At 49.3% G+C, this 54660-nt stretch overlaps 1 protein-coding gene across 2 annotated transcripts; it reads left to right on the top strand.

The window, feature by feature from the left end:
• Positions 1-4200: 4200 nt before the first annotated feature.
• LOC144487701 (uncharacterized) lies at positions 4201-40951 on the top strand. 2 transcript variants are annotated; one of them, XM_078205784.1, is made up of 3 exons: positions 4201-4550; positions 23776-23811; positions 27192-40951. In XM_078205784.1, the coding sequence occupies exon 3, from the start codon at positions 27196-27198 to the stop codon at positions 28237-28239; it is 1044 nt and encodes a 347-aa protein (XP_078061910.1). In that variant the 5' UTR covers positions 4201-4550; positions 23776-23811; positions 27192-27195; the 3' UTR covers positions 28240-40951. The 2 variants fall into 2 exon arrangements, with proteins under 2 accessions (XP_078061910.1, XP_078061909.1); XM_078205783.1 differs by lacking the exon at positions 23776-23811 and having other exon boundaries at positions 4202-4550.
• Positions 40952-54660: the final 13709 nt, after the last annotated feature.

Below are 54660 nucleotides of genomic sequence, written 5' to 3' on the forward strand. Positions count from 1 at the left end.
CATTGGGGGCGGGGTTTGGGGGTTGGGGGCGGGGTTTGGGGATTGGGGCGGGGATTGGGGGCGGGGTTTGGGGGCGGGGTTTGGGGATTGGGGGCGGGGTTTGGGGATTGGGGGCGGGGTTTGGGGATTGGGGGCGGGGTTTGGGGGCGGTGTTTGGTGACGGGACTAGACAGGGTAGATGCAGGGAGGATGTTCCCGATGGTGGGGGGGAGTCCAGAACCAGGGGATTGGGGGCGGGGTTTGGGGATTGGGGCGGGGTTTGGGGATTGGGGGCGGGGTTTGGGGGCGGGGTTTGGGGTTTGGGGGTGGGGTTTGGGGATTGGGGGCTGGGTTTGGGGATTGGGGGCGGGGTTTGGGGATTGGGGATTGGGGTTGGGGATTGGGGCGGGATTTGGGGATTGGGGGCGGGGTTTGGGGATTGGGGGCGGGGTTTGGGGATTGGGGGCGGGGTTTGGGGATTGTGGGCGGGGTTTGGGGATTGGGGGTGGGGTTTGGGATTGGGGGCGGGGTTTGGTAACGGGACTGGACAGGGTGGATGCAGGGAGGATGTTCCCGATGGTGGGGGAAGTCCAGAACCAGGGGATTGGGGGTGGGGTTTGGGGATTGGGGGCGGGGTTTGGTAACGGGACGAGACAGGGTAGATGCAGGGAGGATGTTCCCGATGGTGGGGGGAGTCCAGAACCAGGGGATTGGGGGTGGGGTTTGGGGATTGGGGGTGTGGTTTGGGGATTGGGGGTGGGGTTTGGGGATTGGGGGCGGGGTTTGGGGATTGGGGGCGGGGTTTGGGGATTGGGGGCGGGGTTTGGGGATTGGGGGCGGGGTTTGGGGATTGGGGGCGGGGTTTGGGGATTGGGGGCGGGGTTTGGTAACGGGACGAGACAGGGTAGATGCAGGGAGGATGTTCCCGATGGTGGGGGGGGAGTCCAGAACCAGGGGATTGGGGGCGGGGTTTGGGGGTGGGGTTTGGGGATTGGGGGCGGGGTTTGGGGATCGGGGGCGGGGTTTGGTAACGGGACTGGACAGGGTAGATGCAGGGAGGATGTTCCCGATGGTGGGGGGGAGTCCAGAACCAGGGGATTGGGGGTGGGGTTTGGGGATTGGGGGCGGGGTTTGGGGATTGGGGGCGGGGTTTGGGGATTGGGGGCGGGGTTTGGGGATTGGGGGCGGGGTTTGGGGATTGGGGGCGGGGTTTGGTAACGGGACTGGACAGGGTAGATGCAGGGAGGATGTTCCCGATGGTGGGGGGAGTCCAGAACCAGGGGTTTGGGGGCGGGGTTTGGGGATTGGGGGCGGGGTTTGGGGATTGGGGGCGGGGTTTGGTAACGGGACGAGACAGGGTAGATGCAGGGAGGATGTTCCCGATGGTGGGGGGATTCCAGAACCAGGGGATTGGGGGCGGGGTTTGGGTATTGGGGGCGGGGTTTGGGGATTGGGGGCGGGGTTTGGTAACGGGACGAGACAGGGTAGATGCAGGGAGGATGTTCCCGATGGTGGGGGGAGTCCAGAACCAGGGGTTTGGGGGCGGGGTTTGGGGATTGGGGGCGGGGTTTGGGGATTGGGGGCGGGGTTTGGGGATTGGGGGCGGGGTTTGGGGATTGGGGGCGGGGTTTGGGGATTGGGGGCGGGGTTTGGGGATTGGGGGCGGGGTTTGGGGATTGGGGGCGGGGTTTGGTAACGGGACTGGACAGGGTAGATGCAGGGAGGATGTTCCCGATGGTGGGGGGAGTCCAGAACCAGGGGATTGGGGGCGGGGTTTGGGGATTGGGGGCGGGGTTTGGGGATTGGGGGCGGGGTTTGGTAACGGGACGAGACAGGGTCGATGCAGGGAGGATGTTCCCGATGGTGGGGGGAGTCCAGAACCAGGGGGTCACAGTCTGAGGATTGGGGGTAGACCATTTAGGACGGAGATGAGGAGACATTTCTTCACCCAGAGAGCGGTGAGTCTGTGGAATTCATTCCCACAGGAAGTAGTTGATGCCAAAACATTGAATGTATTCGAGAGGCGGCTGGATAGGGCACTGGGGGGCGAACGGGGTCAAATGTTATGGGGGGAAAGCAGGATTAGGCTATTGAGTTGGATGATCAGCCGTGATGGTGATGAGTGGGGGAGCAGGCTCGAAGGGCCGATGGAATACAATGTGGGAAAGTGTGAGGTTTCGCACTTTGGGAGGAGGAATGGAGGCATGGACTATTTCCTAAATGGGGAAATGCTTCGGAAATCAGAAACACAAAGGGACTTGGGAGTCATTGTTGAAGATTCTCTTCAGGTTAACGTGCAGGTTCAGTCGGCAGTTAGGAAGGCAAATGCAATGTTAGCATTCATGTCGAGAGGGCTAGAATACAAGAGCAGGGATGGACTTCTGAGGCTGTATAAGGCTCTGGTCAGACCCCATTTGGAGTATTGTGAGCAGTTTTGGGCCCCGTATCTAAGGAAGGATGTGCTGGCCCTTGGAAAGGGTCCAGAGGAGGTTCACAAGAATGATCCCTGGAATGAAGAGCTTGTCGTATGAGGAACGGTTGAGGACTCTGGGTCTGTACTCGTTGGGAGTTTAGAAGGATGAAGTTATTGAAACTTACAGGATACTGCGAGTCCTGGATAGAGTGGACGTGGAGAGGATGTTTCCACTGGTTGGAAAAACTAGACATGATGTGGAGATGCCGGCGTTGGACTGGGGTAAGCACAGTAAGAAGTCTCACAACACCAGGTTAAAGTCCAACAAGTTTATTTGGTAGCAAATACCATAAGCTTTCGGAGCAGAGCTCCTTCGTCAGATGGAGTGGATATCTGTTCTCAAACAGGACACAGACACAGAAATCAAATTACAGAATACTGATAAGAATGCAAACTAGAACCAGAGGGCACAACCTCAGGCTAAAGGGACGATCCTTTAAAACAGAGATGAGGAGGAATTTCTTCAGCCAGAGAGTGGTGAATCTGTGGAACTGTTTGCCGCAGAAGGCTGTGGAGGCCGGGTCATTGAGTGTCTTTAAGACAGAGATAGATAGGTTCTTGATTAATATGGGGATCAGGGGTTATGGGGAAAAGGCAGGAGAACGGGGATGAGAAAAATATCAGCCATGATTGAATGGCGGAGCAGACTCGATGGGCCGAGTGGCCTTATTCTGCTCCTATCTTCTCTGAAAGCTCGTGATTCCAAATAAACCTGTTGGGCTGTAACCTGGTGTTGAGAGACTTCTTACTGTGTTGCTCTGTGTCTGAGTCTCCCCCCCTGTACCAAACTGCAGGAAAGGATGTCCCGAGGCATGGTACATTGGGGAAACTATGCAGACGCTACGACAACGGATGAATGAACACCGCTCGACAATCACCAGGCAAGACTGTTCTCTTCCTGTTTGGGGAGCACTTCCGCGGTCATGGGCATTCGGCCTCTGATCTCCGGGTAAGCGTTCTCCAAGGCGGCCTTCACGACAGCGCAGAGTCGCTGAGCAGAGACTGATAGCAAGTTCCGCACACATGAGGACGGCCTAAACCGGGATCTTGGGTTCATGTCACACTATCTGTAACCCCCACAGCTTGCCTGGACCTGCAGAGTCTCACTGGCTGTCCTGTCTGGAGACAATACACATCTTTTTAGCCTGTCTTGATGCTCCCTCCACTCACATTGTTTGTATCTTAAAGACTTGGTTAGAAATCATAGAAACCCTACAGTACAGAAAGAGGCCATTCGGCCCATCGAGTCTGCACCGACCACAATCCCACCCAGGCCCTACCCCCATGTCCCTACATATTTTACCCATTAATCCCTCTAACCTACACATTGCACGACACTAAGGGGCAATTTTTAGCATGGCCAATCAACCTAACCCGCACATCTTTGGACTGTGGGAGGAAACCGGAGCACCCGGAGGAAACCCACGCAGACACGGGGAGGATGTGCAAACTCCACACAGACAGTGACCCAAGCCAGGAATCGAACCCAGGTCCCTGGAGCTGTGAAGCAGCAGTGCTAACCACTGTGCTACCGTGCGGCTGTAAAGACTCACATTCCAACCATTATTCATGTAAATTGAGTCTGTGTCTTTATAAACTCTGTTTGTGAACAGAATTCCCACTCACCTGAAGAAGGGGCTTGGGGCTCTGAAAGCTTGTGTGGCTTTTGCTACCAAATAAACCTGTTGGACTTTAACCTGGTGTTGTTAAACTTCTTACCAAAGGCAGAGAGCATGAAGGCTGCAGAGCTGTCAATCAAAGGGAGCTGTCAATCAAAGGGAGCTGTCAATCAAAGGGAGCTGTCAATCAAAGGGAGCTGTCAATCACGCGCCGCCAGAGCCCGCCCCCGCCACGCTCTGATTGGTTGGAGGACCGTGCGGCCGCTGGGTCCTCCGGGCGCCGCCCCTCTTTGGCTGCCGATTGGTGGCCGGTGACGTCGATCAGCCCGTGAGGGGGGGGGGCGTGGTCAGCCCCGCCCCCTCCCCGGGCCGGTCACGTGTCCCGCTCAGGCCGGGCCTACCTGCCGAGGAGAAGCCGAGTCCGCTTCGCCGCCGCTCGACCGAAGGAGGAGGAGGGGGGAAGAGGACAGAACCGGCAGGTTGGTGATTGACATCTTCCGTTTCTCCCCCCCCGACCCTCCAAACCCAGCCGCTCTGTGAGGGAAATCCTCACCCCTTTTCCGCCGTCCGTTTATCCCCGCTCGCGACCGTTATTCGGTGGAGGGAGGGAGGGGGGGGGAGGGGGGAGGAAAGGAGCTCGTTGCGCAAGCGCATTGGGTAGGGATAGGCAGGGCGGCGATCGGGGCATGCGCAGTCATCCTCGGCGGCGTTGAGGCGGCCCCCCCCCCCCTTTCTCCCCGAGCATGCGCACTGGCAGCTGGCCTCGCAGCTGCTGCGCTCTGAGCATGCGTAAAGGGAGGGGGGCGCGGGGCGGCTTGTCCGCGAGCAGCGCGCTCTGAGCATGCGTAAGGGGAGGGGAGGCAAGGGCAGTTGGTCCACGAGCAGCGCGCTCTGAGCATGCGCGCCGCGGCTTGTGCTCATCCAAACGCTAGTTGATTGTGAGAGCTTACGTCATCCGCGTTGGGGGAGTGGCGCAGTGGGTTAACACTGCTGCCTCGCAGCGCCAGGGACCGGGGTTCGATTCCCGGCTCAGCGCAGTGGGTTAACACTGCTGCCTCGCAGCGCCAGGGACTGGGGTTCGATTCCCGGCTCAGCGCAGTGGGTTAACACTGCTGCCTCGCAGCGCCAGGGACCCGGGTTCGATTCCCGGCTCGGCGCAGTGGGTTAACACTGCTGCCTCGCAGCGCCAGGGACCCGGGTTCGATTCCCGGCTCAGCGCAGTGGGTTAACACTGCTGCCTCGCAGCGCCGGGGACTGGGGTTCGATTCCCGGCTCAGCGCAGTGGGTTAACACTGCTGCCTCGCAGCGCCGGGGACCCGGGTTCGATTCCCGGCTCAGCGCAGTGGGTTAACACTGCTGCCTCGCAGCGCCAGGGACCCGGGTTCGATTCCCGGCTCAGCGCAGTGGGTTAACACTGCTGCCTCGCAGCGCCAGGGACTGGGGTTCGATTCCCGGCTCAGCGCAGTGGGTTAACACTGCTGCCTCGCAGCGCCGGGGACCCGGGTTCGATTCCCGGCTCGGCGCAGTGGGTTAACACTGCTGCCTCGCAGCGCCAGGGACCCGGGTTCGATTCCCGGCTCAGCGCAGTGGGTTAACACTGCTGCCTCGCAGCGCCGGGGACCCGGGTTCGATTCCCGGCTCGGCGCAGTGGGTTAACACTGCTGCCTCGCAGCGCCAGGGACTGGGGTTCGATTCCCGGCTCAGCGCAGTGGGTTAACACTGCTGCCTCGCAGCGCCGGGGACCCGGGTTCGATTCCCGGCTCAGCGCAGTGGGTTAACACTGCTGCCTCGCAGCGCCGGGGACCCGGGTTCGATTCCCGGCTCAGCGCAGTGGGTTAACACTGCTGCCTCGGAGCGCCGGGGACTGGGGTTCGATTCCCGGCTCAGCGCAGTGGGTTAACACTGCTGCCTCGCAGCGCCGGGGACCCGGGTTCGATTCCCGGCTCAGCGCAGTGGGTTAACACTGCTGCCTCGCAGCGCCGGGGACCCGGGTTCGATTCCCGGCTCAGCGCAGTGGGTTAACACTGCTGCCTCGGAGCGCCGGGGACTGGGGTTCGATTCCCGGCTCAGCGCAGTGGGTTAACACTGCTGCCTCGCAGCGCCGGGGACCCAGGTTCGATTCCCGGCTCAGCGCAGTGGGTTAACACTGCTGCATCGCAGCGCCGGGGACCCGGGTTCGATTCCCGGCTCAGCGCAGTGGGTTAACACTGCTGCCTCGCAGCGCCAGGGACTGGGGTTCGATTCCCGGCTCAGCGCAGTGGGTTAACACTGCTGCCTCGCAGCGCCAGGGACTGGGGTTCGATTCCCGGCTCAGCGCAGTGGGTTAACACTGCTGCCTCGCAGCGCCAGGGACCCGGGTTCGATTCCCGGCTCAGCGCAGTGGGTTAACACTGCTGCCTCGCAGCGCCGGGGACCCGGGTTCGATTCCCGGCTCAGCGCAGTGGGTTAACACTGCTGCCTCGCAGCGCCAGGGACCCGGGTTCGATTCCCGGCTCAGCGCAGTGGGTTAACACTGCTGCCTCGCAGCGCCAGGGACTGGGGTTCGATTCCCGGCTCAGCGCAGTGGGTTAACACTGCTGCCTCGGAGCGCCGGGGACCCGGGTTCGATTCCCGGCTCAGCGCAGTGGGTTAACACTGCTGCCTCGGAGCGCCGGGGACCCGGGTTCGATTCCCGGCTCAGCGCAGTGGGTTAACACTGCTGCCTCGCAGCGCCAGGGACTGGGGTTCGATTCCCGGCTCGGCGCAGTGGGTTAACACTGCTGCCTCGCAGCGCCAGGGACTGGGGTTCGATTCCCGGCTCAGCGCAGTGGGTTAACACTGCTGCCTCGCAGCGCCGGGGACCCGGGTTCGATTCCCGGCTCGGCGCAGTGGGTTAACACTGCTGCCTCGGAGCGCCGGGGACTGGGGTTCGATTCCCGGCTCAGCGCAGTGGGTTAACACTGCTGCCTTGCAGCGCCGGGGACCCGGGTTCGATTCCCGGCTCAGCGCAGTGGGTTAACACTGCTGCCTCGCAGCGCCAGGGACTGGGGTTCGATTCCCGGCTCAGCGCAGTGGGTTAACACTGCTGCCTCGCAGCGCCGGGGACCCGGGTTCGATTCCCGGCTCGGCACAGTGGGTTAACACTGCTGCCTCGCAGCGCCGGGGACTGGGGTTCGATTCCCGGCTCAGCGCAGTGGGTTAACACTGCTGCCTCGCAGCGCCAGGGACTGGGGTTCGATTCCCGGCTCAGCGCAGTGGGTTAACACTGCTGCCTCGCAGCGCCGGGGACCCGGGTTCGATTCCCGGCTCAGCGCAGTGGGTTAACACTGCTGCCTCGCAGCGCCAGGGACTGGGGTTCGATTCCCGGCTCAGCGCAGTGGGTTAACACTGCTGCCTCGCAGCGCCAGGGACTGGGGTTCGATTCCCAGCTCGGCACAGTGGGTTAACACTGCTGCCTCGCAGCGCCAGGGACTGGGGTTCGATTCCCGGCTCAGCGCAGTGGGTTAACACTGCTGCCTCGCAGCGCCGGGGACCCGGGTTCGATTCCCGGCTCAGCGCAGTGGGTTAACACTGCTGCATCGCAGCGCCGGGGACCCGGGTTCGATTCCCGGCTCAGCGCAGTGGGTTAACACTGCTGCCTCGCAGCGCCGGGGACCCGGGTTCGATTCCCGGCTCGGCACAGTGGGTTATTAGCACTGCTGCCTCGCAGCGCCAGGGACTGGGGTTCGATTCCCGGCTCAGCGCAGTGGGTTAACACTGCTGCCTCGCAGCGCCAGGGACTGGGGTTCGATTCCCGGCTCAGTGGGTTATTAACACTGTTGCCTCTCAGCGCCGGGGACCCGGGTTCGATTCCCAGCTCGGCACAGTGGGTTATTAGCACTGCTGCCCTCACAGTGCCAGGGTCCCGGGTTCGATTCCCAGCTCGGGTCACTGTCTGTGTGGAGTTTGCACATTCTCCCCGTGTCTGCGTGGGTTTCCTCCGGGTGCTCCGGTTTCCTCCCACAGTCCAAAGATGTGCGGGTTAGGTTGATTGGCCAGGTTAAAAATTGCCCCTTAGAGTCCTGGGATGTGTAGGTTAGAGGGATTAGCGGGTAAAATATGTGGGGGTAGGGCCTGGGTGGGATTGTGGTCGGTGCGGACTCGATGGGCCGAATGGCCTCCTGTAGGGTTTCTATGAATTCTATGACCGGGGTTCGATTCCTGGCTCAGCGCACGGTGGAGCAGTGGGTTAACACTGCTGTTATCACAGCGATTCCTGGCTTGGGTCACTGTCTGTGCGGAGTCTGCACCTCACATTCCAACTGTGCTAACACTCTCTCCTTTCCTTCTCTATGAACGGTATGCTTTGTATAGCGCGCAAGAGACAATGCTTTTCATCGCATGTGACAATAATGAATCAAATCACGATAGGATGTCTTTTCCCCAGTGTCGGGGGATTGAAAACTGGAGGGCGGAGGTTTAAGGTGAGAGGGGAAAGGGAACCAGAGGGACAACGTCTTCGCCCAGAGGGTGGTGCGTGCACGGAATGAGCTGCCAGAGAAAGTGGTTGAGGCGGGTACAACAGCAACATTTAAAAAGTACATGGATGGGAAAGGGTTGGAGGATATGGACCAAATGCGGACAATTGAGACTAGCTGGGAGGACAGCATGGACCGGTTGGGCCGAAGGGCCTGTTTCCATGCTTTTTAAAGAACGGTGAGAGGACAAGAAGAAGTTAAAAGCAAAGTTCCCAGGACGGGAAAGGGACAGAGGAGGAGAGTTTTTTTCATCATGTCGAGGTCACGCAAACCAGCCTCCCATCCATTGACTCTGTCTACACTTCCCGCTGCCTCGGGGAAAAGCAGCCGGCATAATTAAGGACCCCCCCACGCACCCCGGACATTCTCTCTTCCACCTTCTTCCGTCGGGAAAAAGATACAAAAGTCTGAGGTCATGTACCGACCGACTCAAGAACAGCTTCTTCCCTGCTGCTGTCAGACTTTTGAATGGACCTACCTCACATTAAGTTGATCTTTCTCTACACCCTAGCTGTGACTGTAACACTACATTCTGCACCCTCTCCTTTCCTTCTCTATGAATGGTATGCTTTGTATAACGCGCAAGAAACAATACTTTTCACTGTATGTTAACACATGTGACAATAATAAATCAAATCAAAAAGGGCGTTTGGCCCATCGAGTCTGCACCGACCACAATCCCACCCAGGCCCGATTCCCGTGACCCCACATATTTACCCCAGCTAATCCCCCCTGACACTAAGGGTCAATTTTAGCACGGCCAATCCACCGAACCTGCACATCTTTCAGACAGTGGGAGGAAACCGGAGCACCCGGAGGAAACCCACGCAGACACGGGGAGAACGTGCAGACTCCGCACAGACAGTGACCCAAGCCGGGAATCGAACCCGGGTCCCTGGCGCTGTGAGGCAGCAGCGCGAACCATTGTGCCACCCGCGCCTGCGTGGGTTTCCTCCCACAGTCCGAAAGACGTGCAGGTTAGGGTGCATTGGCCGTGTTAAATTCTCCCTGGGTGTAACCCGAACAGGCGCCGGAGTGTGGCGACTAGGGGATTTTCACAGTAACTTCATTGCAGTGTTAATGTAAGCCTATACACACACATGCACACAGCAAAAACAGAAAAAATGCTGGAAAATCTCAGCAGGTCTGACAGCATCTGTGGAGACAGAATAGAGCCAACGTTTCGAGTCTAGAAGACCCTTCATCAGGGCGGCTGTGACAAAGGGTCATCGAGACTTGAAAGGCTGGCTGTATTCTCTCCCCACAGAGATGCTGTCAGACCTGCTGAGATTTTCCAGCATTTTTTCTGTTTTTGTTTCAGATTCCAGCATCCGCAGTATTTTCCGTTTATCTGAAATGTGAGTAACTCACCTCCTGACTCCCCCAAAGCCTGTCCACCATCTACAAAGACATAAGTCAGGAGTGCGATGGAATACTCTCCACTTGCCTGGATGAGTGCGGCTCTCCAACAACAATCTCCACTTGCCTGGATGAGTGCGGCTCTCCAACAACAATCTCCACTTGCCTGGATGAGTGCGCCTCTCCAACAACAATCTCCACTTGCCTGGATGAGTGCGGCTCTCCAACAACAATCTCCACTTGCCTGGATGAGTGCGCCTCTCCAACAACAATCTCCACTTGCCTGGATGAGTGTGCCTCTCCAACAACAATCTCCACTTGCCTGGATGAGTGCGCCTCTCCAACAACAATCTCCACTTGCCTGGATGAGTGCGCCTCTCCAACAACAATCTCCACTTGCCTGGATGAGTGCGCCTCTCCAACAACAATCTCCACTTGCCTGGATGAGTGCGGCTCCAACAACAATCTCCACTTGCCTGGATGAGTGCGCCTCTCCAACAACAATCTCCACTTGCCTGGATGAGTGCGGCTCCAACAACAATCTCCACTTGCCTGGATGAGTGCGGCTCCAACAACAATCTCCACTTGCCTGGATGAGTGCGCCTCTCCAACAACAATCTCCACTTGCCTGGATGAGTGCGCCTCTCCAACAACAATCTCCACTTGCCTGGATGAGTGCGCCTCTCCAACAACAATCTCCACTTGCCTGGATGAGTGCGCCTCTCCAACAACAATTTCCACTTGCCTGGATGAGTGCGCCTCTCCAACAACAATCTCCACTTGCCTGGATGAGTGCGCGTCTCCAACAACAATCTCCACTTGCCTGGATGAGTGCGCCTCTCCAACAACAATCTCCACTTGCCTGGATGAGTGCGCCTCTCCAACAACAATCTCCACTTGCCTGGATAAGTGCAGCTCCCAACAACAATCTCCACTTGCCTGGATGAGTGCGCCTCTCCAACAACAATCTCCACTTGCCTGGATGAGTGCGCCTCTCCAACAACAATCTCCACTTGCCTGGATGAGTGCGCCTCTCCAACAACAATCTCCACTTGCCTGGATAAGTGCGCCTCTCCAACAACAATCTCCACTTGCCTGGATGAGTGCGGCTCCCAACAACAATCTCCACTTGCCTGGATGAGTGCGCCTCTCCAACAACAATCTCCACTTGCCTGGATGAGTGTGGCTCCCAACAACAATCTCCACTTGCCTGGATGAGTGCGGCTCCAACAACAATCTCCACTTGCCTGGATGAGTGCGCCTCTCCAACAACAATCTCCACTTGCCTGGATGAGTGCAACTCCCAACAACAATCTCCACTTGCCTGGATGAGTGCGGCTCTCCCACAACAATCCCCACTTGCCTGGATGAGTGCGACTCCCAACAACAATCTCCACTTGCCTGGATGAGTGCGCCTCTCCAACAGCAATCTCCACTTGCCTGGATGAGTGCGCCTCTCCAACAACAATCCCCACTTGCCTGGATGAGTGCAGCTCCCAACAACAATCTCCACTTGCCTGGATGAGTGCGCCTCTCCAACAACAATCTCCACTTGCCTGGATGAGTGCGCCTCTCCAACAACAAACTCCACTTGCCTGGATGAGTGCGCCTCTCCAACAGCAATCTCCACTTGCCTGGATGAGTGCGGCTCTCCAACAACAATCTCCACTTGCCTGGATGAGTGCGCCTCTCCAACAACAATCTCCACTTGCCTGGATGAGTGCGCCTCTCCAACAACAATTTCCACTTGCCTGGATGAGTGCGGCTCTCCAACAACAATCTCCACTTGCCTGGATGAGTGCGCCTCTCCAACAACAATCTCCACTTGCCTGGATGAGTGCGCCTCTCCAACAACAATCTCCACTTGCCTGGATGAGTGCGCCTCTCCAACAACAATCTCCACTTGCCTGGATGAGTGCGCCTCTCCAACAACAATCTCCACTTGCCTGGATGAGTGCGCCTCTCCAACAACAATCTCCACTTGCCTGGATGAGTGCGGCTCCAACAACAATCTCCACTTGCCTGGATGAGTGCGCCTCTCCAACAACAATCTCCACTTGCCTGGATGAGTGCGGCTCCAACAACAATCTCCACTTGCCTGGATGAGTGCGGCTCCAACAACAATCTCCACTTGCCTGGATGAGTGCGCCTCTCCAACAACAATCTCCACTTGCCTGGATGAGTGCGCCTCTCCAACAACAATCTCCACTTGCCTGGATGAGTGCGCCTCTCCAACAACAATCTCCACTTGCCTGGATGAGTGCGCCTCTCCAACAACAATTTCCACTTGCCTGGATGAGTGCGCCTCTCCAACAACAATCTCCACTTGCCTGGATGAGTGCGCGTCTCCAACAACAATCTCCACTTGCCTGGATGAGTGCGCCTCTCCAACAACAATCTCCACTTGCCTGGATGAGTGCGCCTCTCCAACAACAATCTCCACTTGCCTGGATAAGTGCAGCTCCCAACAACAATCTCCACTTGCCTGGATGAGTGCGCCTCTCCAACAACAATCTCCACTTGCCTGGATGAGTGCGCCTCTCCAACAACAATCTCCACTTGCCTGGATGAGTGCGCCTCTCCAACAACAATCTCCACTTGCCTGGATAAGTGCGCCTCTCCAACAACAATCTCCACTTGCCTGGATGAGTGCGGCTCCCAACAACAATCTCCACTTGCCTGGATGAGTGCGCCTCTCCAACAACAATCTCCACTTGCCTGGATGAGTGTGGCTCCCAACAACAATCTCCACTTGCCTGGATGAGTGCGGCTCCAACAACAATCTCCACTTGCCTGGATGAGTGCGCCTCTCCAACAACAATCTCCACTTGCCTGGATGAGTGCAACTCCCAACAACAATCTCCACTTGCCTGGATGAGTGCGGCTCTCCCACAACAATCCCCACTTGCCTGGATGAGTGCGACTCCCAACAACAATCTCCACTTGCCTGGATGAGTGCGCCTCTCCAACAGCAATCTCCACTTGCCTGGATGAGTGCGCCTCTCCAACAACAATCCCCACTTGCCTGGATGAGTGCAGCTCCCAACAACAATCTCCACTTGCCTGGATGAGTGCGCCTCTCCAACAACAATCTCCACTTGCCTGGATGAGTGCGCCTCTCCAACAACAATCTCCACTTGCCTGGATGAGTGCAACTCCCAACAACAATCTCCACTTGCCTGGATGAGTGCGCCTCTCCAACAACAATCTCCACTTGCCTGGATGAGTGCAACTCCCAACAACAATCTCCACTTGCCTGGATGAGTGTGGCTCTCCCACAACAATCTCCACTTGCCTGGATGAGTGCGCCTCTCCGACAACAATCCCCACTTGCCTGGATGAGTGCGACTCCCAACAACAATCTCCACTTGCCTGGATGAGTGCAGCTCCCAACAACAATCTCCACTTGCCTGGATGAGTGCGCCTCTCCAACAACAATCTCCACTTGCCTGGATGAGTGTGCCTCTCCAACAACAATCTCCACTTGCCTGGATGAGTGCGCCTCTCCAACAACAATCCCCACTTGCCTGGATGAGTGTGCCTCTCCAACAACAATCTCCACTTGCCTGGATGAGTGCGCCTCTCCAACAACAATCCCCACTTGCCTGGATGAGTGCAGCTCCCAACAACAATCTCCACTTGCCTGGATGAGTGCGCCTCTCCAACAACAATCTCCACTTGCCTGGATGAGTGCGCCTCTCCAACAACAATCTCCACTTGCCTGGATGAGTGCGCCTCTCCAACAACAATCTCCACTTGCCTGGATGAGTGCGCCTCTCCAACAACAATCTCCACTTGCCTGGATGAGTGTGGCTCCCAACAACAATCTCCACTTGCCTGGATGAGCGCGGCTCCAACAACAATCTCCACTTGCCTGGATGAGTGCGCCTCTCCAACAACAATCTCCACTTGCCTGGATGAGTGCAACTCCCAACAACAATCTCCACTTGCCTGGATGAGTGCGGCTCCCAACAGCAATCTCCACTTGCCTGGATGAGTGCACCTCTCCAACAACAATCTCCACTTGCCTGGATGAGTGCGCCTCTCCAACAACAATCTCCACTTGCCTGGATGAGTGCACCTCTCCAACAACAATCTCCACTTGCCTGGATGAGTGCACCTCTCCAACAACAATCTCCACTTGCCTGGATGAGTGCACCTCTCCAACAACAATCTCCACTTGTCTGGATGAGTGCGCCTCTCCAACAACAATCTCCACTTGCCTGGATGAGTGCGCCTCTCCAACAACAATCTCCACTTGCCTGGATGAGTGCGGCTCTCAACAGCACTCATCGGGCGGCACGGTAGCGCAGTGGTTAGCACTGCTGCTTCACAGCTCCAGGGTCCCGGGTTCGATTCCCGGCTCGGGTCACTGTCTGTGTGGAGTTTGCACGTTCTCCTCGTGTCTGCGTGGGTTTCCTCCGGGTGCTCCGGTTTCCTCCCATAGTCCAAAGATGTGCGGGTTAGGTTGATTGGCCAGGTTAAAAATTGCCCCTTAGAATCCTAAAAAAATGCGTAGGTTAGAGGGATTAGTGGGTAAATGTGTGGGGGTAGGGCCTGGGTGGGATTGTGGTCGGTGCAGACTCAATGGGCCGAATGGCCTCCTTCTGCACTGTAGGGTTTCTATCTATTCTATCTAAGAAGCTTCACACCATCCAGGACAAAGCAGCCCCCGCTTGATTGGCACCACATCTACAAACATCCACTCCCTCCACCACCGACGCTCAGTAGCAGCAGTGTGTACTATCTACAAGATGCACTGCAGCAATTCATCAAAGATCCTTAGTCAGCACCTTCCAAACCCAAGACCACTTCCATCTAGAAGGACAAGCAGATTCCTGGGAACATCACCACCACCTGTAAGTTCCCCTCACCGTCCTGACTTAGAATTCATGGAACCCGACAGTGCAGAAGGAGGCCATTCGGCCCATCGCGTCTGCACCGACCACAATCCCACCCAGGCCCTACCCCCGTAACCCCACACATTTACCCCGCTAATCCCTCCAACCTACACATCCCGGGACACTAAGCATGGCCAATCAACCTATCCCGCACATCTTTCAGACTGTGGGAGGAAACCGGAGCACCCGGAGGAAACCCACGCAGACACGAGGGAGAACGTGCAGATTCCACACAGGCAAGTCGGGAATTGAACCCGGGACCCCGGAGCTGTGAGTGCTAACCACTGTGCCACCCCTTGGCTGTTCCTTCGCAGTCGCTGGGTCAAAATCCTGGAATTCCCTCCCGAACGGCATCGCGGGTCAACCCACAGCACGGGGACTGCAGCGATTCAAGATGGCGGCTCACCACCACCTTCTCAAGGGGGCAACTAGGGATGGGCAATAAATGCTGGGCCCAGCCAACGATGCCCATGTCCCACGAATTAATGAAAGAAAATGTAAGCCAACTTGTCACACTAATAAATAAGCTTTAAACTTTCGGCAGCGAACCCCAGGTCACGTGGGAACAACTTTCCCTTGCCTAACTTAGATCAAATCTGGTCCGCCTCGATCAGATCCCTCCCCATCTCACTCTAATTCGCTCCAATGGCGAACAGTCTGCCCAAACCAACCTCATAAGACAACCCACTTAGATCATAGAATCCCTACAGTGCAGAAAGAGGCCATTCGGCCCATCGTGTCTGCACCGACCTCAATCCCACCCAGGCCCTATCCCCGTAACCCTGCATATTTACCCTACTAACACCCGCCCCCCCGACACTAGCGTCAATTTTAGCATGGCCAATCAACCTAACCCGCACACCTTTGGACTGTGGGAGGAAACCGGAGCAACCGGAGGAAACCCACGCAGACACGGGGAGAATGTACAAACTCCACACAGACAGTGACCCGAGCCGGGAATCGAACCCGGGTCCCTGGTGCTGTGAGGCAACAGCGCTAACCACCGTGCCGCCCATCATTTGGACTGTGGGAGGAAACCGGAGCACCCGGGGGAAACCCACGCAGACACGGGGAGAATGTGCAGACTCCACACAGACGGTGATCTAGGCTGGGAATTGAACCCAGGTCCCTGGCGCTGTGAGCACGAACCACTGTGCGACTTATTCCAGATAATCCAGTCAAAGTCCTGTGATCCACCACCCGCCCCCCCCCATGCGTTTGAGTCAGCTTTCCGGTCTGTTCTGTGCCAGTATTTCTGCCACTCACAAGCCTCCTGTCACCCATTACTCTTCATCTCCCACAGTGCAGTGGGAGCTTTACTCTGTATCTAACCCCGTGCTGTGCCTGTCCTGGGAGTGTTTGATGGGGGGACAGTGTAGAGGGAGCTTTACTCTGTATCTAACCCCGTGCTGTATCTGTCCTGGGAGTGTTTGATGGGGGACAGTGTAGAGGGAGCTTTACTCTGTATCTAACCCCGTGCTGTACCTGTCCTGGGAGTGTTTGATGGGGGACAGTGTAGAGGGAGCTTTACTCTGTATCTAACCCCGTGCTGTACCTGTCCTGGGAGTGTTTGATGGGGACAGTGTAGAGGGAGCTTTACTCTGTATCTAACCCCGTGCTGTACCTGTCCTGGGAGTGTTTGATGGGGGACAGTGTAGAGGGAGCTTTACTCTGTATCTAACCCCGTGCTGTACCTGTCCTGGGAGTGTTTGATGGGGACAGTGTAGAGGGAGCTTTACTCTGTATCTAACCCCGTGCTGTACTTGTCCTGGGAGTGTTTGATGGGGGACAGTGTAGAGGGAGCTTTACTCAGTATCTAACCCCGTGCTGTACCTGTCCTGGGAGTGTTTGATGGAGGGACAGTGTAGAGGGAGCTTTACTCTGTATCTAACCCCGTGCTGTACCTGTCCTGGAAGTGTTTGATGGGGACAGTGTAGTGGGAGCTTTACTCTGTATCTAACCCCGTGCTGTACCTGTCCTGGGAGTGTTTGATGGGGGGACAGTGTAGAGGGAGCTTTACTCTGTATCTAACCCCGTGCTGTCCCTGTCCTGGGAGTGTTTGATGGGGGGACAGTGTAGAGGGAGCTTTACTCTGTATCTAACCCCGTGCTGTCCCTGTCCTGGGAGTGTTTGATGGGGGACAGTGTAGAGGGAGCTTTACTCTGTATCTAACGCCGTGCTGTACCTGTCTTGGGAGTGTTTGATGGGGACAGTGTAGAGGGAAATTTACTCTGTATCTAACCCCGTGCTGTACCTGTCCTGGGAGTGTTTGATGGGGGACAGTGTAGAGGGAGCTTTACTCTGTATCTAACCCCGTGCTGTACCTGTCCTGGGAGTGTTTGATGGGGGACAGTGTAGAGGGAGCTTTACTCTGTATCTAACCCCGTGCTGTACCTGTCCTGGGAGTGTTTGATGGGGGACAGTGTAGAGGGAGCTTTACTCTGTATCTAACCCCGTGCTGTACCTGTCCTGGGAGTGTTTGATGGGGGCAGTGTAGAGGGAGCTTTACTCTGTATCTAACCCCTTGCTGTCCCTGTCCTGGGAGTGTTTGATGGGGGCAGTGTAGAGGGAGCTTTACTCTGTATCTAACCCCATGCTGTCCCTGTCCTGGGAGTGTTTGCTGGGGACAGTGTCGAGGGAGCTTTACTCTGTATCTAACCCTGTGCTGTACCTGTCCTGGGAGTGTTTGATGGGGGACAGTGTAGAGGGAGCTTTACTCTGTATCTAACCCGTGCTGTACCTGTCCTGGGAGTGTTTGATGAGGGAGAGTGTAGAGTGAGCTTTACTCTGTATCTAACACCGTGCTGTACCTGTACCCCGTGCTGTACCTGTACTGGAAGTGTTTGATGGGGACAGTGTAGAGGAAGCTTTACTCAGTATCTAACCCTGTGCTATACCTGCCCTGGGAGTGTTTGATGGGGGGACAGTGTAGAGGGAGCTTTACTCTGTATCTAACCCTGTGCTATACCTGTCCTGGGAGTGTTTGATGGGGGGACAGTGTAGCGGGAGCTTTACTCTGTATCTAACCCCGTGCTGTACCTGTCCGGGGAATGTTTGATGGGGGACAGTGTAGAGGGAGCTTTACTCTGTATCTAACCCCGTGCTGTACCTGTCCTGGGAGTGTTTGATGGGGGACAGTGTAGAGGGAGCTTTACTCTGTATCTAACCCCGTGCTGTACCTGTCCTGGGAGTGTTTAATGGGGGACAGTGTATGGGGAGCTTTACTCTGTATCGAACCCCGTGCTGTACCTGTCCTGGGAGTGTTTGATGGGGGGACAGTGTAGAGGGAGCTTTACTCTGTATCTAACCCCGTGCTGTACCTGTCCTGGGAGTGTTTGATGGGGACAGTGTAGAGGGAGCTTTACTCTGTATCTAACCCCGTGCTGTACCTGTCCTGGGAGTGTTTGATGGGGGACAGTGTAGAGGGAGCTTTACTCTGTATCTAACCCCGTGCTGTACCTGTCCTGGGAGTGTTTGATGGGGACAGTGTAGAGGGAGCTTTACTCTGTATCTAACCCCGTGCTGTACCTGTCCTGGGAGTGTTTGATGGGGGACAGTGTAGAGGGAGCTTTACTCTGTATCTAACCCCGTGCTGTACCTGTCCTGGGAGTGTTTGATGGGGGACAGTGTAGAGGGAGCTTTACTCTGTATCTAACCCCGTGCTGTACATGTCCTGGGAGTGTTTGATGGGGGGACAGTGTAGAGGGAGCTTTACTCTGTATCTAACCCCGTGCTGTACCTGTCCTGGGAGTGTTTGATGGGGGACAGTGTAGAGGGAGCTTTACTCTGTATCTAACCCCGTGCTGTACCTGTCCGGGGAATGTTTGATGGGGGACAGTGTAGAGGGAGCTTTACTCTGTATCTAACCCCGTGCTGTACCTGTCCTGGGAGTGTTTGATGGGGGACAGTGTCGAGGGAGCTTTACTCTGTATCTAACCCCGTGCTGTCCCTGTCCTGGGAGTGTTTGATGGGGGACAGTGTATGGGGAGCTTTACTCTGTATCTAACCCCGTGCTGTACCTGTCCTGGGAGTGTTTGATGGGGGGACAGTGTAGAGGGAGCTTTACTCTGTATCTAACCCCGTGCTGTACCTGTCCTGGGAGTGTTTGATGGGGACAGTGTAGAGGGAGCTTTACTCTGTATCTAACCCCGTGCTGTACCTGTCCTGGGAGTGTTTGATGGGGACAGTGTAGAGGGAGCTTTACTCTGTATCTAACCCCGTGCTGTACCTGTCCTGGGAGTGTTTGATGGGGGGACAGTGTAGAGGGAGCTTTACTCTGTATCTAACCCCGTGCTGTACCTGTCCTGGGAGTGTTTGATGGGGGACAGTGTAGAGGGAGCTTTACTCTGTATCTAACCCCGTGCTGTACCTGTCCTGGGAGTGTTTGATGGGGGACAGTGTAGAGGGAGCTTTACTCTGTATCTAACCCCGTGCTGTACCTGTCCTGGGAGTGTTTGATGGGGGACAGTGTAGAGGGAGCTTTACTCTGTATCTAACCCCGTGCTGTACCTGTCCTGGGAGTGTTTGATGGGGACAGTGTAGAGGGAGCTTTACTCTGTATCTAACCCCGTGCTGTACCTGTCCTGGGAGTGTTTGATGGGGGACAGTGTAGAGGGAGCTTTACTCTGTATCTAACCCCGTGCTGTACCTGTCCTGGGAGTGTTTGATGGGGGACAGTGTAGAGGGAGCTTTACTCTGTATCTAACCCCGTGCTGTACATGTCCTGGGAGTGTTTGATGGGGGGACAGTGTAGAGGGAGCTTTACTCTGTATCTAACCCCGTGCTGTACCTGTCCTGGGAGTGTTTGATGGGGGACAGTGTAGAGGGAGCTTTACTCTGTATCTAACCCCGCGCTGTACCTGTCCGGGGAATGTTTGATGGGGGACAGTGTAGAGGGAGCTTTACTCTGTATCTAACCCCGTGCTGGACCTGTCCTGGGAGTGTTTGATGGGGGACAGTGTAGAGGGAGCTTTACTCTGTATCTAACCCGTGCTGTACCTGTCCTGGGAGTGTTTGATGAGGGAGAGTGTAGAGTGAGCTTTACTCTGTATCTAACACCGTGCTGTACCTGTACCCCGTGCTGTACCTGTACTGGAAGTGTTTGATGGGGACAGTGTAGAGGAAGCTTTACTCAGTATCTAACCCTGTGCTATACCTGCCCTGGGAGTGTTTGATGGGGGGACAGTGTAGAGGGAGCTTTACTCTGTATCTAACCCTGTGCTATACCTGTCCTGGGAGTGTTTGATGGGGGGACAGTGTAGCGGGAGCTTTACTCTGTATCTAACCCCGTGCTGTACCTGTCCGGGGAATGTTTGATGGGGGACAGTGTAGAGGGAGCTTTACTCTGTATCTAACCCCGTGCTGTACCTGTCCTGGGAGTGTTTGATGGGGGACAGTGTAGAGGGAGCTTTACTCTGTATCTAACCCCGTGCTGTACCTGTCCTGGGAGTGTTTAATGGGGGACAGTGTATGGGGAGCTTTACTCTGTATCGAACCCCGTGCTGTACCTGTCCTGGGAGTGTTTGATGGGGGGACAGTGTAGAGGGAGCTTTACTCTGTATCTAACCCCGTGCTGTACCTGTCCTGGGAGTGTTTGATGGGGACAGTGTAGAGGGAGCTTTACTCTGTATCTAACCCCGTGCTGTACCTGTCCTGGGAGTGTTTGATGGGGGACAGTGTAGAGGGAGCTTTACTCTGTATCTAACCCCGTGCTGTACCTGTCCTGGGAGTGTTTGATGGGGACAGTGTAGAGGGAGCTTTACTCTGTATCTAACCCCGTGCTGTACCTGTCCTGGGAGTGTTTGATGGGGGACAGTGTAGAGGGAGCTTTACTCTGTATCTAACCCCGTGCTGTACCTGTCCTGGGAGTGTTTGATGGGGGACAGTGTAGAGGGAGCTTTACTCTGTATCTAACCCCGTGCTGTACATGTCCTGGGAGTGTTTGATGGGGGGACAGTGTAGAGGGAGCTTTACTCTGTATCTAACCCCGTGCTGTACCTGTCCTGGGAGTGTTTGATGGGGGACAGTGTAGAGGGAGCTTTACTCTGTATCTAACCCCGTGCTGTACCTGTCCGGGGAATGTTTGATGGGGGACAGTGTAGAGGGAGCTTTACTCTGTATCTAACCCCGTGCTGTACCTGTCCTGGGAGTGTTTGATGGGGGACAGTGTCGAGGGAGCTTTACTCTGTATCTAACCCCGTGCTGTCCCTGTCCTGGGAGTGTTTGATGGGGGACAGTGTATGGGGAGCTTTACTCTGTATCTAACCCCGTGCTGTACCTGTCCTGGGAGTGTTTGATGGGGGGACAGTGTAGAGGGAGCTTTACTCTGTATCTAACCCCGTGCTGTACCTGTCCTGGGAGTGTTTGATGGGGACAGTGTAGAGGGAGCTTTACTCTGTATCTAACCCCGTGCTGTACCTGTCCTGGGAGTGTTTGATGGGGACAGTGTAGAGGGAGCTTTACTCTGTATCTAACCCCGTGCTGTACCTGTCCTGGGAGTGTTTGATGGGGGGACAGTGTAGAGGGAGCTTTACTCTGTATCTAACCCCGTGCTGTACCTGTCCTGGGAGTGTTTGATGGGGGACAGTGTAGAGGGAGCTTTACTCTGTATCTAACCCCGTGCTGTACCTGTCCTGGGAGTGTTTGATGGGGGACAGTGTAGAGGGAGCTTTACTCTGTATCTAACCCCGTGCTGTACCTGTCCTGGGAGTGTTTGATGGGGGACAGTGTAGAGGGAGCTTTACTCTGTATCTAACCCCGTGCTGTACCTGTCCTGGGAGTGTTTGATGGGGACAGTGTAGAGGGAGCTTTACTCTGTATCTAACCCCGTGCTGTACCTGTCCTGGGAGTGTTTGATGGGGGACAGTGTAGAGGGAGCTTTACTCTGTATCTAACCCCGTGCTGTACCTGTCCTGGGAGTGTTTGATGGGGGACAGTGTAGAGGGAGCTTTACTCTGTATCTAACCCCGTGCTGTACATGTCCTGGGAGTGTTTGATGGGGGGACAGTGTAGAGGGAGCTTTACTCTGTATCTAACCCCGTGCTGTACCTGTCCTGGGAGTGTTTGATGGGGGACAGTGTAGAGGGAGCTTTACTCTGTATCTAACCCCGCGCTGTACCTGTCCGGGGAATGTTTGATGGGGGACAGTGTAGAGGGAGCTTTACTCTGTATCTAACCCCGTGCTGTACCTGTCCTGGGAGTGTTTGATGGGGGACAGTGTAGAGGGAGCTTTACTCTGTATCTAACCCCGTGCTGTACCTGTCCTGGGAGTGTTTGATGGGGGACAGTGTATGGGGAGCTTTACTCTGTATCTAACCCCGTGCTGTACCTGTCCTGGGAGTGTTTGATGGGGGGACAGTGTAGAGGGAGCTTTACTCTGTATCTAACCCCGTGCTGTACCTGTCCTGGGAGTGTTTGATGGGGGACAGTGTAGAGGGAGCTTTACTCTGTATCTAACCCCGTGCTGTACCTGTCCTGGGAGTGTTTGATGGGGACAGTGTAGAGGGAGCTTTACTCTGTATCTAACCCCGTGCTGTACCTGTCCTGGGAGTGTTTGATGGGGACAGTGTAGAGGGAGCTTTACTCTGTATCTAACCCCGTGCTGTACCTGTCCTGGGAGTGTTTGATGGGGGACAGTGTAGAGGGAGCTTTACTCTGTATCTAACCCCGTGCTGTACCTGTCCTGGGAGTGTTTGATGGGGGACAGTGTTCAGGGAGCTTTACTCTGTATCTAACCCCGTGCTGTACCTGTCCTGGGAGTGTTTGATGGGGGGACAGTGTAGAGGGAGCTTTACTCTGTATCTAACCCCGTGCTGTACCTGTCCTGGGAGTGTTTGATGGGGGACAGTGTAGAGGGAGCTTTACTCTGTATCTAACCCCGTGCTGTACCTGTCCTGGGAGTGTTTGATGGGGGACAGTGTAGAGGGAGCTTTACTCTGTATCTGACCCCGTGCTGTACCTGTCCTGGGAGTGTTTGATGGGGGACAGTGTAGAGGGAGCTTTACTCTGTATCTAACCCCGTGCTGTACCTGTCCTGGGAGTGTTTGATGGGGGACAGTGTTTGGGGAGCTTTACTCTGTATCTAACCCCGTGCTGTACCTGTCCTGGGAGTGTTTGATGGGGGGACAGTGTAGAGGGAGCTTTACTCTGTATCTAACCCCGTGCTGTACCTGTCCTGGGAGTGTTTGATGGGGGACAGTGTAGAGGGAGCTTTACTCTGTATCTAACCCCGTGCTGTACCTGTCCTGGGAGTGTTTGATGGGGACAGTGTAGAGGGAGCTTTACTCTGTATCTAACCCCGTGCTGTACCTGTCCTGGGAGTGTTTGATGGGGACAGTGTAGAGGGAGCTTTACTCTGTATCTAACCCCGTGCTGTACCTGTCCTGGGAGTGTTTGATGGGGGACAGTGTAGAGGGAGCTTTACTCTGTATCTAACCCCGTGCTGTACCTGTCCTGGGAGTGTTTGATGGGGGACAGTGTCGAGGGAGCTTTACTCTGTATCTAACCCCGTGCTGTACCTGTCCTGGGAGTGTTTGATGGGGGGACAGTGTAGAGGGAGCTTTACTCTGTATCTAACCCCGTGCTGTACCTGTCCTGGGAGTGTTTGATGGGGGACAGTGTAGAGGGAGCTTTACTCTGTATCTAACCCCGTGCTGTACCTGTCCTGGGAGTGTTTGATGGGGGACAGTGTCGAGGGAGCTTTACTCTGTATCTAACCCCGTGCTGTACCTGTCCTGGGAGTGTTTGATGGGGGACAGTGTAGAGGGAGCTTTACTCTGTATCTAACCCCGTGCTGTACCTGTCCTGGGAGTGTTTGATGGGGACAGTGTAGAGGGAGCTTTACTCTGTATATAACCCCGTGCTGTACCTGTCCTGGGAGTGTTTGATGGGGGGACGGTGTAGAGGGATCTGGGCAGTCAAGTTGACAGAAATGCAAATTGTCTTGGCAGGTTTTATTGAAGGAGCTGCAGTGACAGAGATCTCTGGTGAGGCGACCACAGTTACATCCTGTCCAGTTACCACCCGTACACAGCCCGTGATATTAACAGCAGATGCCCAGTCGGACTTCCTCTTTTAGACTCGTAACAAGGCGACACAGATTCAGCCACATTGCACCCGCGGGTTAAACACGAACTCCTAATCACAGACCAGCCGATGGAAACAGAATCTCATTGTAGTTTGTCGGGTCCAACAATCGAAAACCACCCCCACAGATAAATCCAGTCGGGAATCCGGGGTGAAGCTCTTGTGTCCAGAGTGCAGGGAGAGTGCGGAACTCGCTCCCACGGAGTCTGGTGGCCCGCTGCTTTCTGATTTGATTTGATTTATTATTGTCACGTGTATTGGGATACGGTGAAAAGTATTGTTTCTTGCGCGCTGTACAGACAAAGCATACCGTTCATAGAGAAGGAAGGCAACGCCTTTGACAAGGTACCGCTGGGTAGGTTGTTGCATAAGGTTAAATCTCACGGGATCCAGGGTGAGGTATGTAAATGGATATAAAATTGGCTTCTTGACAGAAGCCAGAGGGTGGTTATCGAGGGTTGTTTTTCAAACTGGAGGCCTGTGACCAGCGGTGTGCCTCAAGGATCAGTGCTGGGCCCACTGTTATTTGTCATTTATATTAATGATTTGGATGAGAATATAGGGGGCATGGTTAGTAAGTTTGCAGATGACACCAAGATTGGTGGCATAGTGGACAGTGAAGAAGGTTATCTCCAATTGCAACGGGATCTTGATCAATTGGGCCAGTGGGCTGACGAATGGCAGATGGAGTTTAATTTAGACAAATGCGAGGTGATGCGTTTTGGTAGATCGAACCAGGGCAGGACTTACTCAGTTAATGGTAGGGCGTTGGGGAGAGTTACAGAACAAAGAGATCTAGGGGTACAGGTTCATAGCTCCTTGAAAGTGGAGTCACAGGTGGACAGAGTGGTGAAGAAGGCATTCGGCATGCTTGGTTTCATCGGTCAGAACATTGAATACAGGAGTTGGGATGTCTTGTTGAAGTTGTACAAGACATTGGTAAGGTCACGCTTGGAATACTGTGTACAGTTCTGGTCACCCTATTATAGAAAGGATATTATTAAACTGGAAAGAGTGCAGAAAAGATTTACTCGGATGCTACCGGGACTTGATGGTTTGAGTTATAAGGAGAGGCTGGATAGACTGGGACTTTTTTCTCTGGAGCGTAGGAGGTTGAGGGGTGATCTTATAGAGGTCTATAAAATAATGAGGGGCACAGATCAGCGAGATAGTCAATATCTTTTCCCAAAGGTAGGGGAGTCTAAAACTAGAGGGAATAGGTTTAAGGTGAGAGGGGAGAGATACAAAAGTGTCCAGAGGGGCAATTGTTTCACCCAGAGGGTGGTGAGTGTCTGGAACAAGCTGCCAGAGGCAGTAGTAGAGGCGGGTACAATTTTGTCTTTTAAAAAGCGTTTAGACAGTTACATGGGTAAGATGGGTATAGAGGGATATGGGGCAAACGCGGGCAATTGGGACTAGCTTAGGGGTTTAAAAAAAAGGCGTCATGGACAAGTTGGGCCGAAGGGCCTATTTCCATGCTGTAAACCTCTATGACTCATAGAGAAGGAAAGGAGAGGGTGCAGAATGCAGTGTTACAGTCACAGCCAGGGTGTAGAGAAAGATCAACTCAATACGAGGTAGGTCCATTCAAAAGTCTGACAGCAGCAGGGAAGAAGCTGTTCTTGAGTCGGTCGGTACGTGACCTCAGACTTTTGTATCTTTTTCCCCGACGGAAGAAGGTGGAAAAGAGAATGTCCGGGGTGCGTGGGGGGGGTCTCGTTTTAAAACTTTTTACCAGTGGGAACATTACGAGGTTATGTTGCATCGCTCTTCTGAGCCAGAGCTTTAGCTTTTTTTTGAATGCAGTTAGTTTGTCTGTAGTTGTGAGGATATTGTCATCGTGGCCTTGAGCACATTCCGGGAATGAACCAGATGGTCCATTTCCAACAATTGATAATGGTTTCATGGTCATCAGTAGATCCTTAATTCCAGATATTTTTTACTGAATTCAAATTCCCCCATGTGCTGTAGCGGGATTCGAACCTGGGTCCCCCAGAACATTAGCTGAGTTTCTGTATTAATAGTCTAGCAATAATACCACTAAGCCATCACTTCCCCTAGGTTTCCTTCTCAAAAGGACATTTTCCTAAGGGAAAATTCGAAAGGTGAATGCTCAGGTCATGGGGATAGGGTGGGGGAGCGGACCTGGGTAAGATACTCTGTCAGAGAGTCAGTGCACACTCGATGGGCTGAATGGCCTCTCCTGCACTGTAGGGATTCTGTGATTATATGATTCTAAATTGCACGAGGACAGTTTCTCTGTTCAATTAAGTGGGGCAGGTGAGTTCTGAAATATTGCTCCCTCCGAGATTTGGTATTCTGATGAGTGCACGTCGCAAAAGTTCGACAGACCCTGTCTCTGTGTCGGTTATTGCTCAGAAGGAAGCAGTTGTGTGGGCAAAGAAGTGGCAGATGGAATACAATGTGGGAAAGTGTGAGGTTTCGCACTTTGGAAGGAGGAATGGAGGCAGAGACTATTTCCTAAATGGGAAATGCTGAGGAAATCAGAAACACAAAGGGGGTTGGGAGTCATTGTTCAAGATTCTCTTCAGGTTAACGTGCAGGTTCAGTCGGCAGTTAGGAAGGCAAATGCAATGTTAGCATTCACGTCGAGAGGGCTAGAATACAAGAGCAGGGATGGACCTCTGAGGCTGTATAAGGCTCTGGTCAGACCCCATTTGGAGTATTGTGAGCAGTTTTGGGCCCCGTATCTAAGGAAGGATGTGCTGGCCTTGGAAAGGGTCCAGAGGAGGTTCACAAGAATGATCCCTGGAATGAAGAGCTTGTCGTATGAGGAACGGGTTGAGGACTCTGGGTCTGTACTCGATGGAGTTTAGAAGGATGAAGGGGGGGATCTTATTGAAACTTACAGGACACTGCGAGGCCTGGATAGAGTGGACGTGGAGAGGATGTTTCCACTGGTAGGAAAAACTAGAACCAGAGGGTACAACCTCAGGCTAAAGGGACGATCCTTTAAAACAGAGATGAGGAGGAATTTTTTCAGCCAGAGAGTGGTGAATCTGTGGAAGTCTTTGCCGCAGAAGGCTGTGGAGGCCGGGTCATTGAGTGTCTTTAAGACAGAGATAGATAGGTTCTTGATCAATAAGAGGATCAGGGGTTATGGGGAAAAGGCAGGAGAATGGGGATGAGAAAAATATCAGCCGTGATTGAATGGCGGAGCAGACTCGATGGGCCGAGTGGCCTCATTCTGCTCCTATGTCTTATGGTCTTGTGGTGTGCTGAGCCCCCTCTTAACCGCCTTTCTCCCCTCGCTTTGCAGAGAGATGCTCCAGTGGGAGTCGGGGAGCTCGGACCCAGCGTCGCGGGAGGAGCCGGCCGGCCGCCAGGGACCGGCGGAGACGGCGGGGGAGGACCCCCCCCGCGGGGAGGCCCGCTTCGAGTGCGACGTGTGCGGGAAGCGGTTCGCCTACACCTCCTCGCTGTCCCGGCACCGCAGCGCCCACGCCGGGGGGGCCTGGCACGAGTGCGAGGACTGCGGCAAGGGCTTCCTCTACCTGGCCAAGCTCAACACGCACCGGCGCACCCACGACCAGCGGCGGCTCTACCGCTGCCAGGACTGCGGCAAGGGTTACCTGCACCCCTCGGTGCTGGAGGCCCACCGGCGCTCGCACACGGGCGAACGCCCCTTCACCTGCCCGGCCTGCGGCAAGGGCTTTGCCCAGTCCTCCGCCCTCTGGTCGCACCGGCGGGTACACAGTGAGGCCAGGCCCTTCGCCTGCGGCGAGTGCGGCAAGTGCTTCAAGAGCGCCCAGTGCCTGATGAAGCACCAGCGGGTACACACGGGCGAGAGGCCCTTCGCCTGCCCGCTCTGCCACAAGCGCTTCGTCAGCGCCGGGGCCTTGCTGACCCACCAGCGCGTCCACACCGGCGAGCGGCCCTACCCCTGCGCCGCCTGCGGCAAACGCTTCGCCCACGCCTTCAGCCTGCGGGTGCACCAGCGGGTCCACACCGGCGAGCGGCCCTACCCCTGCGCCGTGTGCGGCAAGCGCTTCACCCAGTCCTTCAGCCTGCGCGCCCACCAGCGCGTCCACACCGGCGAGCGCCCCTTCACCTGCCCCGACTGCGGCAAAGGCTTCACCTACTCCTCCAGCCTGCTGGGGCACCGGCGTGTCCACACCGGCGAGCGCCCCTACCCCTGCCCCGACTGCGGCAAGGGTTTCACCTACCTGTCCAACCTGCAGGCCCACCGCCGGCTGCACGACGGCGGCCGGCCCTTCACCTGCCCCGTCTGCGGAGTGGGCTTCACCCAGTCCTCCAAGCTGACCAGCCACCAGCAGGCGCACGGCGGACAGGCAGCCGGCACCTGAGGGAGTGGGCGGCCACAGGGTAGGGACAGCAGCCAAAGCCATTCAGCCCCTCCCTATCTTTCATCATGATGTGGAGATGCCGGCGTTGGACTGGGGTGGGCACAATAAGTAGCCTCACAACGCCAGGTTAAAGTCCAACAGGTTTATTTGCTAGCACGAGCTTTCGGAGCGCCGCTCCTTCATCAGGTGAGTGATGAAGGGGCAACGCTCCGAAAGCTCGTTGAACCAAATAAACCTGTTGGACTTTAACCTGGTGTTGTGAGACTACTTACTGTGTCTTTAATCACAACATGCCCTGATCCATCACACACCTGTTCTCCCCTTAATTTCCCCGACTCGACCCTGGGGTGGCACAGTGGGTTAGCGCTGCTGCCTCACAGCGCCAAGGACCCGGGTTCGATTCCCGGCTCGGATCACTGTGTGGAGTTTGCACGTTCTCCCCGTGTCTGCGTTTCCTCCTACAGTCCAAAGATGTTTAGGTTAGGTGGATTGGCCATGCTAAATTGCCCATTAATGTCCAAAGATGTGTAGGTTGGGTGGATTGGCCATGCTAAATTGTCCCTTAGTGTCCAAAGATGTGCAGGTTAGGTGGATTGGCCATGCTAAATTGCCCATTAATGTCCAAAGATGTGTAGGTTGGGTGGATTGGCCATGCTAAATTGTCCCTTAGTGTCCAAAGATGTGCAGGTTAGGTGGATTGGCCATGCTAAATTGCTCCTTAGTGTCCAAAGATGTGTAGGTTAGGTGGATTGGCCATGCTAAATTGTCCCTTAGTATCCAAAGATGTGCGGGTTAGGTGGATTGGCCATGCTAAATTGTCCCTCAGTGTCCAAAGATGTGTAGGTTAGGTGGATTGGCCATGCTAAATTGCCCCTTAGTATCCAAAGATGTGCGGGTTAGGTGGATTGGCCATGCTAAATTGTCCCTTAGTGTCCAAAGATGTGTAGGTTAGACGATTAGCGGGGTAAATATGTGGGGTTACGGGGATGGGGCCTGGGTGGGATTGTGGTCGGTGCAGACTCGATGGGCTGAAAGGCCTCTTTTTCTGCACTGTAGGGTTTCTAAGTGAGCAACCCCTTAACCTGGGACTAGGCCCATCTGGTCCCACGACACTCCCATGAGTGGGAACTTGCTCCCAGCATTTATCCTGTCTAACCTGCCCCCCCTGCACCACCACCACCAATCCCCACCAACCCTAGATTTACTGGGATGCTACCGGGACTTGATGGATTGAGTTATAAGGAGAGGCTGGATAGACTGGGACTTTTTTCTCTGGAGCGTAGGAGGCTGAGGGGTGATCTTATAGAGGTCTATAAAATAATGAGGGGCACAGATCAGCTAGATAGTCAATATCTTTTCCCAAAGGTAGGGGAGTCTAAAACTAGAGGGCATAGATTTAAGGTGAGAGGGGAGAGATACAAAAGGGTCCAGATGGGCAATTTTGTTCACACAGAGGGTGGTGAGTGTCTGGAACGAGCTGCCAGAGGCAGTAGTAGTGGCGGGTACAATTTTGTCTTTTAAAAAGTGTTTAGACAGTTACATCGGTACGATGGGTATAGAGGGATATGGGGCAAACACGGCAGTTGGGATTAGCTTCGGGGTTTTAAAAGGGCAGCATGGACAAGTTGGGCCGAAGGGCCTGTTTCCATGCTGTAAACCTCTATGACTCTATGAGTTGGGACGTCTTGTTGAAGTTGTACAAGACGTTGGTAAGGCCACACTTGGAATACTGTGTACAGTTCTGGTCACCCTATTATAGAAAGGATATTATTAAACTAGAAAGAGTGCAGAAAAGATTAACTCGGATGCTACCGGGCCTTGATGGTTTGAGTTATAAGGAGAGGCTGGATAGACTGGGACTTTTTTCTCTGGAGCGTAGGAGGCTGAGGGGTGACCTTATAGAGGTCTATAAAATAATGAGGGGCACAGATCAGCTAGATAGTCAATATCTTTTCCCAAAGGTAGGGGAGTCTAAAACTAGAGGGCATAGGTTTAAGGTGAGAGGAGAGTGATACAAAAGTGTCCAGAGGGGCAATTCTTTCACACAGAGGGTGGTGAGTGTCTGGAACAAGCTGCCAGAGGCAGTAGTAGAGGCGGGTACAATTTTGTCTTTTAAAAAGCATTCAGACAGTTACATGGGTACGATGGGTATAGAGGGATATGGGGCAAACACGGGCATTTGGGATTAGCTTAGGGGTTTTAAAAAAGAAAGGGGCGGCATGGACAAGTTGGGCTGAAGGGCCTGTTTCCATGCTGCAAACCTCTATGACTCTGTAACAGTCCGAGAGAATTAAAAGCGCAGATTATATGGGCAAATTTCAGAGAAGTGTGAAAGTAATACGGCAGTGATCGAGAGGGATTTTTAACTTCCTCAACGTTAACTGGGGTGCTCAGAGTGTGAAAGGTTTAGAGGGAGCGGAATTCTTAAGATGCGTCCGGGAGAACTTTTGTTTTGAGCCGGTATTTAGCAGGTCCGACAAGAGTGGGGACGGACGGTCCTACTTTTCGGTTAGAAAGCCAGACGGCACGGAGGCACAGTGGGTTAGCACTGCTGCCTCACAGTGCCAGGGACCCGGGTTCAAATCCGGCCTTGGGCCACTGCCTGTGGTGGAGTCTGCACGTTCTCCCCGTGTCTGCGTGGGTTTCCTCCCACACTGCGGGTTAGGTTGATTGGCCGTGCTAAGTTGACCCGAGTGCCAGTGGGATTAGCAGGGTAAGTCAGTAGGGTTACGGGGAATAGGGCCCTGGGTGGGATTGTGGTCGGTACAGACTCGATGGTCCGAATGGCCTCTTTCTGCACTGTCGGGATTCTAAGTGGCTGAAGGAACAGTGGGGGAGCATTTTGCCAACAGCGATCATATCATAGAATCGTACAGTGCATAAGAGGCCCTTCGCCCCATCGAATCTGCACCGACACGTTAGAAACGCTTGAACTTCCACATAATCCCACTTACCAACACTTGGCCCATAGTCCTGAATGTTCTGGTTTGCCAAGTGCCCTTCCAGCTACTTTTTAAAGGATGTGAGGCCTCCCGCCTCCACCACCCTCCCAGGCAGCGCATTCCAGACCGTCACCACCCTCTGGGTGAAAATGTTTTTCCTCACATCCCCCCTAAACCTCCCACCCCCCTCCTCACCTTGAACCTGTGTCCCCCTCGTGACTGACCCTTCAACTCAGGGGGAACAGCCGCTCCTTATCCATCCTGTCCACGCCCCTCATAATCTTGAATAACCTCGATCAGGTTCGACCCCCCCCCCCCCTCAGTCTCCCAGAGAAAACAACCCAAGCCTATCCAACCGCTCTCCCTGACGTTAATGTTCCATCCCGGGCAGCATCCTGGTGAATCTCCTCTGAATCCCCTCCAGTGGGCTCACGTCCTTCCGATCATGTGGCGACCAGCTCTGCACTCCAGCTGTGGCCTCACCAAAGTCCTACACAACTCCATCACGACCTCTCTGCTTTTGTAACCTATACCCCGATTGATAAAGGCGAGTGTGCCATATGCCTATATAACTTCTTTCAGGTCACCCCCCTCCCCCTCCCCCATCTTTCCAAGGAGAACAATCCCAGTTTATTCAACCTCTCCTCATAGCTAATGCCCTCCATACCGGGCAACATCCTTTTGGTCAACCTTTTCTGTATCCTCTCCAAAGTGGAGTTCCGCAGGGCTCTGTACTGGGACCTCTGCCATTTGTGATATATATAAATGATTTGGAGGAAGGTGTAGCTGGTGTGATCAGTCAGTTTGCGGACGACACGAAGATTGCTGGAGTTGCGGATAGTGATGAACATTGTCAGAGAATACAGCAGGATATAGATAGCCTGGAACATTGGGCGGAGAAATGGCAGATGGAATTTAATCCAGATAAATGCGAAGTGATGCATTTCGGTAGATCTAATGTAAGGGGGAGCTGTACAATAAATGGCAGAACCATCAGGAGTATAGACACACAGAGGGACCTGGGTGTACAAGTCCACAGATCCTTAAAGGTGGCAGCACAGGTGGAGAGGGTGGTGAAGAAGGCATATGGCATTCTTGCCTTTATTGGACGGGGCATAGAGTATAAAAGTTGGCATATGATGTTGCAGCTGTATAGAACGTTGGTTAGGCCACATTTGGAATACTGCGTCCAGTTCTGGTCGCCAAACTACCAGAAGGACGTGGAGGCTTTGGAGACAGTACAGAAAAGGTTTACCAGGATGTTGCCTGAAATGGAGGGTCTTAGCTATGAGGAGAGATTGGGTAAACTGGGGTTGTTCTCACTGGAAAGACGGAGGATGAGGGGTGACCTAATAGAGGTGTATAAAATTATGAAGGGCATAGATAGGGTGAACAGTGGGAAGCTTTTTCCCAGGTCAGTGGTGACGAGCACAAGGGGTCACGGGTTCAAGGTGAGGGGGGCAGGGTTCAACACAGATGTCAGGGGGATGTATTTTACACAGAGGGTGGTGGGGGCCTGGAATGCGCTGCCAAGCAAGGTGATTGAGGCGGACACGCTGGGATCGTTTAAGACTTATCTAGATAGCCACATGAACAGACTGGGAATAGAGGGATACAAACGAATGGTCTAGTTGGGCACATGAGCAGCACAGGCTTGGAGGGCCGAAGGGCCTGTTCCTGTGCTGTATTGTTCTTTGTTCTTTTATTCAAAGCCTCCACGTCCTTCTGATAGTGCGGCGATCCGAATTGGACACTACATTTCAAGTGCGGCCGAACCAATGTTTTATACAACTGTAACATAATTTGCCAACTTTTATACTCGATGCCCCGCCCGATGAAAGCAGGCACGCCACATGTTTTCTTCCCCACCTTTTCCACCTGTGCTGCCACTGTTAAGGATCTGAGGACCTGTTCTCCCAGATCTCTTTGTGTGTCTGAGCTCCTGATGGTTCAGCCATTTATCTGAGAGCTCCCACCTGAATTGGAGCGACCAAAATGCATCACCTCACATTTGTCCAGATTAAATTCCATCTGCCATTTCTGTTTTCCAGCCTTGATCAATTGGGCCAGTGGGCTGACGAGTGGCAGATGGAGTTTAATTTGGATAAATGTGAGGTGATGCATTTTGGTAGATTGAACCAGGGCAGGACTTACTCAGTTAATGGTAGGGCGTTGGGGAGAGCTACAGGACAAAGAGATCTAGGGGTACAGGTTCATAGCTCCTTGAAAGTGGAGTCACAGGTGGACAGAGTGGTGAAGAAGGCATTCGGCATGCTTGGTTTCATCGGTCAGAACATTGAATACAGGAGTTGGGACGTCTTGTTGAAGTTGTACAAGACATTGGTAAGGCCACACTTGGAATACTGCCTACCGGTTCTGGTCACACTATTATAGAAAGAATATTATTAAACTAGAAAGAGTGCAGAAAAGATTTACTAGGATGCTACCGGGACTTGATGGTTTGAGTTCTAAGGAGAGGCTGGATAGACTAGGACTTTTTTTCTCTGGAGCGTAGGAGGCTGAGGGGTGACCTTATAGAGGCCTATAAAATAATGAGGGGCACAGATCAGCTGGATCGTCAATATCTTTTCCCAAAGGTAGGGGACTCTAAAACTAGAGGGCATAGGTTTAAGGTGAGAGGGGAGAGAGATACAAAAGGGTCCAGAGGGGCAATTTTGTTCACACAGAGGGTGGTGAGTGTCTGGAACGAGCTGCCAGAGGCAGTAGTAGAGGCGGGTACAATTTTGTCTTTTAAAAAGCGTTTAGACAGTTACATGGGTACGATGGGTATAGAGGGATATGGGCCAAACACGGGCAATTGGGACTAGCTTAGGGATTTTTTAAAAAAGGGCGGCATTGACAAGTTGGGCCGAAGGGCCTGTTTCCATGCTGTAAACCTCTTTGACTCTATCTATATCCTGCTGTGTTCTCTGACAATCTTCATCACTATCCGCAACTCTGCCAATCTTAGTGTCATCTGCAAACTTGCTCATCAGACCAGCTGTGTTTTCTCCCAATTCCTTGTTAGATTACTCCTTCCAAAGTGCATCATCTCAGACTCGGTTAGAACATAGAAAAAATACAGCACAAACAGGCCCTTCGGCCCACAAGTTGCGCCGGTCATGTCCCTACCTACCTAGGCTATATATAGGCCGACCTATAACCCTCAATCCTATTAAGTCCCATGTACTCATCCAGAAGTCTCTGAAAAGACCCTATTGAGTTTGCCTCCACCACCACTGATGGCAGCCGATTCCACTCGCCCACCACCCTCTGAGTGAAAAACTTACCCCTGACATCTCCTCTGTACCTACTCCCCAGCACCTTAAACCTGTGTCCTCTCGTAGCAGCCATTTCCACCCTGGGAAAAAGCCTCCGAGAATCCACCCGATCTATACCTCTCAACATCTCGTACACCTCTATCAGGTCACCGCTCATCCTTCGTCTCTCCAAGGAGAAAAGACCGAGCTCCCTCAGCCTATCCTCATAAGGCATGCCACTCAATCCAGGCAACATCCTTGTAAATCTGCTCTGCACCCTTTCAATCTTTTCCACATCCTTCCTGTAATGAGGCGACCAGAACTGAGCACAGTACTCCAAGTGGGGTCTGACGAGGGTCTTATATAGCTGCATCATTATCCCCGGACTCCTAAACTCAATCCCTCGATTGATGAAGGCCAGCACACCATACGCCTTCTTAACCACCTGCAGGGCCGATTTTTAGAGTCCTATGGACCCGGACCCCAAGGTCCTTCTGATCCTCTACACTGCTAAGAGTCTTACCCTTGATATTAATAGGATTGAGGGTTATATTAGATCCAAGATTCTTTTGAAGAGGGATAAAAATGGGCCTGACATTAAAGTTCTAAAACTGGGGGAAGGCAGATTCTAATGGGATCTGATGGGATTCTAATCAGATCTGATGGGATTTGGCCAGAGCGGACTGGGAGCAGACACTTTTAGGTACATCCGTGATAGGACAGTGGATGTCAGTGCTGGTCCCATCGCTGTCTATCTCCGTCAACGAGTCGGATGAGAATGTACAAGGCATGATCTGCAAGTGTGCAGATGACACTAAAATAGGTGGTATTGTAGACAGTGAGGAAGGTTATCAGATGTTGCAGCAGGATCTTGATCACAGACCCGATGATCGATGACTCTATGAGTCATAGAGGTTTATAGCATGCAAACAGGCCCTTCGGCCCAACTTGTCCATGCCACCCTTTTTTTAAAAACCCCCTAAGCTAATCCCAATTGCCCGCGTTTGCCCCATATCCCTCTATACCCATCGTACCCATGTAACGGTCTAAACGCTTTTTAAAAGACAAAATTGTACCCGCCTCTACTACTGCCTCTGGCAGCTCGTTCCAGACACTCACCGCCCTCTGTGTGACATAATTTGCCCCTCTGGACCCTTTTGTGTATCTCCCCTCTCACGGGCGGCACGGTAGCACAGTGGGTTAGCACTGCTGCTTCACAGCTCCAGGGACCCTGGGTTCGATTCCCGGCTCGGGTCAATGTCCAAAGATGTGCGGGTTAGGTTGATTGGCCAGGTTAAAAATTGCCCCTTAGAGTCCTGAGATGCGTAGGTTAGAGGGATTAGTGGTTAAATATGTGGGGGTAGGGCCTGGGTGGGATTGTGGTCGGTGCAGACTCGATGGGCCGAATGGCCTCCTTCTGCACTGTAGGGTTTCTATGATTTCTATGAATGTCTGCGTGGAGTTTGCACATTCTCCTCGTGTCTGCGTGGGGTTCCTCCGGGTGCTCCGGTTTCCTCCCACAGTCCAAAGATGTGCGGGTTAGGTTGATTGGCCAGGTTAGAAATTGCCCCTTAGTGTACTGAGATGTGTAGGTTCGAGGGATTAGTGGGTTAATATATGGGGGTACGGCCTGAGTGGGATTGTGGTCGGTGGAGACTCGATGGGCCGAATGGCCTCTTTCTGCACTGTAGGGTTTCTATGATTTCCAGGATTTCACCTTAAACCTGTGCCCTCTAGTTTTAGACTCCCCTACCTTTGGGAAAAGATGTTGACTATCTCGCTGATCTGTGCCCCTCATTATTTTATAGACCTCTATAAGATCACCCCTCAACCTCCTACGCTCCAGAGGAAAAAAGTCCCAGTCTATCCAGCCTCTCCTTATAACTCAAACCATCAAGACCCGGTAGCATCCTAGTAAATCTTTTCTGCACTCTTTCTAGTTCAATAATATCCTTTCTATAATAGGGTGACCAGAACTGTACACAGTATTCCAAGTGTGGTCTTACCAATGTCTTGTACAACTGGGGAAGTGGGCCAAGAAATGGCAAATGGACTTCAGTACAGGTGAGGTGTTGCTTTTTGGAAAGTCACGTCAAGGTAGGACCTTCACGGTGAATGGGAGGGAGTATCGTGGAACAGAGGGATCTTGGAGTTCAGGTACACGGTTCTCTAAAGGTGGAGGTCACAGGTAGATAGGGCAGTGAAGAAGGCTTTTGGCAAGCTGCCCCAGTTAGGGCATTGAATTTAGAAGTTGGGAACTTATGTTGCAGTTGTACAGGACGTTGGTGAGGCCGCACCTGGAGTACTGTGTTCAGTTTTGGTCGCCTTGCTATAGGAAAGATGTTATTAACCTGGAGAGGGCGCAGAAGAGATTTCCAAGGATGTTGCCAGGACTCGAGGGACTGAGTTATGGGGAGGGATTGGACAGGGTAGGACTTCTCTCTTTGGAGCGGAGGAGACTGAGGGGGTGATAGGTGGATAAGATCATGAGAGGCACGGATAGGGTGAATGCACTCAGTCTTTTTCCCCAGGGTTGGGGAATCGAGAACTGGAGGGCGTAGGTTTAAGTTAAGAGGGGAAAGAATTCATGGGAACCTGAGGAGCAACTTTCTTTAACACGGAGGGCGGGACGTGTGTGGAATGAGCTGCCGGAGGAAGGGGTTGAGGCAGGGACATTGACAACATTTAAAAGGCGTTTGGACAGATACACGGGTAGGAAAGGTTTAGAGAGATATGGACCAAGCACAGTCAAGTACTGGGGGACATAGGTTTAAGGTGCGTGGGGACAAGGTTTAGAGGAGATGTGCGAGGCAAGTGTTTTTTACACAGAGGGTGGTGAATGTCTGGAACCCGCTGCCCGGGGAGGTGGTGGGAGCAGGTACGATAGCGGCATTTCAGGGGAAACTAGACGAATGCATGAATAGGATGGGAATGGAAGGATACGGACTCTGTAAGTGCATACGTTTTCAGTTGAGGCAGCCATCATGAGCGGCGCAGGCTTGGAGGGCCGAAGGGCCTGTTCCTCTGCTGTCCTGTTCTTTGTTCTTTGACTGTGAAGCATTAAAGAAATCAACATAGACAGAGAAGAGGCTGGGAGTGGTCTGGCAGGCCTAGAAGTGGATAAACCTCCAGGGCCGGATGAAATGTACGCCAGGCTGTTGAGTGAGGCAAGGGAGGAGATAGCAGGGGCGCTGGCAATAGTATTCCGGCCACAGGAGATGTGCTGGAGGACAGCCATTGAGGAACCGTTATTCAAGAAGGGAGAGAGGGATGCACTGGGAAACTACCCGCCAGTCAGTCTAACCTCAGTGACGGGGGAAGCTATTGGAGGCAATTCTAATGAACAGAATTAAATCTGCGGGGACTAATCAAGGGCAGTCAGCATGGTTTTGTTCCGGGAAGGTCAGGTCTGACCAACTGGGTCTAATTTTTTCCAGAGGTGACCCAAGTGTGTAGATGAGGGCAAAACATTTGACGTAGTCTTCTTGGATTTCAGCCGAGGCTCTTGACATGGTTCCCCATGGGACACTGGCAAAAGAAGCACCGTGGCACGGTGGGTTAGCACTGCTGCCTCACAACGCCAGGGACCCGGGTTCGATTCCAGCCTCGGGTCACTGTGTGGAGTCTGCACATTCTCCTCGCGTGGGTTTCCTCCGGGTGCTCCGGTTTCCTCCCACAGTCCAAAGATGTGTAGGTTACGTGGACTGGCCATGCTAAATTGCCCCTTAGTGTCCAAAGATGTGTAGGTTAGGTGGATTGGCCATGCTAAATTGCCCCTTAGTGTCCAAAGATGTGTAGGTTAGGTGGATTGGCCATGCTAAATTGCCCCTTAGTGTCCAAAGATGTGTAGGTTAGGTGGATTGGCCATGCTAAATTGCCCCTTAGTGTCCAAAGAGGTGCAGATTAGGTGGACTGGCCATGCTAAATTGCCCCTTAGTGTCCAAAGATGTGTAGGTTAGGTGGATTGGCCATGCTAAATTGCCCCTTAGTGTCCAAAGATGTGTTAGTTAGGTGGATTGGCCATGTTAAATTGCCCCCTTAGTGTCCAAAGATGTGTAGGTTAGGTGGATTGGCCATGCTAAATTGCCCCTTAGTGTCCAAAGAGGTGCAGATTAGGTGGACTGGCCATGCTAAATTGCCCCTTAGTGTCCAAAGATGTGCAGGTTAGGTGGATTGGCCATGCTAAATTGCCCACTTAGTGTCCAAAGATGTGTAGGTTAGGGTGGATTGGCCATGCTAAATTGTCCCTTAGTGTCCAAAGATGTGCAGGTTAGGTGGATTGGCCATGCTAAATTGCCCCATAGTGTCCAAAGATGTGTAGGTTAGGGTGGATTGGCCATGCTAAATTGTCCCTTAGTGTCCAAAGATGTGTAGGTTAGGGTGGATTGGCCATGCTAAATTGTCCCTTAGTGTCCAAAGATGTGTAGGTTAGGGTGGATTGGCCATGCTAAATTGCCCCTTAGTGTCCAAAGATGTGTAGGTTAGGGGGATTGGCCATGCTAAATTGCCCCTTAGTGTCCAAAGATGTGCAGGTTAGGTGGATTGGCCATGCTAAATTGCCCACTTAGTGTCCAAAGATGTGTGGTTTAGGGTGGATTGGCCATGCTAAATTGCCCCTTAGTGTCCAAAGACGTGTAGGTTAGGTGGATTGGCCATGCTAAATTGCCCCTTAGTGTCCAAAGATGTGTGGTTTAGGGTGGATTGGCCATGCTAAATTGCCCACTTAGTGTCCAAAGATGTGTCGGTTAGGTGGATTGGCCATGCTAAATTGTCCCTTAGTGTCCAAAGATGTGTAGGTTAGGTGGATTGGCCGTGCTAAATTGTCCCCTTAGTGTCAGCGGGATTAGCAGGGTAAATATGTGGGGTTACGGAGATAGAGCCTGGGTAGGATTGTTGTCGGTGCAGGCTCGATGGGCCGAATGGCCTCTTTCTGTACTGTAGGGTTTCTACAATGAACCCTCCGGGGAGAGAGAGAATTCCAGAGATTCACAAACCCCTTGAGTGAAGACATTTGTCCTCGTCTCAGTCCACCCTGAGTCAGCTTGCTTGAGATTCCCCGACCCAGCGGGAAAGTATGTGGCAGCATCTGTCCTTTCAACCCCTGTCCCCCCTCCCTCCCCCCCGAATCAACCGAGACCACCTCTCAATCTTCCAAACTCCACCTGTGGCAAAGTCTGCAGGCCAGGTACACTGGGACATCTCCGAGATCAAGGACACAAGTCAGGAGTGTGATGGAATACTCCCCACTTGCCTGGATGGGTGCAGCTCCAACAACACTCAAGAAGTTCGACACTACCCGGGGACAAAGCTGCCCCGCTCGATTGGCACCACATCCACAAACATCCACTCCCCCCACCACCGACGCTCAGTAGCAGCAGTGTGTACCATCTACAAGATGCACTGCAGCAGTTCACCAAAGATCCTTAGACAGCACCTTCCAAACCCACGACCACTTCCATCTAGAAGGACAAGGGCGGCAGATACATGGGGAACACCACCACCTGCAAGTTCCCCTCCAAGCCACTCACCACCCTGACTGGGAAACATATCGACCGTTACTTCGCGGTCGCTGGGTCAAAATCCTGGAATTCACTCCCTAGAGGCATTGTGGGTCAACCCACAGCTCATCGAGTGCAGCGATTCAAGAAGGCAGCTCACCACCACCTTCTCAAGGGGCAACTAGGGATGGGGCAATAAATGCTGTAAGAAGTTTAACAACACCAGGTTAAAGTCCCAACAGGTTTATTTGGTAGCAAAAGCCACACAAGCTTTCGGAGCCTTAAGCTCCTTCTTCAGGTGAGTGGACCTCACCTGAAGAAGGGGCTTGGAGCTCCTGAAGAAGGGGCTTGGAGCTCCGAAAGCTTGTGTGGCTTTTGCTACCAAATAAACCTGTTGGACTTTAACCTGGTGTTGTTAAACTCTTTACTGTGTTTACCCCAGTCCAACGCCAGCATCTCCACATCAATAAATGCTGGCCAGCCAGCGACGCCCGCGTCCCATGAATGAATAGAATAATAAAAAAATCGAAGAGTGTGTGTCATCCTTCACCCCAGGGCTCTGAAGAGGAACGCAGCGGGGTTGACTGCGGCGGCATAAGAAGGCGAGAGAGATCAGAGATGGTTTAAAAAAAAAAGGCTGCCCTCGTCAGGCACACCCGCCTGCCCCAAGAGTGACCTAAAAGCGTGTGGGAAAACTCTAAGGGCAGAACGCGCCGTCGGTTGGGAAGGCCTCGGGGTTAGAGCGTGCAAGGCCACCGTGACTCCGGATCCGAGGATGCTACCGCTTGACCCGCGCTGCTGGATCGTTGCCCAGAGTGGTCGGGGAGAGGGTGTGTCCCGGCTGCTGTCGCAATAGATTTTCCGTGCTCTAACCACGGCGGGGCAGTTCCACTCTTCCCGCTGCCTACGAGTGGGATCGAACTGTGTTACTTCTCAGCCGCCGTGTTCGAACCGTAATAACCGGGCTGGAATTTCACCTCCTGCATCAATAAACCAGCTTTGTTTTAAAACACACCACGGCTTGGGTCTTGTTTTCCAACGCAGATTGAGAACTGGTTGCTGACGTGTTACTGATGTTCCCTCTCCTGTTCATTTCTGTGCCCAGGGGGCTGTGGAGAGGGGGGGTAGGGGGGCGGAGGTGAGGGTAGGTGCGGGGGGGTAACTGACTGATTCGGCTCACTTTCCGAGTAAAGTTCTTTCCCAGTTCAGCTTTCGGATGTTCTTATTGGGAATTAGGGCGGCTCGGTGTGTTGGCACCGCTGCCTCACAGCGCCAGGGACCCGGCTTCGACTCCCGGCTTGGGCGACTGTGTGGAGCTTTGCACGTTCTCTCCGAGGTCTGTGCGGATTTCCTCCGGGGGTGCTCCGGTTTCCTCCCACAGAGAGTGACCCAAGCCGGGAGTCGAACCCGGGCCCCTGGCGCTGTGAGGCAGCAGCGCTAACCCACTGTGCCGCCCGTGTCCCCGGTTCTAGAATTCTCCGCCAAGGGACTCCCGTCCACTCTATCCCTTCCCCTCATAATTTTATACAATTTGATTTGTTATTGCCACATGTATTAGTATACAGTGAAAAGTACTGTTTCTCTCTAGAGATTAACGGATATAAAATATAATTAGAAGTTATTTCTCTATAAATATCTACATATGAATGTAGCCCAATCCATCACGCAAACCAGCCTCCCATCCATTGACTCTGTCTACACTTCCCGCTGCCTCGGGGAAAAGCAGCCGGCATAATTAAGGACCCCCCCCCACGCACCCCGGACATTCTCTCTTCCACCTTCTTCCGTCGGGAAAAAGATACAAAAGTCTGAGGTCGCGTACCGACCGACTCAAGAACAGCTTCTTCCCTGCTGCTGCTGTCAGACTTTTGAATGGACCGACCTCGCGTTAAGTTGATCTTTCTCTGCACCCTAGCTGTGACTGTAACACTGCATTCTGCACGCTCTCCTTTCCTTCTCTATGAACGGTATGCTTTGTATAGCGCGCACAAAACAATGCTTTTCACTGTATACTAATACATGTGACAATAATAAATCAAATCAAAAATATATATACAAACATAAATATTAAAGTATTTCTATCAATAAATATCTATATGACCATTAAATATCTCTAAATTTTCTACAGATAATAAATATTAAAGATATTTCTATAAATATGATTATTAAATTTATATATACTGACAGATAATAAATATTAAAGTGTTTCTATCTATAAATATCTATATGATTATTAAATTTATATACACTGACAGATAATAAATATTAAAGTGTTTCTATCTATAAATATCTATATGATTATTAAATTTATATATACTAACAGATAATAAATATTAAAGTGTTTATCTATAAATATCTATATGATTATTAAATTTATATACACTAACAGATAATAAATATTAAAGTGTTTCTATATAAATATCTATATGATTATTAAATTTATATACACTAACATAATAAATATTAAAGTATTTCTAAATAAATATATGATTAAATTTATATACACTAACAGATAATAAATATTAAAGTGTTTCTATCTATAAATGTCTATATGATTATTAAATTTATATACACTAACAGATAATAAATATTAAAGTGTTTCTATATAAATATCTATATGATTATTAAATTTATATACACTAACAGATAATAAATATTAAAGTGTTTCTATATAAATATATGATTATTATGAATGGAGTGAGGTGGAAGATGAATGTGTGGCTGAGGGACTGGTGCAGGGGGCAGGGATTCAGGTTCCTGGACCATTGGGACCTCTTTAGGGGCAGGGGTGATCTGTATACAAAAAACGGGTGGAACTTGAATCACACGGGGACCAATATCCTGGCCGGTAGGTTGGCTAAGGCTACTGGGGAGAATTTAAACTAGATAGGTTGGGGGGAGGGGAGCTAGAAGAGATGACTAGGATCAAGGAACTAATTGATGGGGTGGAGGATGCAGGGGTAAGGGGAATTACAAAATTAATGGTAGAGGAGAGGGTGCAAGTGAATGAAGGCGGTAATTTAGATAAGGGAGTAGAGGGAGAGGGTGTTCGCGACTCATCAAAGCGGGTCCAGATAAAAGCTGGAATAAGGATACTTTGCCTGAATGCACGAAGCATTCGGAACAAGGTAAATGAGTTGATGGTGCAAATCAGCACAAGTGGGTACGATCTAGTGGCCATTACAGAAACGTGGCTGAAAGGTGACCAGGACTGGGAGATGAATATCCAGGGGTATCAGGCGTTTAGGAAGAATAGACAGGAAGGAAAAGGTGGTGGGGTCGCGCTATTAATAAGAGATAATATCAGGGTAGTACTGAGGGATGACATAGGCTCTGAGGAACAAAACGTGGAATCATTATGGGTAGAGATGAGGAATAGTAGAGGAAGAAAGACACTAGTAGGTGTGGTATATAGGCCCCCAAATAATAATGTTGAGGTAGGGAGGGCTATAAACAAGCAGATAAGGGATGCGTGAAAAAACGGAACGGCAATAATCATGGGGGACTTCAACATGCACATTGACTGGCAGACTCAAGTCGGTAAGGGTGGAATGGAGGAAGAGTTCTTGGAATGCTGTCGGGATAGTTTCCTTGAACAGCATGTTACGGAACCGACGAGGGAACGAGCTATTTTGGATCTGGTATTGTGTAACGAGGTAGGTAGAATTAAGGATCTTATTGTGAAGGACCCTCTTGGGTCTAGTGACCACAATATGGTCGAATTTCTGATTCAGATGGAAGAGGAGAAAGTTTGGTCCCAAACCAGTGTCCTCTGTTTGAACAGAGGGAAATATGATAGGATGAGGGATGAATTGGCTAAGGTAGACTGGGAGAGCAGGCTGGCAGGTAGGATAGCTGAGGAACAGTGGAGGATTTTTAAGGAGATCCTTTTCAGTTCTCAGCAAAAATATATTCCAGCAAAAAACAAGGATTGTAAGAAAAGGGAGAACCAGCCGTGGATAACGAAGGAAATAAAGGAGAGTATTAAAATAAAAACAGCTGCGTACAGAGTGGCCAAAAATAGTGGAGAAACAAGTGATTGGGAAAAATTTAAGAAACAACAAAGAGAGACTAAGAAAGCGATAAAGAAAGGAAGGATAGACTATGAAGCTAGGCTAGCAATTAATATAAAAAATGATAGTAAAAGTTTTTATAAATATATAAAAAGGAATAGAGTGGCTAGAGTGAATGTTGGACCCTTGGAGGACGAGAGGGGGGAGTTAATAGTGGGAAATGAGGATATGGCTGAGTCTTTAAATAAGTTTTTTGTGTCGGTCTTCACGGTGGAGGACACAAATAGTTTGCCAAATATTAACGATAGAGGGTTGGCAGCAGGAGAAATACTTAATACCATTAATGTTACCAGAGAGGCAGTGCTGGGTAGACTAATGGGACTGAAGGTGGATAAGTCCCCGGGTCCGGATGGAATGCATCCCAGGGTATTGAAAGAAATGTCAGAGGTAATAGTGGATGCGTTAGTGATTATTTATCAAAACTCGTTGCATTCTGGGGTAGTGCCGGTTGATTGGAAAACGGCTAATGTTACGCCGCTGTTTAAAAAAGGAAGGAGACAAAAGGCGGGTAACTATAGGCCGGTCAGCTTAACGTCTGTAGTAGGGAAAATGCTGGAATCCATTATTAAAGAGGAGATAGCAGGGCATCTGGATAGAAATGGTTCGATCAATCAGACGCAGCATGGATTCATGAGGGGAAAGTCGTGCTTGACGAACATGTTGGATTTTTATGAAGATGTGACTAGGGCGGTTGATGGAGGAGAACCGGTGGATGCGGTGTTTTTGGATTTCCAAAAGGCGTTTGATAAGGTGCCCCATAAAAGGCTACTGAAGAAGATTAGGGCACACGGAGTTGGGGGTAGTGTGTTAAAGTGGATTGGGGACTGGCTATCCGACAGGAAGCAAAGAGTCGGAATAAATGGGTGTTTTTCCGGTTGGAGGAAGGTGACTAGTGGCGTGCCGCAGGGATCGGTACTCGGGCCGCAACTATTTACCATTTATATAGATGATCTGGAGGAGGGGACGGAGTGTAGGGTAACGAAATTTGCAGACGACACAAAGATAAGTGGAAAAGTGAATCGTGTGGAGGACGGAGAAGATCTGCAGAGAGATTTGGACAGGCTGAGTGAGTGGGCGAGGATATGGCAAATGGAGTATAACGTTGAGAAATGCGAGGTTATACACTTTGGAGGAAATAATAACAAATGGGATTACTATCTCAATGGAAACAAATTAAAACATGCTACCGTGCAAAGGGACCTGGGGGTCCTTGTGCATGAGACGCAAAAGCCCAGTCTGCAGGTACAACAGGTGATCAAGAAGGCAAATGGGATGTTGGCCTATATTGCGAAGGGGATAGAATATAAAAGCAGGGATGTCTTGATGCACCTGTACAGGGCATTGGTGAGGCCGCAGCTGGAATACTGTGTGCAGTATTGGTCCCCTTATATGAGGAAGGATATATTGGCATTGGAGGGAGTGCAGAGAAGGTTCACCAGGTTGATACCGGAGATGAGGGGTTTGGATTATGAGGAGAGGCTGAGGAGATTGGGTTTGTACTCGTTGGAGTTTAGAAGGATGAGGGGGGATCTTATGGAGACTTATAAGATAATGCGGGGGCTGGATAGGGTGGAGGCGGAGAGATTCTTTCCACTTAGTAAGGAAGTTAAAACTAGAGGACACAGCCTCAAAATAAAGGGGGGTCGGTTTAAGACAGAGTTGAGGAGGAACTTCTTCTCCCAGAGGGTGGTGAATCTCTGGAATTCTCTGCCCACTGAGGTGGTGGAGGCTACCTCGCTGAATATGTTTAAAACGCGGATGGATGGATTCCTGATCGGTAAGGGAATTAAGGGTTATGGGGATCAGGCGGGTAAGTGGTACTGATCCACGTCAGATCAGCCATGATCTTATTGAATGGCGGGGCAGGCTCGAGGGGCTAGATGGCCTACTCCTGCTCCTATTTCTTATGTTCTTATGTTCTTATTAAATTTATATACACTAACAGATAATAAGTATTAAAGTGTTTCTATCTATAAATGTCTATATGATTATTAAATTTATATACACGAACAGATAATAAATATTAAAGTGTTTCTATATAAATATCTATATGATTATTAAATTTATATACACTAACAGATAATAAATATTAAAGTGTTTCTATCTATAAATGTCTATATGATTATTAGATTTATATACACTAACAGATAATAAATATTAGTGTTTCTATCTATAAATATCTATATGATTATTAAATTTATATACACTAACAGATAATAAATATTAGTGTTTCTATATAAATATCTATATGATTATTAAATTTATATACACTAACAGATAATAAATATTAAAGTGTTTCTATATAAATATCTATATGATTATTAAATTTATATATACTAACAGATACTAAATATTAAAGTGTTTCTATATAAATATCTATATGATTATTAAATTTATATACACTAACAGATAATAAATATTAAAGTGTTTCTATATAAATATCTATATGATTATTAAATTTATATACACTAACAGATAATAAATATTAAAGTGTTTCTATATAAATGTCTATATGATTATTAAATTTATATACACTAACAGATAATAAATATTAAAGTGTTTCTATATAAATGTCTATATGATTATTAAATTTATATACACTAACAGATAATAAATATTAAAGTGTTTCTATATAAATGTCTATATGATTATTAAATTTATATACACTAACAGATAATAAATATTAAAGTGTTTCTATATAAATGTCTATATGATTATTAAATTTATATACACTAACAGATAATAAATATTAAAGTGTTTCTATATAAATATCTATATGATTATTAAATTTATATACACTAACAGATAATAAATATTAAAGTGTTTCTATATAAATATCTATATGATTATTAAATTTATATACACTAACAGATAATAAATATTAAAGTGTTTCTATATAAATATCTATATGATTATTAAATTTATATACACTAACAGATAATAAATATTAAAGTGTTTCTATATAAATATCTATATGATTATTAAATTTATATACACTAACAGATAATAAATATTAAAATGTTTCTATATAAATATCTATATGATTATTAAATTTATATACACTAACAGATAATAAATATTAAAGTGTTTCTATATAAATATCTATATGATTATTAAATTTATATACACTAACAGATAATAAATATTAAAGTGTTTCTATCTATAAATATCTATATGATTATTAAATTTATATACACTAACAGATAATAAATATTAAAGTGTTTCTATATAAATGTCTACATGATTATTAAATTTATATACACTAACGGATAATAAATATTAAAGTGTTTCTATATAAATATCTATATGATTATTAAATTTATATACACTAACAGATAATAAATATTAAAGTGTTTCTATCTATAAATATCTATATGATTATTAAATTTATATACACTAACAGATAATAAATATTAAAGTGTTTCTATCTATAAATATCTATATGATTATTAAATTTATATACACTAACAGATAATAAATATTAAAGTGTTTCTATCTATAAATATCTATATGATTATTAAATTTATATACACTAACAGATAATAAATATTAAAGTGTTTCTATATAAATATCTATATGATTATTAAATTTATATACACTAACAGATAATAAATATTAAAGTGTTTCTATATAAATATCTATATGATTATTAAATTTATATACATAGAACATAGAACATTACAGCGCAGAACAGGCCCTTCGGCCCACGATGTTGCACCGACCAGTTAAAAAAAAAAACTGTGACCCTCCAACCTAAACCAATTTCTTTTCGTCCATGAACCTATCTACGGATCTCTTAAACGCCCCCAAACTAGGCGCATTTACTACTGATGCTGGCAGGGCATTCCAATCCCTCACCACCCTCTGGGTAAAGAACCTACCCCTGACATCGGTTCTATAACTACCCCCCCTCAATTTAAAGCCATGCCCCCTCGTGCTGGATTTCTCCATCAGAGGAAAAAGGCTATCACTATCCACCCTATCTAAACCTCTAATCATCTTATATGTTTCAATAAGATCCCCTCTTAGCCGCCGCCTTTCCAGCGAAAACAATCCCAAATCCCTCAGCCTCTCCTCATAGGATCTCCCCTCCATACCAGGCAACATCCTGGTAAACCTCCTCTGCACCCTCTCCAAAGCCTCCACATCCTTCCTGTAATGTGGGGACCAGAACTGCACACAGTACTCCAAGTGCGGCCGCACCAGAGTTGTGTACAGTTGCAACATAACGCTACGACTCCTAAATTCAATCCCCCTACCAATAAACGCCAAGACACCATATGCCTTCTTAACAACCTTATCTACTTGATTCCCAACTTTCAGGGATCTATGCACACATACACCTAGATCCCTCTGCTCCTCCACACTATTCAAAGTCCTCCCGTTAGCCCTATACTCAACACATCTGTTATTCCTACCAAAGTGAATTACCTCACACTTCTCCGCATTAAACTCCATCCGCCACCTCTCGGCCCAACTTTGCAACCTGTCTAAGTCTTCCTGCAAACTACGACACCCTTCCTCACTGTCTACCACACCACCGACTTTGGTGTCATCAGCAAATTTGCTAATCCACCCAACTATACCCTCATCCAGATCATTAATAAATATTACAAACAGCAGTGGCCCCAAAACAGATCCCTGAGGTACACCACTTGTAACCGCACTCCATGATGAATATTTACTATCAACCACCACCCTCTGTTTCCTATACGCTAGCCAATTCCTGATCCAATTTCCTAGATCACCCCCAATCCCATACATCTGCATTTTCTGCAGAAGCCTACCATGGTGAACCTTATCAAACGCCTTACTAAAATCCATATATACCACGTCCACTGCCTTGCCCCCATCCACCTCCTTGGTCACTTTCTCAAAAAACTCAATAAGGTTAGTAAGGCACGACCTACCTGCCACAAAACCATGCTGACTATCACCTATCAATTCATTACTCTCCAAATAACTATAAATCCTATCCCTTATAATTTTTTCCAACATCTTGCCGACAACAGAAGTGAGACTCACCGGTCTATAATTCCCGGGGAAGTCTCTGTTCCCCTTCTTAAACAATGGGACAACATTCGCTAACCTCCAATCTTCTGGTACTATACCAGAGGCCAACGACGACCTGAAGATCAGAGCCAGAGGCTCTGCAAGCACTTCTCTTGCCTCCCAGAGAATCCTTGGATAAATCCCATCCGGACCAGGGGATTTATCTATTTTCAGACCCTCCAGAATATCCTGCACATCCTCCTTATCAACTGTAATACTGTCTATTCTACTCCCTTGCAACCCAGTGTCCTCCTCAGCTATATTCATGTCCCCTTGCGTGAACACCGAAGAGAAATATTGGTTCAATGCTTCACCAATCTCCTCCGGTTCCACACATAACTTCCCTCTGCCATCTATAACTGGCCCTAAACTTGCCCTAACCAACCTTCTGTTCTTGACATACCTATAGAACGCCTTAGGATTCTCTTTAACCCTATCCGCCAAAGTCTTCTCATGTCCCCTTTTAGCCCTTCTAAGCTCGCTCTTCAACTCCCTCTTAGCCAATCTAAAGCTTTCTAGTGCACTACCCGAGTGCTCACGTCTCATCCGAACATAAGCCTCCTTTTTCTTTTTAACCAACAAAGAAACTTTTTTGGTGCACCACGGTTCCCTAGCCCTACCAATTCCTCCTTGCCTGACAGGGACATACCTATCACAGACTCGCAGTAGCTGCTCCTTGAAAAAACTCCACATGTCGGACGTTCCCAGTCCCTGTAATCTCCTAGTCCAACCTATGTTTCCTAATTCTCTCCTAATAGCCTCATAATTACCCTTCCCCCAGCTAAAACCACTGGCCCGAGGTTCATGCCTATCCCTTTCCATCACTAAGGTGAACGTAACCGAATTGTGGTCACTATCACCAAAATGCACACCAACTTCCAAGTCTAGCACCTGGTCTGGCTCATTTCCCAGCACCAGATCCAATATAGCCTCACCTCTAGTTGGCCTGTCTACATACTGAGTCAAAAAACCTTCCTGCACGCTTTGAACAAAAACTGACCCCTCTAACGAGCTAGAGCTATAACAATTCCAGTCAATATTAGTCAAGTTAAAATCCCCCACTAACAGATAATAAATATTAAAGTGTTTCTATCTATAAATATCTATATGATTATTAAATTTATATACACTAACAGATAATAAATATTAAAGTGTTTCTATATAAATATCTATATGATTATTAAATTTATATACACTGACAGATAATAAATATTAAAGTGTTTCTATATAAATATCTATATGATTAAATTTATATACACTAACAGATAATAAATATTAAAGTGTTTCTATATAAATATCTATATGATTATTAAATTTATATACACTGACAGATAATAAATATTAAAGTGTTTCTATCTATAAATGTCTATATGATTATTAAATTTATATACACTAACAGATAATAAATATTAAAGTGTTTCTATATAAATGTCTATATGATTATTAAATTTATATACACTAACAGATAATAAATATTAAAGTGTTTCTATATAAATATCTATATGATTATTAAATTTATATACACTAACAGATAATAAATATTAAAGTGTTTCTATATAAATATCTATATGATTATTAAATTTATATACACTAACAGATAATAAATATTAAAGTGTTTCTATATAAATATCTATATGATTATTAAATTTATATACACTAACAGATAATAAATATTAAAGTGTTTCTATATAAATATCTATATGATTATTAAATTTATATACACTAACAGATAATAAATATTAAAGTGTTTCTATATAAATATCTATATGATTATTAAATTTATATACACTAACAGATAATAAATATTAAAGTGTTTCTATATAAATATCTATATGATTATTAAATTTATATACACTAACAGATAATAAATATTAAAGTGTTTCTATATAAATATCTATATGATTATTAAATTTATATACACTAACAGATAATAAATATTAAAGTGTTTCTATATAAATATCTATATGATTATTAAATTTATATACACTAACAGATAATAAATATTAAAGTGTTTCTATATAAATATCTATATGATTATTAAATTTATATACACTGACAGATAATAAATATTAAAGTGTTTCTATATAAATATCTATATGATTATTAAATTTATATACACTGACAGATAATAAATATTAAAGTGTTTCTATATAAATATCTATATGATTATTAAATTTATATACACTGACAGATAATAAATATTAAAGTGTTTCTATATAAATATCTATATGATTATTAAATTTATATACACTCACAGATAATAAATATTAAAGTGTTTCTATCTATAAATATCTATATGATTATTAAATTTATATACACTGACAGATAATAAATATTAAAGTGTTTCTATATAAATATCTATATGATTATTAAATTTATATACACTAACAGGTAATAAATATTAAAGTGTTTCTATATAAATATCTATATGATTATTAAATTTATATACACTAACAGATAATAAATATTAAAGTGTTTCTATCTATAAATATCTATATGATTATTAAATTTATATACACTAACAGATAATAAATATTAAAGTGTTTCTATATAAATATCTATATGATTATTAAATTTATATACACTAACAGATAATAAATATTAAAGTGTTTCTATCTATAAATATCTATATGATTATTAAATTTATATACACTAACAGATAATAAATATTAAAGTGTTTCTATATAAATATCTATATGATTATTAAATTTATATACACTAACAGATAATAAATATTAAAGTGTTTCTATATAAATATCTATATGATTATTAAATTTATATACACTAACAGATAATAAATATTAAAGTGTTTCTATATAAATATCTATATGATTATTAAATTTATATACACTAACAGATAATAAATATTAAAGTGTTTCTATATAAATATCTATATGATTATTAAATTTATATACACTAACAGATAATAAATATTAAAGTGTTTCTATATAAATATCTATATGATTATTAAATTTATATACACTAACAGATAATAAATATTAAAGTGTTTCTATATAAATATCTATATGATTATTAAATTTATATACATAGAACATAGAACATAGAACATTACAGCGCAGAACAGGCCCTTCGGCCCACGATGTTGCACCGACCAGTTAAAAAAAAAAACTGTGACCCTCCAACCTAAACCAATTTCTTTTCGTCCATGAACCTATCTACGGATCTCTTAAACGCCCCCAAACTAGGCGCATTTACTACTGATGCTGGCAGGGCATTCCAATCCCTCACCACCCTCTGGGTAAAGAACCTACCCCTGACATCGGTTCTATAACTACCCCCCCTCAATTTAAAGCCATGCCCCCTCGTGCTGGATTTCTCCATCAGAGGAAAAAGGCTATCACTATCCACCCTATCTAAACCTCTAATCATCTTATATGTTTCAATAAGATCCCCTCTTAGCCGCCGCCTTTCCAGCGAAAACAATCCCAAATCCCTCAGCCTCTCCTCATAGGATCTCCCCTCCATACCAGGCAACATCCTGGTAAACCTCCTCTGCACCCTCTCCAAAGCCTCCACATCCTTCCTGTAATGTGGGGACCAGAACTGCACACAGTACTCCAAGTGCGGCCGCACCAGAGTTGTGTACAGTTGCAACATAACGCTACGACTCCTAAATTCAATCCCCCTACCAATAAACGCCAAGACACCATATGCCTTCTTAACAACCTTATCTACTTGATTCCCAACTTTCAGGGATCTATGCACACATACACCTAGATCCCTCTGCTCCTCCACACTATTCAAAGTCCTCCCGTTAGCCCTATACTCAACACATCTGTTATTCCTACCAAAGTGAATTACCTCACACTTCTCCGCATTAAACTCCATCCGCCACCTCTCGGCCCAACTTTGCAACCTGTCTAAGTCTTCCTGCAAACTACGACACCCTTCCTCACTGTCTACCACACCACCGACTTTGGTGTCATCAGCAAATTTGCTAATCCACCCAACTATACCCTCATCCAGATCATTAATAAATATTACAAACAGCAGTGGCCCCAAAACAGATCCCTGAGGTACACCACTTGTAACCGCACTCCATGATGAATATTTACTATCAACCACCACCCTCTGTTTCCTATACGCTAGCCAATTCCTGATCCAATTTCCTAGATCACCCCCAATCCCATACATCTGCATTTTCTGCAGAAGCCTACCATGGTGAACCTTATCAAACGCCTTACTAAAATCCATATATACCACGTCCACTGCCTTGCCCCCATCCACCTCCTTGGTCACTTTCTCAAAAAACTCAATAAGGTTAGTAAGGCACGACCTACCTGCCACAAAACCATGCTGACTATCACCTATCAATTCATTACTCTCCAAATAACTATAAATCCTATCCCTTATAATTTTTTCCAACATCTTGCCGACAACAGAAGTGAGACTCACCGGTCTATAATTCCCGGGGAAGTCTCTGTTCCCCTTCTTAAACAATGGGACAACATTCGCTAACCTCCAATCTTCTGGTACTATACCAGAGGCCAACGACGACCTGAAGATCAGAGCCAGAGGCTCTGCAAGCACTTCTCTTGCCTCCCAGAGAATCCTTGGATAAATCCCATCCGGACCAGGGGATTTATCTATTTTCAGACCCTCCAGAATATCCTGCACATCCTCCTTATCAACTGTAATACTGTCTATTCTACTCCCTTGCAACCCAGTGTCCTCCTCAGCTATATTCATGTCCCCTTGCGTGAACACCGAAGAGAAATATTGGTTCAATGCTTCACCAATCTCCTCCGGTTCCACACATAACTTCCCTCTGCCATCTATAACTGGCCCTAAACTTGCCCTAACCAACCTTCTGTTCTTGACATACCTATAGAACGCCTTAGGATTCTCTTTAACCCTATCCGCCAAAGTCTTCTCATGTCCCCTTTTAGCCCTTCTAAGCTCGCTCTTCAACTCCCTCTTAGCCAATCTAAAGCTTTCTAGTGCACTACCCGAGTGCTCACGTCTCATCCGAACATAAGCCTCCTTTTTCTTTTTAACCAACAAAGAAACTTTTTTGGTGCACCACGGTTCCCTAGCCCTACCAATTCCTCCTTGCCTGACAGGGACATACCTATCACAGACTCGCAGTAGCTGCTCCTTGAAAAAACTCCACATGTCGGACGTTCCCAGTCCCTGTAATCTCCTAGTCCAACCTATGTTTCCTAATTCTCTCCTAATAGCCTCATAATTACCCTTCCCCCAGCTAAAACCACTGGCCCGAGGTTCATGCCTATCCCTTTCCATCACTAAGGTGAACGTAACCGAATTGTGGTCACTATCACCAAAATGCACACCAACTTCCAAGTCTAGCACCTGGTCTGGCTCATTTCCCAGCACCAGATCCAATATAGCCTCACCTCTAGTTGGCCTGTCTACATACTGAGTCAAAAAACCTTCCTGCACGCTTTGAACAAAAACTGACCCCTCTAACGAGCTAGAGCTATAACAATTCCAGTCAATATTAGTCAAGTTAAAATCCCCCACTAACAGATAATAAATATTAAAGTGTTTCTATCTATAAATATCTATATGATTATTAAATTTATATACACTAACAGATAATAAATATTAAAGT

The sequence above is a fragment of the Mustelus asterias genome, unplaced genomic scaffold (assembly GCF_964213995.1).
Source record: "Mustelus asterias unplaced genomic scaffold, sMusAst1.hap1.1 HAP1_SCAFFOLD_983, whole genome shotgun sequence".
NCBI classification, from domain to species: Eukaryota; Metazoa; Chordata; class Chondrichthyes; order Carcharhiniformes; family Triakidae; genus Mustelus; species Mustelus asterias.

Coding starts and splice junctions, on each gene's coding strand:
- LOC144487701 (XM_078205784.1), top strand. CDS start 27,196: ATGCTCCAGTGGGAGTCGGGGAGCTCGGACCCAGCGTCGCGGGAGGAG.